Source organism: Vulpes vulpes, chromosome 12 (assembly GCF_048418805.1).
Source record: "Vulpes vulpes isolate BD-2025 chromosome 12, VulVul3, whole genome shotgun sequence".
NCBI lineage: Eukaryota > Metazoa > Chordata > Mammalia > Carnivora > Canidae > Vulpes > Vulpes vulpes.
Genome location: NC_132791.1, coordinates 42,997,354 through 43,069,442, shown reverse-complemented (window position 1 = coordinate 43,069,442; position 72,089 = coordinate 42,997,354).

The following is a 72,089-nucleotide window of genomic DNA, read 5'->3' as shown; positions in this document are numbered from 1 at the left end:
ATGTTGGAATCCAAAGACTCAAGAAATTTTGTTGTGTACATGAGGTCTTAGAGGGAAATTATGTAAAGAAAGCCTAATGTGGACACATCTTGGCCTTCACTATTTCATACAAATAAAATTTTCACTTTGGTTAACGCTTTTCAGTGAAATTATAAGGAAATATAATTGTACATTTGTTAATACTGATGTGAAAAGGTTTTATTATATACAGAGGAAGATTGAAGAACAGAGGGACAATTAGATGACAAAATAGTATAGCATAAAGTACTCTATGGAAATGAGGGGAAAACAGCATTGGGAGAGGCCTAAATTTCAGGGAAACAGAGTAACTTTTTTCTACTTCCCCTCATTTGAGGAATCAGGAAATGTTTTCAAGTTTGCAAGAAGCCTGTAAGTTGCCTGTGGCCATAACAGACTCATAGAGTCTCTGAAGGCAGGGAAGTCTAAAAGATTGCCTGGCAGCAGCTTCATGGGATAGACATGCTATAACTACTATCCCTGTTTACCTTGCACACACATCCCTGTGCCCAACCCAACTACTTTAATGGAATCCTCCTTCTCAGTTATGAATGAGCATGAGACAAAGTTTGAGTCAATCGTCCTCACAATGACTATTCTTGCGCTAAATAAGGCCAATCTGAGATCTTTCCCAGGACCTTCGCTGCAACATGTTGATAGGAAATTTTTTTTCCTCTGGATAGCTATTCTAGAATATCTAAATAGTGGCTTTTGGCTCTTTTTGATTTAGATAATAATATATTCAGTACTAAGGCCAATTGTGGAGAGACAGAAATAGAAGATTTAAAGAGAAAGAAAGGAACAATGATGATGCACAAGTCTTAAATTCTAGACTCTGAAGTTCACAATTCCTTCATGTCCATTTTTTTCCCCATCTGATGTGTCAATGAATAGAAACACAGGCTAGGAGCTGTTAATTGACCCAAGACTTAAATATTAATAGCCTTGAAGTGGGGACCATAATTACAAGGAAGTTTAGGACAGATTGACTATTTTGACGTTATAAAACCTAATGGGTAAAAATAAGCTGATAGTCAATAAGTGAAAGCGACACATACAAATGGTCAAGTATCATCCTCCTTCATTTATTCCTAATGTTTCATAGTATATTTATCATCTGAATATTAAATTTTAACGTTACCAAGTCAGGGTAAGTATATTGATGTTAACATTCTATTTATGTCCTCCATGGTTGCATTTACAGTACTCACCATATTTTACAAAAATATATTGTGCAGTGGTCATGGCTCTGTTTAGAATATTTCTTTTTAACCCCAATATAAAAGGAGCTTTGGTTTACCGCAATATGAAAACTCCAAAAACATTACCCTATATTTTGATAAGCAAAAATACGATACAAGGAGTACAAATTATAGCCAAGAACTACTGAGAAGGATTCAGCAAAGAGATTGTCAACAGCTACCACAGGAAAATAGATGAATGTGTAGGTGAATCAATGACTGCGTATGCATCTAATTCTTATAATGTCTGAGTCAACAATTCCTAGTAATTACATCCTGGTGAGAAAGACAATTGTATACAGTTCCATATCTAAGTTGTATATGATACAATGGGGACATTTAAAAACTTGACAGATGCTTTAAAATATTTTTAAATATTTAGAGTTAGAGTATTAGGATTTTAGAATATTTTGCAAGATCTGCCATTTTTTTTACTACACTGTCTAATTTACACCATGAAAGCAGATACAATATCCTTATTAGTGGAAGCAAACATGAAAGCAAAGCAATCATTTCCTGGTAAGTTAGAGAAACTATTAAAAATAGCTAAAAGGTAATAAATAAAATTGCCACAATAAAGAAGGTATCATTGCAGAAACAAATCCCCAGCATATTGTCTATTATTTTCCCTTTTAACACTGATCTACAGTTCTTCTGGCTACAATGCTTAGAGGCATTTACCCTCTACAGTTGTTCTAATTATATCTATCAAATGTGATGCATGTTTAATTGGATTTTAATAGGATTGTAGTTCCCTGTTTAGCAGCCAGTTTAACAGGAGACTAATTTATTCCTGATAAGGTGTGGGGTCTTCGTTCCTCCTACTAAATAAGAATGTGAAATGTGTTTGAAAACCAATGTCTTGGGTGAAGCTCCTGTCCTGAATGCAAATTCCTATAAATCAAAGTGGGTGATTATTTTGCCCATGTCCTGAATGGGTTGAAAATGGATATTAAAATGTTTAATAGCCCTGCCCTTGAAAAACAGTGCTTAAAAACTGCTCCCTAAAATTTTCTTCCAGTTAATCACATACGGGGTGCAAATTTTCATAAAAATATTGTAACAGCAGGTACATTTCCTGCTGGAGGGAAGGAAGTCTAAACCAATAACAAATTAATTCTGTGAAAACATGAACAAGCTAGCTGACCAAAAGTTGTAGTATTCATCAAAAGAAATAACATTGACATGTAAAGAAGGAGTAGAATTTTTAAAGACTAGTTTCATGACAGTTGAATCCATTACCATGTGAAGTATTTTTTTCTTTCTATTAGGTTCTAAGGTATTATTTTTGGTAAGAATATATTAAAAAGTATTTAACTATGTCAATGCAGCATGGTGCTTTATGTGGCTGAATCTTAATCATAATCCTGCTCACATACTTATCTATCTCAAGAGAACTGGTTTCCATTTTGATAGTGATGACAGAACAATGAGTAGGTGTTAATCATTACATTGTCAGAACAGTCACCTGAATGTTTGAATAATAATTTGAGGCATCTTTGGAAAAGCAGATACTACAGGAAACAAGGGGATATGTGGCTTCAATAATAATGTACCTTTATCATTAATACATAGAAATCTCTTAACACATATTAAGCAGGTGTCATTATTTGAAGGTGACTAAAATTAACGCACATTTAGGTGAGTTGATGAAATAAACTTTGAAAATTTCGAATGAATCACAAGACTGTTATATGTATCTATTTGTTCCCAACATCAGTTTCTCATATTATTTATTCTATAAAATATATAAAGCTACCTCGAAAATACCATATTAATGCTTATCAAACCTTCTGTGCTTAATTGTGTGAAGAAGGGAAGCAGCAAATTCAGTCATAAAAACAAAATTCATTATGTGAGTTGCAGGTGCAGGCAAACTAAGAAAAACCAGGACATCTTTTTAAAAAAATCAGTTGGGAATCAATCTCAAGGCTGCATTTTCTAGAACCTTTGATCATAAGGCATCAATATCAGTCCAGGTCTGTTCATTTAGATTTTGATTAAAAACATGAAAATTTATTTTATATACATGAAAGTTGCCTATACCATTACTCCTTGAATTCTACCATTATTCTGAGGCTAGTAAAGAATAAGTGACTGACATTCATTTTGTCCCATGGCTTCTCTATAGAGCATGGCATGAACTAATTTCTGTAACCTCCTGTAGCAAGAGTGTAAATCAAGGAGTTACATGGTAGGATGCAAAGGGGAACAAATGACCCCTGCCCTTAATTAGGCCAGATATTTCTTCCAGAGAAAGAATATATACATAAAACATAACTCTGCAAGAGAGCATATGAAAATGTCAGTGGAATTTAGATCTACTTTTAAGCTCTGCAGGAAACAGATTTCTAGCCAACCTCCATATTTTTAATCTTTATTCTGAAATTTTTTCACTGTGTTACCATTCACCTTCAGGTGTTTATGAATTCCTTATACTCTTGATATGTCCAGTAAATCTTATCATTTCCCATCTGGTTCACCAAACCATCCAGAACTAACAGCTATAGAAGTGTGCTTGCCAGGGTAAACATAAGCATTATATTTTAAGTCAGCATGTCTGGGTTTCTGGCTCTGGCTCTGCCAGTTATGAGTGGTGTGATTTTGAATACATTACTCACCGTCTGCAAGACTTGCTATTCACAGCTGTAAGATGCGGATTATAATGGTAGCTGCTTCAAAGCTGTTTTATTAAATGAAGTAAACCATTCAAGACACTGCCTGGCTCATGGTAAGTGTCCAGGTGTTGATTGGTTGCTGTTGTTGGTGGTGGTCACATAGTCATCTATCGACAAGTTTTGGTTTCAATTGAATCTGTCAACCGTGCACACTAACATCTGTATTTAACTATAGACTTTCTTGGGCCAACCTACTGTTGCTCAAATGCTGATTGTGCTTTGTAGCTGTAATGGCTTGATAAGAGAAAGTGATGACAATTTTATAATCTTGATATTCAATACTTCTTTTTCATGGTAATTATGGTAAACACAAACTTCAAGGATACCATTTTAATGCATTTATCTAAAATTATGGCTGACATTTCTTTGGTCTATGCAATGTGTTCTATGGCCCAATCTCATTTAAGTGTGAGTATTTTTGTTATTTATTAGTAAGAAAAGAAGTCATTAATCTTTTTTATTTTACTAGTCAGCATATCAAATCTGTATGAAAACCAGCAAGATTTAATACAATTCCAAATCATACCATTAATTTTATGTTTTGTTTGGCAATTATTTCCTGGTTATGATACCAAAAGCACAGGGAACAAAAGCAAAAATAGACAGGTGGGACTACATGAAACTGAAAAGCTTCTGTAGAGAAAAGCAACAGAATAAAAAGGCAACTTGCAGAAAGGGAGCAAATATTTGCGGACCATATGTCTGATATGGGGTTTATATTCAAATTATATAAGGAACTCCTACAACTCAATAGCAACATGCAAACAAAAACTCAACACAATTCAAAAATATGCTAAGGACTTGAAGAGACATTTCTCCAAAGAAGACATGCTAATGGTAAGCAGGTATATAAAATGGTGCTTGACATCACTAATTTAGGGAAATGCAAAGTAAAACCATACCTCACAGTTGTTAAGATGGCTAGCGTTAAAAAAAAAGAGCACTTATCATAAGTTTCTCCTTATAAATTAGAACACGTGTATACTTTTTGGGAATGTAAATTGGTACATCCATTATGGAAAACACCTGCTATTCCTCAAAATATTAAAAATAGAACTGCCACATTATGATCCAGTAACTCTACTTCTGGATATGTAATCCAATAAATTGGGGACACCTGGGTGGCTCAGCGGTTGAGCATCTGCCTTTGGCTCAGGGTGTGATCCCGGGGTCGGTGTCCGAGTCCGGCGTCAGGCTCCCTGCGAAGAGCCTGCTTCTCCCTCTCCCTATGTCTCTGCCTCTCTCTCTGTGTCGCTCATGAATAAAAAAAATATATTTAAAAAATCTTAAATTAGTAACTTGAAGAGATATCCACATTTCTGATTCATTACATACTTACGCACAATGGCTAAGGAATGGAAATGACCTAAATTTCCATCAAAAGATGAATAGATCAAAACAATGGGGTGTATGCATACAAGATAATGTTATTCAGACTTTAAAAAAGAAGGAAATACTGCAATAAGTGACAACATTAATGAACTTTGAAGATACGTGAAGTGAAATAAGCTAGTCACATAAGGGCAAATATTCAATGATTATGCTTACGTGAGGTATCTAAAATAGACTCATAAAAACAGAGAATCGAATGGGGTCTCTCAGGGGTGGGAGGAGAGATAAATAAGGAGTTACTCAAGGGTATAAATTTGTGGTCATGTAGAATGAATAAGTTCTACAGATCAGTTGTACAGCATAGTGACTACAGTTAACAACACTGTGTTGTGCACTTAATAAATCTATTAAGAGAGTATGTTTTATGTTAAGTGTTGTTACCATATACACTCAGCAAAAGGATATGAGAAAACTTTTAGAGGTAATATGTTTATTCTCCTGGTTTTGATGGTGGTTTCACTGGTGTATGTACATATCCAAACTATCAAATTATATACCTTATATATGTGCAGTTTTTGCATGTCAATCATATGTCAATAAAGGGTTAATCAACAAAATAAAATAAAATGAAGATATAAGTGTGTACTTAGGGACTATGAGGATGTGCTCTGAAGTCAAATGTCTTGAAATCAAATTTCATCCCTACCACTTACTAGCTTTATAATCTTCGATAAGGTATTTAATCTGTTTGTGCCTCAGTTTACTCATATTTCAAATGATAATATTGATAGTATCTCTTTTATTTTTTTAAAAAGATTTTATTTATTTATTCATGAGAGACACAGGGAGGGAGAGAGGCAGAGACACAGGTAGAGGAAGAAGCAGACTCTATGCAGGAAGTCCGATGTGGGACTTGATCCCCAAACTCCAGGATCATGCCCTGAGCCAAAGGCAGACACTCAATCACTGAGCCACCCAGGCATCCCTGATGGTATCTCCTTTAGAGCATTATCTCAGAGTTTACAAGATATTGTGAAGCACTTGGCATAGTTCTTGGTTCATTGTAAGTGCTCAATACGTTTTTACAAATATTATTATCCACAATACAAATATATTCTGTGTGGTGAGCAATGTACAGTATTCAGGAGAGAGAAGGGTACTAATGGAATGTAAAATATGAAGTATAACTTTGTCTAGTCAGATAGCTAGGCAAGGACACATTGTGGGGGAATTGGGTATCAATGACCCTGTTTGAAAGACTGGTCCGAGCAAGTCCTTCCCCAAGATGGGAAAAAGATGTGGTATATTTGAAGAAATGAAGAGTGATCATGTGGTGGGGATATAATGAATGGAAATGCGGGGAGGTTGTGGTAAGGCATGAGGCTATGCAATTAGGCAACAGCCAAATTATACCTATTGTTTTAAACCACATATAAGGCTTTAGTCGTTAACTGAAGTGCAATGGGTAGTACTAAATGATGTTAAGCATGTGCATTATATGATCACATATATGATAAAATAAAGAAATTATTTAATTAATTAATAAAAAGCACTTCTGCAATAAAAAAAGCAAACTAAAGTAGAAGCAAGGAGATTCCTTAAGATGTCATTTCAGTAATTAATATGAGATGATTTTAGCCTGTATTAGTGTGTACTAGGTTATCGAAATTTGGAATAGAGAGAAGTGAATGAATTTCATAGCAATTTCCAATAATAGTTTTTAGAACTTCCTGGGGTTTAGAATTATTATTTTTAACCCAGTATCTAGGACCTACATCAGAGCAATTGAATCAGAATTTCTGGAAATAGGACTCTGGCAAATACACATTTTTAAAATCCTCCCAGGTTATTCTACTACTCAGAACAAGATGAAAACTGCTAGATTAGAGAAGTACTTAGAAGGAAGAATAGACAAGATTGATTGATTGGATGTGGTAGGTTGCAAAGGCAGGGAAGAATGAATACCCAGGTCTCTGAAAATTTTTTGTAACAGGATGGATAATGGTAAAATTTATTCAGACAGAATGTGTAGAGAAACCAAGTTTTTTATGAAAAGGTGGATTCTCTTTGAATATGTTGAGTTTGAGGATCCTATCCAAATGCAGATGCAGGGGAAGCAGTTGGGTCTGAGATTTGGGACTCAGAAGAAACATTGGGTGTGATGGTATGAGATTGGGAAGCATTTTGTATAGGTTGTACCAGATATTATGGGAATGGATATAGCATACAAAAACACTTCACAGTGAGAATCCTAAGACTAAATCTTGAGAAATCCAACATTGAGTATTTAGTTTTTGTAGAAGGAACATAGAAAGAAAACTGAGAATAAATGCTATATAGTGTATTCAAAGCCAAGGGAATAAATTTCAGGAAGTAGATTGTGCTTAAATATGTTTACTTCTGCTAAGAAGTATAGTAGCACAAGTACTGAATGCAGTTTACATGATCACCTGAAAAAAACTAAGTCTGGTACAATTCAACTTTTCTCTTCTCATATCTATACCAGAATAGCACAAAAAGTGTCCAGAGGAAAATAAAAAAGCAATAAAAAATAGAACACAACCCTACCAAATTTTCTTTGAATATTTCACTTCTCATAGTCTCACTTTTGCACTTCAAATTCACATCTTCTTTTCAGCTCTCAGTCCTCTAATATTCATTCTCCCTTTGTTATACTTATATTGATTCATTTTACTAAGAAAATGAAGCAAACAGAAGATAACTATTTCATCCTCCCAATGCTTCCTCTTGCCTATCTGCATCAATGCTCACAATCTTTTCTTTTCCGTTAACATGGAGAAATGTCCTTACTCTTATTTTGTGCCAGTCCTCCAGTTTTAAACTGAATCTTTTTTTAAAAGATTTTATTTATTATTTATTCATGAAAGACACAGAGAAAGAGAGAGACAGACAGAGACATAGGCAAAGGGAGAAGCAGGCTTCATACAGGGAGCCTGATGTGGGGCTTGATTCCAGAACTCCGGGATCACGCCCTCAGCCAAAGGCAGAGGCTCAACCACTGAGCTACCCAGGCATCACTTAAACTGAATATTCACTTATTTTATCAAAGTCTACCATTGCTTTCAACCTTCCTCAATACTGCATCGCCATTTCCCTTCTCTCAGACTCTGATTTGTCCTTTTAGTATTTTTCTTATGTTAATATGCAAAAAAATCTCCCACTTGAAAATGGTCATCCTCTTTTGACCTCAAACTGCCTTTATGCACCTCATCATTTTTTCCTCTTTAGTGCATACCAATTTAAAAATACTTTATTTTTTAGAGTAGCTTTAAATTCACAGCAAAATTGAGGGGAAGGTGCAAAGATTTCCCATATATCCCTTCCCTCACCCGCATGCAAAGCCTCTCCCTTTGTCAACTCACCTACCAGAGCAGTACATTTGTTATAACTGACATATCATAATCATCCCTGATCCATAGTGTACATTATGGTTCACTCTTGGTGTAGTACATTCTATGGGTTTGGACAAATGCATAGTGACATGTATCCATCATTACAGTATCATATACAGTATATTCAGTACCCTAAAAATTCTCTATACCCATTTATCTCTCTCTACCTTCCTGAGCCACTGATATTTCTGTCTCCATTATTTGGCCTTTTGTAGAGTGTCATATAATTGGAGCCATACAGTATTTAGGTTTTCTTAGGCTAGCTTATTTCACATAGTAATATGTATATAATTTTCCTACATATATTCATGGTTTCACAGGTCATTTCTTTTTAGTGATGAATAATGTTCCATTTAAAGGATGTAACAATGTATTCATTCACTTACCAAAGGACATCTTGGTTACTTCCAAGTTTTGGAAATTATGAATAAAGATGCTATAAATCTCTGTTTGTAGGTTTTTGTGTGGACAGAAGATTTTAAGTCTTTTGGGTAAATATGAAGGAACATGATATTTTGAGTCATATAAAAAGAATATATTTAGTTTGTGAGAAACCACTAAACTGTCTTCCAAAATGGCTGTACCAATTTACATTCCCATCAGTGATGAAGGAGAGTTCCTTTGCTCTACATCTTCAGCAGCATTTGGTATTGCCAATGTTCTGGATTTTGGTAATTCTAAGAAGCACATAGTGGTAAGTCATTGTTGTTTTAATTTGCATTTCCATGATGACATATGATGTGTAGTAACCTTTAATATGCTTATTTGCCAACTGTATATATTCTTTGGTGAGGTGTCTCTTAAGGTCTTTGAACTGTTTTTAATTAGGTTAAGAGTTCCTTTTAAAAAAAAATGATTTTATTTATTTATTTATCCATGAGAGACACAGAGAGAGAGGCAGAAACATAGGCAGAAGGAGAAGCAGGGTCCCTCTTAGGAGCCTACATGGGACTCTATCCCAGGACCCTGGGATCATGACTTGAGCCAAAGACAGATGCTCAACTCCTGAGCCACCCAGGTATCCCAGGTTAAGAGTTCTTTGTATATTTTTATTATTAGTCCATATAAGATACATCTCTTGCAAATATTTCCTTTCACTCTAGATAATCTTGTCATTCTCATATCAATGCCTTTCACAGAGCGGAAGTTAATTTCACTGAAGTATAGCCTTTCAATTCTTTATTTCATGGATCATGCTTCTAGTGTTTTATCTAGATGACCCAAGGTTAATTAAGTTTTCTCCTACATTATCTTGTAGGAGTTTCATAATTTTGCACTTTGCATATAGGCCTGCATCCATTTGGAGTTAATTTTTGAGAAGTATATAAAATATACGTCTAGATTTCTTTTTAAATGCCATATGAATATCCAGTTGTTTCAGTACCATTTGTTGAAGGTACTATCTTTGCTCCCTTGTACCTCATTTGCTTTTTGCCAAAAATCAGTTGACTGTTTATTGTGGTCTATTTCTGGTCTCTATTCTGTTCTATTGATCAATTTGTCTACTTTTTCTTTTTTTTTAATTTTTATTTATTTATGATAGTCACAGAGAGAAAGAGAGAGAGGCAGAGACATAGGCAGAGGGAGAAGCAGGCTCCATGCACTGGGAGCCCGATGTGGGATTCGATCCCAGGTGTCTAGGATCGCGCCCTGGGCCAAAGGCAGGCGCCAAACCACTGCGCCACCCAGGGATCCCTTGTCTACTCTTTCTTAAACACCACACTACCTTGATTATTGTAGCATTGAAGTTGAGGTCTTGAAGCTGTGTAGTGTCAGCCCTTTCATTTGTTCTTCTTCACTATTTTGTGGGAAGTATGTGTCTATTCCCTGCCCCCATATAAATTTTAGAATCAGTCCATTGATATTCAGAAAATAATTTGATGGGATTTTGATTGGGATTACATTGAATCTATAGATCAAATTGGGGAAAACTGACATCTGGAAACATTGAATATGTCTATCCATGAACATGGACTATCTCCATTTATTTTGTTCTTTGATTTTATTCATCAGAGTTTTGTAGTTTTCCTCACATAGATACAGTATACTTTCATTGGATTTATATCTAGGTATGTAATCTTTAGGGGTACTAGTGTAAATGGCATTGTGTTTTTAAATGTCTATGGCCCTTCCTAATTGTTCGAATATAGGAGAGCAATTGGCTTCTGTATAATAAATAATCTTGTATCCTGCAATTTTGCTATAATCACTTATTTCCAGGAGCTTTTGCTCATTCTTTCAGATTTTCTACATTGATGACTATGTCATCTATAAACAGTTTGTTTTTTCCTTCATGTATAACTTTTATTTTTCTTGTCCTATGACATTAGCTAGAAATTTTAGTACATACTGAAAAGGAGTTGTAAGAGGAGACATCCTTAAACTTCAAATTTCTCACCATTATGTTAGTTGAATATTTTTCTAAATATATAACAAGTTGATTAATTTCTTCTCTATTCTTAGCTCACTGAGCATTTTTATCATGAATGGATGTTGAATACTATCAGATTTTTTTTGCATCTATTGATATGATCACGTGGTTTTTCTTCTTTAGCCCATTGATATAATGGATTATATTAATGGATTTTCAAATACAGAAGCAATCTAGCGTATCTGGAAGAAATCCTATTTGGCTATGGTATATAATTATTTTTTACATTGTTGGATTTGGTTTGCTGATATTTTATTAAGGATTTATGCATCTCTCTTTATGAGAGATATTGATTTGTAGGTTTCTTTTCTTGTAACACAGCTTTTTAAAGGTGTCACTATTTCTGCTATGTCCACTTAGCAAAATTCCCATTTTATCTCTTTTTGGAAATCCAACACAGGAAGTTATGTTAAATCTATCCCCCAATTTATGTGACACTATTGACATTGATCCCTATAAAGACCATTTCTTATATTTCTTATGTAACTCCTTCATCTTCATTTATTTCCTCTTCTCTTAGCAACCATTATGATTGAAACTTATCTTTGAGTGTGAATTCTCATAAAACATGTAGTCACTCATTTTGGGTGTTGTTTCTGTTCACATTTATGGTATGTTTTATAGAGTACATTGTGTTTTTCATATTTTCCTTGTATCTATATTATTAATAATTATCCTTGTTGCTATTAGACATGCAGGCTTTAGTTAAAATTGTTACTTGGAAATCAACAGTATTTTAGTGTTCCATGTTCTCCAGTGATACATGCACAGATCTCCCTAATCTTCCAGATTGTGTTTATGCATGGAAATACCACTGATAACTATGATTTCATATACTTTCCTTTTTGAACCTACTTGATAACTTCCCTGCTATATGCCCAGGAAGTTTACTTGGAGAAAAGTCTTTATAACTACCTAACTGACTAATTGGTTAACTAACTTACTAGCACAAACATATATACATACATATACATGTATACAAATTGTAAGTGTGGTCAGATTTCTCTTCAAAATGTCTAGTAGCCTACAATTTAATCATTACTGCATGAGAGACTCTAAATTCCTATAACCATATTATATTTTTACTTTATTTAATATAATTTAAACTAACTGTTCTAATACTATAGTTCATATATTTGCATTTTTAATGTAGCCTTTTTTCAGGTTGGCCAGTCTTTTATAGGTGTGAAATATATTTCAGTTATCTTAATTTTTTACATGTCATTGATTTTTCTCTTTTTTAAATATTATTTTCCTATGTTTTGTCGTATTCAATGAGGCTTGTGTGCTTATCACTGCAGTGAAACTATTTTTGTCAGCATCACTAACAACCACCTTCATGCCAAATCTAATTATAAATAAGTATTTATATTTATTTAACTTCTTAATTACATATGACATGAATACCCTTGCCCACTTTCTTGAGATGCTTCCTTTTCTTGATTTCTAGCATATTATTCTCACCTAATTGCATTCCTACTCTATACTTCTTCTGAGTCTCTCTTCACCTTTCTTCCTCTTTTGCATTACCTTTAAAGATTGGAGCATCCCTAAACATTTTCCTTAACCCAAGTATTTTTGTATTTATATTATGTCCCTTTGGCTTCACATTCTATCCATACACTGATAATTGCTAAGTTTATGTTTTAAGGTCTGATCCTTTCACTGAATATCAGAATCATATATCACAGCTCGTTTTTGATATTTCCACTTGGATAACTACTAAGTATTTCCAACCTAATAAGTATCTCCAATCTAATAAGGCCAAGCCAAAAGTATTTATGCAATTTTTACCAGTGCCAAACTGGTCCTTCCCTTAGTCTCCCACATTTATCAAAATTATTTCCATTGATGTAGCTTCTTATATGAAAAATTTCAAAGATTGATTTCTGTCATTGCAGGTCAAGCATGTTATTTGCTTCAAGGACTTTACATATACCATTTTTGTTTACAGAATATCATTCAAAACTACTTGAGACTCATTATTTCTCCTCATGTTAGTCTCTATTAGTTTTTTTGAGAGGTCTTCCATGAAATGCATATCTGAAATAGCCCACTTCTCATTTATTCTCTACCTTTAAACAGCTCTATTCTTTCCCTAGCATTTTTTATCATTTGCAGTTAAAATATTTACTGGATTATTTACTATCACCAATGTTAAAGTGTAAATATAATGGTGAAGGTTTTGTTGCTGCTACAAAAATCTTGACTCATTCATTACCTGGATATGTATGTATACATCAGGGCTTATGCATATATGTTGAAAGACAATATGATAAGTGGTAATGACATTGTTAAGAATAGATAGAAAGTGACAAGGACAGGAGAGATATGAGTATGTATCATTCTTAATGGCAATAAACCAGGGGAGAGAAAAATAAATTAAGTACTTGAGTGTGAATCATCCCTATTACATATAGAACTTCCCACTAATGCTGCAGGTACCTCCTGTGTAGGTGGTAGGCATTGAAGTAGGACATTAAAACATGCCTGTTAGACATTTACATTTTATTTTATTGATTTGGTATTTGAGAATGGAAGCCAGAAATTGCAGGTTCCTTGAGAAAAAGCAAGCAATATTTATACACATACACGTATATATACACACATACACACAACCATATATATGCATGTATGTGTATGTATATATACACATGCATATTATATATAGTATGTTTTATGTATAGTATATTTTGTATATATATTAAATCATGTACTGGTTCAGATATAAGATCTAATTTATTATTTTTCATCTCCTAAACAATTTTAAGTATTCCAGTTAATATCAAAGAATCTTAGGAGGCAATATGTTATGGAAAATAAGGTATGGATTCAGAGTCATAAGTCTTAAATATGGATCCTGGTTTCTGTGACAACTGGCTGTATCAGTACTCTGACTTATTCATTAACCTCAGCCATCCAATGCTCCAGATCTGAAAAAAGAAGGGATAATAATGTCAAAGTTGATTCTGAGGTTGATTGAGATGATATACACATATGTTAATTCTCCCTCTCCCCTTCATAATGCTTTACCCTGAATTATTCCATTATTATGGATATAGCTGCATGTTCTAAATAGTAATAACATTGTAAAAACATTCTCTGTGTATAAAATAATAGCACCAGAATACATTTGAAAATAATTTTAAAGGATTTTGGGTATTAGTTATGTACATCTCAGTGATTTTGAGGAGTCTTTTCAGTAACAAGGCCAGATGCTATTTGAACAGGTATCTTTATGTCATGTTACAGTGATTATTGTTTGTTCTTGTTCAAGTATTATCATGTCAAGTGTGTATCTTTAATAGATAATATTAGATATGCTGTCAAGTATGCTTGCTCTCTTATTCAAAACTGCTTTTTCATAGAATTCTGTATAAAGCAGGTACTTCAGTAAAGCGTATTTGTTATGCAGATAGCAACAAAATGTCAAATGTCAAATTCAAATGTCTTTGTGTTTTTAATAACAAAATAACTCATTCTAGATATGTATCACATTGTTAGATGCCAGTTTAAAAATTTGAAAATGATGATAAATGGCATCTCAGGGTATTTCTTACTGGCTTCTCTTTCTAAGAAAACACCAAATTAAAAGTGGGCTTTTGAACTTTGCATTTAAAAATGTCTCAGCAGAGCAGTTAAATATTTAAGTGACTTTATGGTCAAATGCATGGTTTGCTATAACAGGTTTACCAGTTACTAACTCCATGACTTTGACAAGTTATCCAAACTATGAATCTCAAATCTCCTATTTTTAAAATAAATGAGTATAATTATAAGACTAAGTCCACCCATTTAACGTGAAAAAAGTATATAGTACCTAAAAAGCATGTAAAACTGGCTTTTAATAATTATCCAATTGAAGTTAGTTTTATATCGTCATTATTGTTATTATTATTTTATTAACAACTCAGACTTACCTGAAACATTTACAGAAACCAACATTTTTTTTTTTTTAGAAACCAACATTTTTTAACCAGTCATGTATGTACAATTCCTTTGCAAAGTTTTTGGACATAGCAACTTGTTTTTATTTCTGTTTATATGACTGTCTCTCATGGGCTTTGAGTTTCTTAAGTGTTGTGGATTTGTTTCTGATTGATGTTACCAATGCCCACCATATTGCTTGGCACACATTTGTCTTGCCTTCAATATTGATTGAATAAATTGAATGATTCACTTTTATATGACAAAACATTATTTGCAAACACTGAAACACTCTTTGAAAAATTAAGCAGCAATTTAAAACATTTTCTTACTTGTAAGTATCCTTGTTTTCATAAAACATACTTCTGTGTTAAATTCTTGATGGGTTCTACCATTATACCATGAGTGAATGCTGGGGTAAGTGATAGTCACTTCCTGATCTAATATATAGGAAAATTAAAGTACATAAAAACTGCAAACATATCACATTTTCATTTCACATATCTGTTGATTCTTGTAATCTCCCTTCAATCTGCCCCAAGAAGACTGTAAGAATAAACCTTAGTAACCCTCTGAAAACTCATCAAAATGACTAGATGATGCAGAAACTAAACATCCTATTAACATTTTCTAAAACTGAGCTTACCTTCTGTAGTAAAGGCATAGTACACTATTTTTTAAGATTCTCCCCTACCACATACACATGATGCATGGTTAATTTCATTTTGAAAATTGATTAGACTACCTGATTGATTGCAGTGATTGCTTTTCTTGTCTTGCGAAAGGAGATAGCATTTATAATTCTTATTAAAAGTTGATTAGTATTTAATACTGTTAGTCTTGTTGAATGTTGCATAATAAATTTTAAAACTGAAACCTGCATGGTCAATTACTAAATATAAATACAAAGTAAATCACATCTTCAAGCGGTATAAAAAATTCAAAGGCATAATCTTTGATGTTAAAGCAAACCTGAAAAAAATCTCATTAAACGAAGTGGCTCTGTGGTCTTAAAAAACCTTCTGTTGTCTTCTTTGTGGATATGTTTGTGATTTTAGCCTGGAAATGAATACAGCCTGTTTTGTCCCTAATGCATTTAAGAATTTGCATAACATAAAACTATACAGCTATCTAATCATTTTTATTTTCTTAAGGATTGTTTCTGTGATTAATGTATGCCTTCTATGTACAGATCTAATTTACATACTCATACTCTTGATACTTTGATGGAAACATTTAACTGTATTTTGAAATATATTTGCTAGTAAATAGAAACCAAAGTATTCAAATAAATTTTACAAAATCCTATCACTGTGAAAATATACTTCTTTCCTACTCTGGTTAAACAGTTTTCAGTAGGTATAAGATCTTACATGGTTGCTGAATGAAGGGCTTCTAGGTAGTGTGGCACAAGAGAATTGTGACTTTAAGTTGATTGTTTTTTGACTCTTGTGGTCCTGTGTTATCAGATGTTTTCAGAGAGATCAGGGCATTATTCCTTCTTGCCAGACTTCTGGTGTATTGCTTACAGTCCTTGGGGACCATACCCACTGCGAATCTTTAAATCTGATATAAAAAAAGCAACAGCAAAACACACACACGCACATATGCTCACAATGATTGCAGGGTACAATTGAAAATGTGAGTATGCTCTGGCTAAACTTTATGCAGTGGCTGCCTGAGCCATCTCCCTGAATCTCATGGCCCATTGTGCAAAAGTGTATCACTCTGCTGACAGCAGACAATTGAGATTAGTGGAAGGGACACCAATGTGTGCAGGAATGACAAGTAGGCAGAAAAAAATGAGCAAAAGGGAAATGAAGTGACCTCCTAGCTGCAGATGAACATGACTCAATCAGCAATGGAAATCAATGAACTGAAAGGAGCTGGCTGGAAAAAATCAATGAGGGAATAATGCACTGACCAATGAACTTTGTCCCCTTTTGTACTCCTGTGTGGCTGTAGCAACTTACATATCCAAGCATATCTCTTCCAGATCCTTCTAGCCTTTCCATCCCTATTTACATTCTCAGTTGCCTCTAGCTCCCATGCTACTATATATCAGATCTGTACACAATTTTAAGTATCCAAAGATGTTGCAAGTGTCATTACCCTCATTCTCCATGGGAAATCAACCAGAGAGAAGACTTCAACTGAGAGTCTGGCTATCTAAAATATGGCAGAGTGGAGATTAGTAGAAAAAGTTTAAACTGGGTGTCCAGGGCCTACAAGCAAGTTTTAGCTTTGCCATTAAGTTGTATCTTTGTGTCATTTAAACTTTGAACTTTAATTATAAAGGGTATCATATGTAGATAGCTTAAACAGTTACACTGTATTAGACAAATGTGCTAGAAACCACTTCATGTCTCCCAGGGTTGTGAAATTTCCAAGTTAGATGTTATCAGCAGTGAATTAAGCAAATGTTATCACTGAAGGAAGGGGCATCATCTTGTTTCAAGAGCAAGTAAGACTTGTGAGGTCAACTGAGCATTTAAACAACTAGATTTTCGTACTTATGCTTATAAACCCTGATTAATAACGAGCAGCTTATGGGAAAGAACAATGCCACAGTTTCAGCTAATACCACAAAATTAAATTCTGGAGATTTGGAATTTAGTTTTCTGCCTTGTACTGTGTGGTCTTCCACAACCACAATCACCCTCTGTACTTCTGCTTCCTATTCTTCACCACAGTTGCTAGCTGTTTCCTCACATCCTATGAGATGACAATAAGAACATTTCACTGAAAGTATCTCAAAACTATAAAGTCTAAAATAAAATGTAACTATGTAAGTACCTAACAACAATATGTACATATGGTAACAAGGAGAACAAACAGAGACAGTGGTTTTCTTCAGCCTACAAAAAATAAAATTTGTGGGCAGGCCTAATAGTCTGTCACATTCTGTGATTCTAGATAAGCTGCTTTCCTCTCATTTATCAGCAGGAAATGATTTTTTTTCCTGATTAGTAATGCTGTGAAGATTGATTAAATATTTTAGCCTGTTAACACTTCTGTTTGGTTCCATATGTCTCCAGTCTGTTTTCTTGGTTCTTCCTCTGACTATACTGTATACACCTAGATGGCCTGGATATGACTCAGGCTTCTTGGTAACTTCCATCAAATTTAGCAAAGTGACTCATTTGAGAATAAACCCTTAAAACACATGTTTTGTTAATGTTACTAATGAATTGCCTAAGTTGTGTTAAGTACTTACTACTAATAATAATGATAAAGTATGACATTTAATAAATTTTTTAATCCTTACTAACTCCTGTGAGCTGATTTTTCAGTTTTATTTATTTATTTATTTATTTATTTATTTATTTATTTATTTTTAATATTTTATTTATTTATTCATGAGAGACACACACAGAGAGAGAAAGGCAAAGACACAGGCAGAGGGAGAAGCAGGCTCCATGCAGGGAGCCTGACATGGGACTCAATCCCGGGACTCCAGTATCAGGCCCTGGGCTGAAGGCAGCGCTAAACCGCTGAGCCACCCAGGCTGCCCATGATTTTTCAGTTTTACATGTAAGAATGCCAGTATGCAGAACATGAAAGTCAATCGCCCTAGATGGCAAGACTTCTAACGGTAAGGACCATCGCCTTTCAGCTTCTCTCTGCAGCTGCTCCTTAAGAAAAGAAAATCTTAAGTATAGAGTTCCTATGACAGTAGAGGTCCTTCTTAGTGAAGCTTTCCTGAAAGTAATTCCTTCTTAATCTTTAGGAGTCCTCTTGTTTGGTCCGAGTGTCTTCAGGGAAGAGGATCCCCCTCAGATCATATTGCCATTGAAGTTAACTTTCTGTCAGCTATGGATGACTATTCTCATAAGGCATTCTAGTGGAGCTAAAAGTCTATTCTCCATGGCCTAACTTACTCTTTTTTTAATTTTTTCAAGCTGTTACGGGGTTTGCTTATTTGGTTATATGCTTTTCGAAATATAATTTGGAATGTCAAATTATAAAACAGAGTAGTTCCTCAATATGAAATAGTAGAATGAAGGGACAGGAGTCCTTCTCCCTCCAAGCTTTATTTTTTTTTTAATTTTTTTTTTATTTATTTATGATAGTCACACAGAGAGAGAGAGAGAGAGGCAGAGACATAGGCAGAGGGAGAAGCAGGCTCCATGCACCCGGAGCCCGATGTGGGATTCGATCCTGGGTCTCCAGGATCGCACCCTGGGCCAAAGGCAGGTGCCGAACCGCTGCGCCACCCAGGGATCCCCCCTCCCAGCTTTAGACCTGGGGCTCTTTTATCACTGGGTTCCAGGATTCTGCAAACTGCTGTCTTATGGCAATTGAAAGGTGATTTTTTTCCTATGAAATATGATTATAAAATGTTTATATTTTAACTTTTTTATGCAAATTATAAAGCAAAATGGGGCTCATCAGATATCCAGACAAGTGTCACTTTTATCTTTAGCAAAAGGATACAATGATATGTACTTTTATTAAAGTATTTTGCTTCCTATTTTAGGTAGGGTGTAGTGCATGCACAGAGTATCAATTCTGATTCCAGATGTAATTAAATTCAAATCCACCACTTCATACATTTATGATATTTGATGAGCTGATAATCAGATTATTAGTTGTTGCTGTTGTTGTTTTCATATGAAAAATGGTAAAACAATTCATCTGACAAGGGGTTGTTTGTGGCTATAACTAATAACATGTATATAAAATATCTAGCACAGTTAGTCCCCATGCATAGTAGGTAGTAGGTATGCATGATGGTTACTCATGTTCTTGTCCTAATACATTTTGCAAGAGGATAGAACACTATTTTAAAATATATAGGTATTATTCTTACAAAACAACTATAATCTACATTAATTCAATATAATTTGCATTTATTTGCTTTTTATTTCAGTCATCATTTGTATACCCTGAATATAAGACAGGCAGAAGTAATGTCAACAGAAACAGAAGGCTACCACACTCATGAAGTTAACAGTCTAGAGAGGGGAAAGAGCTATACAACAAATAATCACACAGATAAAGATAAAATTATAACTGGGACAGTAATCTAGGATCAAAAGAAACTACTTGAAGAAATAACATATGTGAAGAATGAGTAGAAGTTAACTGGTGAGGAGAAAAACAACCATAGCTGGAATGAGACAAATAAGACATGTTAAAACAGGTGCAGAATATGAATATAAGGCTTCCAGGTAAATGAGCACTTGAGCAGACATTCTGTACAGGACTCAAGCAACAAAATACTTGGAGCTAGTAAATAGTAGTATCATGCAAGCAAAGTGATAGAAGACCATGGGTTATATGTAGGCTGTTGCCTTAGGAAAGCATACAGTCAATTAGTTATTAGTGTGAAATTATTTCAAAGATGTTACTCTATGGATTTGTCTTAAAAGGGGCAAGAGTATAAAGGATGGATGGAACACCTGTCAAATGGAACTAGAAGGGATATTTAAAAAGGAGCCTCTGAGGATAGAATAGTGATGACTACTGACTTGAGGCTGTTGACCAGAGTTAGACAAGGCAATTGAAGAAAAGAACATCCCTGGAAGCAAACACATCATTGCTGGAAGCTGACAGAACACAAGTTCTTGGTTAATTGGAACCAGACTTTGGGGAATGAAGTGCCGCTAGGGCATGACTGCATGCATTCAATTTGGAATACTTCTCAAACACACACACACACACACACACACACACACACACACACACACAGCTCACTATCTCCCATACAATTCAATCCAGTTTGTAACAGAATTTGGCTATTGGTTGGCCATGAGAATGAAAACAACAAACTCTATTATCTCTCTTTGCATAGAATGTGTCTATTACTGCTTTTAAGTAGAAATAACACTGGTTGGTAAAATGTTGAAAATATGAGAAATAGCAGATAATGCTCTACGGTAGAATGTTCCCCTAATACATTAAAAGAATTAAGTAATTTTATTTGCATTATAATGTTAGCTTTTATTAAGCATCATATAAAATTTTACGAGCAGATTAAAATTATCTATGCAATATGTATCAACAATGATAAGGAAATATTAGCAATAGTTTGTTGCCATTCAAACGTAGAAGTACATGCACACAAATACACACACACAGATGTATATAATTTATCTTTTTTAACTGTCTATGAGTTTGAACTTTTTCTACAATTGAAAGGTAATACTTTTATAACTAGAAAAAAGTAATGAAAATAACAGAAAATTATTAAGACGATATTAAAAACATTTCTTTGGGAGAAAGAAAAACACATTTAGAAATCTGAAGTATTTTATTAAATTGATCTTAGTAAAATTTAATTAGGTGACTATTTCAGTTAAAGTTAGACAATTTCATCACAATTCCAAGGTTTTCAAATAAGTTCAAAAAAGCAATGATATTTGTGGGGATAGTACTGAAATGCTGTATACTTAGCTTATTCAATATGAAAATGTTTTCAAATATCCTTAAAATTATTTCAATATTTGTTAACACATTTGATAACACATTTGATAATGTTTAACATATGGGGTATACCTGCAAAGATAATAGACTTTTCAATTTTGCATGTGTCATGTTGATGATCTCTCTGTGTGAACACAGGCCAACATTTCCTAATTCACCGTAGGATGTCAACCTTTGCACTTGAACATCTGCTGTACAAAACATATGGACCTCTCAGAAAATACTTGGGGTCCAGGTTTTTGCAGGTATGTTTAGTCTTAAGTTTTTGCTAACACATCTCTCCCAAAACCCTACCTAAGATAAGCGCTACCAAATAAGGTAGTCTTGAAAACTATTATTTGTTCTGTTCTCTATATCATGTCCTATCTTTGCATGGATTTGATTACAAGATTTGACTTATGTTCCTATAGGTCATTAACGTAGTTTACAGTTGCTTGTTTGGTGGGTAATCATATGATGTTTGCAATAGACAGAATTTTGGCTTCCAATACCCTTGCCCCTCAATAATATGCTTGTAGGTATGTTAGGTTACATGGCAAAGAGACTTTGTATATGGAATTAAGTTATGGACTTTACGATAGGGAGACTATTAGGATTACCTGGGTGGACCTAGTATAGCCACTTGAGTCCTAAAAGCAGAAAAATTCCAGCTCAGTCAGCAGGAAAAAGAGGTTAAAAAGATGGGGTAAAATAAGTCAAAGAGAGTCAAAACATAAGTAGGACCTGGAGATAAGTTGCTGGCTTTGAAGATGCAGAAAGGGCAGAAGCTGGGAATATAAGTGGCCTCTACACACTGAGAATGACTCCTGGTCAAGATCCAGTGAAGAAACATCTCATTTACAATTATGAGGAAGTGAAACTTGGAAATGGATTCTTCCCAAATCCTCTCGAAAGAAATCCAGTCCTTCCAGTATCTTAATTTCTGCCTTGAATAATCTATGGAGAGAAACCAGCTGAGCCACATGGTACTCAAACTTGTAACCTACAGAACTCTGAGATAATGAATTTCTGTTGTTTCAAACCACTAAGTTTGTGATTTTTTTTAAAATGAAGATAGTAGAAAACTGATACGGTGTTCTACCTCTGGTTTTTATGTGGGCAAGTATAACGATGGTCATATGAAGAATGCTTAACGTGTTTTCTAAATATATAAGATCTTTAATCACTCATGCACTAGAAAATATATGATATGGTCCTACTATTTTAAATAATAGTAAAACTTTATCACTTATCTCATTAACAAAGGAATGGGAGAAATATTTTCCAATCACAAATCCAAATAAGGGTTAATATTCAAAACATATAAGGAATTCCTATAACTCAATAGCAAAACAAAAAAACCCCAAAATAAAATAAAATACAAACAAAACCATAAAACAAAACAAAACAGACTCCTACAAATAATCTAATTAAAATGGGCAAAGTGATATATATACTCAATGGAATATTATTCAGCCCCCAAATACCTGAATAGTTTTTTTTTCCCCAAGACATAAAACTGGGTAATAGGTATATTAAAAGGTGATCAACTTTTTCATTTCAACAGGAAATGCAAATCAAAACCATAATGAGATATCACTTCACGCCTATTAGAATGGCTATTATCGAAAAGACACAAAATAAAACCTGGTAAGTATATAGAAAAAAGGAAACACTTGTACACTGTTGGTGGGAATATGAACTGGTGGTTACTATGGGAAGCATTATAGTGATTCTTCAAAAAAATTAAAAATAGAACTACCATATGATTTAGCAAATTTACTTCTGAATTTTTATCTGAAGAAAATGAAAATACTAACTGGAAAATATATATGCATCGCTATGTTCACTTCAGCATTATTTATAATAGTCAAAATATGGAAAAAATCTAAATGACTATCAGATGAATGAATAAAGAAAATGCATATATATATATATATATATATACATTGATTACATATACATATATATACATATAAAATGGGACATTATTCAGTCATAAAAGAAGGAAATCTTTTTATTTGCAATAAGGAAGAGCCCTGAAAGCATTGTGCTAAGTGAAATAAGTCAGACAAATAAAGGCAAACACTGCATAATCTCACTTATATGTGGAATCTAAAAACAAACAAGCAAACAAACACAGAAACAGACAAGCAACAAAAAATCCTGAACTCATAGATACAGAGAACAGATCAGTTGTAGCCAGAGTTAGGGGGGTAGAGTGTGGGTGAAATAAGTATATAGATTCAAAAGATAAACTTCCATTCATAAAACAAAGGACAATGTCATACACAAAATGAAATAGATTTCAATCTTAAAAAAAAAAAAATCCTGTCTTTATGATGACATGGATAAACCTGGAAGGCATTAGGCCAACCAAGTGAGATCAGCTAGACAAAGACAGGTACTGCGTGATATTACTTATATGTGGAAGCTAAAAACAAACAAAAAAGTAATTATCAGAGGAGGGGTTGATGGTGAAGGAAATAGGAAGATGTTGGTATAAGGTATAAACTTTTAGTTATAAGATGAATAAGATATGGAGACCTAATGGTCTAATTCATGATATCATGACTATAATTGATAACACTGTATTATGTAATTAAATTTGTTAAGAGTGTGGAACCTAAACATTCTTGCTGAGGCAAAAAAAGGTAAAGATGTGAGGTGATGGGATATGTTAATTAACTCAATGGGGAAAATCGCAATATGTATGTGTAACAAATTATCACTTTGTACATTTTAAATGATTTAGAATTTTGTAAATTGTACCTCAACAAAGCTGAAAACACATTATTACTTATCTCATATGAAATTAATCATCAAAAAATTAGAAAACAAAAATATTTTTTAAAATGAAAATAAAATAGAGGTGAATATTGATTAGTTTTTAGAATCTGGAGGATTTTCTAAACTTATGAATGATGGAATATGTCACCAGAAAAAAGATAAGGTAGAAATAACACCATTTAGTGTGATAAAAGATATAACAGAAAAACAAAAAGACATGCCATAAAGTCAACATAAAGTCAAAATAATTGAAGTAGATATGGTAGTAAATGTTTGATATCCTTAATGTATAATTCCTTTATCTAAAATTTATTAAATATTGACTATGCACTGGGCAATATTCTAGGAGTTTTACATATCTAAATTAACTTAAATTTAAATTTTAGAACATGATGGTCATCAATTTTCAGATGAGAGAAATGGAAATAACAGAGAGGCTAACTTACCCTACGATCATATTAATAGTGAGAACCATGGGGCAGAGGGACTAATGAACCCAGGTGGTTTGCTTCCATAACCCATGTGCCAGTCAGTACTCACAGGGAGTAGGACCTGCTATGTTATTTTGTGGATACCAGTGCAAAATGAAAATGTGAAGTCCCTTATTCGAAAAGGAGAGGGAAAAGCACACTTAAGACATTAACATAAAACTTTCCCTTTTCTCGCATTGTTTCTCTCTCCCCATGGCATTTTGTATGTGTGTTAAATGTCAAGGTAGAGAAGAAATAACTTTTTCAATTAGCACAAAATTTACCAACCATTGTTATACTGTGAAATTCCAGTTTTAAATGCAAATAACTTGTATATGGGATCACGAAAATTACACAATTAGTGCTTTGTGCTTTATTACAGAATACAGCTCAAGCTGGCTAGAAAAGTAAAACACAAAGAGGACACATCAACACTAGAAGAAGGGAGAGGGGTTCCTTTGATTTACATAGTAGACTCAGGGGTGGTCCTTAAGGCATGGGAATACTGGTGCACAAATGAAGACCATTATGGCTTACAGTTCCAATCTTCCTACTAAACCAGCTATTAAACCATGCATTGGTGGAGGCAGAGTTGAGCCAACCCTCCCATGGACTCAATATCCAAACATATTGCAGCAACTCACAATGGACATTCCCACTTCTGTGCTATTTCAACTTCTGTACTAGGATGCACTAGGTACCTGGATCAGGGTGGACAAGAGGCCTTCCCCCACTGAATTACTCATAAACATATCATGCCACAGTCATTCCAGGGCACAGAAAACCATTATTAGCCTTGACACAAGATGTTGTGGTGTGTACTCACCAGACCTTGACTCTCCCTAGGCCTGTGCCCAGCCATTATCAGAGGCAAGACAGCAACAATCTGGGAAGGGATGTGGAGGGACAGACTGGGCAGACTGGGTGCCAGGAAGCAGGGGGAGAAAGCAGGCAAGGAAGACACTCCAAGACAATTGGGATATGGGAGGAGGTGTATTGGGGGTGACTGAGGCTTTCAGCTCCCAGACCATGGCACATTGTCCCGTTGGATTTCACTTATAAAACACTTATAAAATTTATAAAATTCAAATACCAAGGTATTAAGGCTTTCTGGTTGATGACATCAGGGCATTAGACTTCTCTTAGAAGGGGACCTTTTGCAACTGCCCTGGTCACATGTCTGTGAATCTTGAGTTGATAGGAAGAGCTCCTAGACTTTAGCATACGCAACCATTTTCCCTTCTTTTCTTGATTATATTAAAATAACAGTAATAAAACAAGCAAAGAATAAATAGCAATAGCAAAAAGAATGAAAAGAGGGTGAGCAGATTATAATTTGCTAGTTTGCATTATCTATATATTATCTAATATAATACCTAACTTTATTTTAGCATTTTCCATCTGCCAAGTATTGTATACTTGAAATCTCATGAAACCAAACAACCATTTGATCAGATAGAAAGAACACTAAACTCATTTTATGAATGAGAAAAGAGGCACATAAAAGTTATTTAACTTTCTCAAGAACATAAAAGTTGTAGGTTAAACCTAATCAATCTAACTCCAGAGTCTGAGCTCTTAAATACAAATGATAATGGCTCTCAAGATGAAATAAAGTGGATAAAGAATAAGAAAATTAAGACATTTTTTCTACATTTAGTGGGACAGTGAACTGCACAAATTTCTTAAAGGACAATTTGGAAATAGCAAAGCCTAAACGTGTTATATACATTTTACCACCTTATCATGCCATTTTTAGGAATGAATTATTTTAAAAAATCAAGAATACTATTCCAGTTTTCTATTGCTGCATAACAAAGCATCCCAAAATTTAGTAGCTAAATAGAAGTATATTGTTTTATTTGCTTTTGACATAGTCATATTCATGTTTTTGGTGTTTGCATATTTTACCTTGTCATGTGATGGATTTTTTTAAAAGAAATCTGTATATATTCTTGAGCCTTTTTTTGTGCTATGGTTAAGATAATTGAAAACAGTTTGGCACTTCTGAATCTTACTTTTAAGAATTATTATGGGATATTTGAGGAGTCTTTATTTTACATGTAATTTTTCTCTACTACTGAAGCAAAATCTTTCTGAGTCTTCCTCTCAATAACCTGTGAACTATGGGTTTTTTCCCCTTTAAGGAAGTAGGGATTGGGAGTATATTCAGTCCTATGTGAACTCTAGATATTGTTTGTTCTACTCCTTCAGGTGATCTTTTCCCTACTTCATGCTCCATCTGCATGTGAGCAAAGACTAATGGAGAATTCTCTTTAGATACTTAATGGAGATAGATATCTTTACTTAGCAGAGGACTAATGGAGAATTCTCTTGCAGATATCTAGAGTACTTTCTCTGTGCAGCTCTCCACATCTGATATTTTGCTTAGAAAACTATAGCTCTTTGTCCTTTTTATTCTATTTTTTAAAATATTTTATTTATTTATTCATGAGAGACACAGAGAGAGAGAGAGAGAGAGAGAGAGAGAGAGAGAGGCAGAGACACAGGCAGAGGGAGAAGCAGGCTCCATGCAAGGAGCCAGATGTGGGACTCGGTCCCAGATCCCCAGGATCACACCCTGGGCTGCAGGCAGCTTTAAACCGCTGCGCCACCGGGGCTGCCCTTTTTGTCCTTTTTAGACTCTCACTTTCATATCTTTACACTTTGGTTCTCTTGCTCTATGTTATATATCTTGAAAACTCTCTCCAGAGTCTAAGCTAGGGTATTATAATATATAGGTATTTCCCTTGTTTATTTCCTCTTTTTTGGGGATCATTTCCTGATGTACAATGTCTTCAAAATTATTGTTTCATATATTTTTTCCATTAAGATTGGTAAAAGAGTATAAACTCTCAATTATAAGGTGAATATATTCTGAGAATCTAATGTGATTATAATTGATAATACTGCACTGTATAATTGAAAATTTCTAAGGGAATATAATTTAAGTGTTCTTACCAAAATAATAATAATAATAATAATAATAATAATAATAATAATATATGAGGTGATGGATGTGTTAATTGACTGGATGGGAGGAATAGTTTTATCATGCATAGCAATTCATCACAATGTACATTTCAATTTCACTCATAGTTTTGTGGATAACGAATTTTGGAACAGTTCATCTTTCACTGACAATAAGGAATGCTAGATCAGAGAATTTAATTCCAGTGTTCGCTTCTTCACTAACATGTCTGGAGCCTCAGTTCCCTTTTTCTCTCTCTTTCCTTCTCTCACTCTTACTTTCTCTCTTTCTCCCTCCATATGTTAAATCATCCTTTAGTGCACCTCCATATGGCTTGATCTTTTCACATCATTCATGGTCTGGGGATTGTTGAAATGCCTGGAAGGTGATGAAAAGCCTTATGGGTGAATGATCCAGAAGATCAAAATTGAACCCAAGAGACTTCAGACTAGGTCTTGGAACATGCATCATAGCACAGGTAGTTTTCATCACATTCTATTTGTTATAAGTGAGTCACAGGGTTTGCTTGCCAAAATTCAAGTGGATAGTATGACCCAAGAACAGGAATATGGGAAGTTGTGCTCCTAAGGAGCCATAGGAAGTCATTTTTAGAAAGTAGCTACGACAGATGCAATAAGGGATTTGTCTACAATGGCATTTACTACATGTTTGCTTATATTATGAGAAAACAGCAAAGAAGAAAATGTTTACCAAGAGGAATGGTTGTTTGAACTATGGGGTCATATACAAAGCTTTACATTACAACATTTTTATATGATATTATGTATAAATACATAGATATAATACTTAAATATGTAGAGGAATGTTTACATATTTCTCTCTACATAAATGTAGCCAGGATATCAGAACAATTTTTTCTTTTCCTTTATTTATTTTATCAATATTTTCAGTTACTTTGAAAATGTTTTATGGTGAATATGCAGAAAAATAGTTATTTTACTTGAAGATGTATTTTTCCAACTTATCCAAAAGGAGCTGTTTAAAAGTCTCTAATTTGATCCTTGTTCCCTTTTGAAAAATACATATGGACAACTTCAATATTATTGTAAATTTATTATAGTGCTTGGCACATAAAACGATGCTTAATGAATGAATGAATATCACACAAATAGGAGAATAAACTCAAATTTTCCTTCCGACTTGTTTTCTTGGATGTTTAGAAATGAATTTATCAAAAATGAATAAAATAAAAAAAAAGAAATGAATTTATCTATAATCACAATAGAATTAGCCTGGGTATCTGGAATATTTTCCCACCACAGTTTTTTAAATTTAATTTTTACTTTAGTTTAATCATCCAGTTCTATATTAAATTCATTTAAAACCTTTGTCAAATATTTTTTATTGAGGTGGTAAATATAGAGGAAAATATTCAAAATTTTTTAAAAATTCAAAAATTTCTAAAAAACTGTACTTTTTAAGAAAGATGTTCAGTTTTATTATTTTGAGGATGATTATTATTTACCTAAAGAATGAGGTTATGCATACAGTATTTTAAATAACTCAAAACCAAATAGTCACTTTTTGTAAAAAGCAATTGACTTTCTGATGTATGCCCCTTAGGTAAATTTTTTGCTTCACCTTAAACCCAAATTCATGCTGCTTTTCACTTCATATTCAGATGAAGTACACATAATAGCCTAAATTTGTAGATAGCCACTATGATGCTCACTTTCTCTCCTGCAACTCAGGGTTCAAGGATCATTTAGACTCATGTACTGATGATACTTTCACAGTTTGCAGTGCTTTGGTTGATACAGCTTCAACATCATAGAATCTATAGGCATCTATATTCTGTATACGAAATATATATATATATATATGTATGTATAAATACATACATACAGAGGCATTTCTATGCACACACATACATTAATTATTAATTCAACAAAAATGCTAAGAAAGAATGAATGACAATCTTGTACTATTGATCAAACTTCTCTTTTTTTTTAAATTTTTCTTTTTTAATTTATTTATGATAGTCACACACACAGAGAGAGAGAGGCAGAGACACAGGCAGAGGGAGAAGCAGGCTCCCTGCACCGGGAGCCTGACGTGGGATTCGATCCTGGGTGTTGAGCATCGCGCCCTGGGCCAAAGGCAGGCGCCAAACCGCTGCGCCACCAGGGATCCCTGATCAAACTTTTCAGTCATTGAAGAAATAGAATTAATTTGTTAGAAATGGCTATTATCAAAAGAAAACATAATAAATTATAAAGATGAAAAAGAGCTGTTTCAATCTTCTAGAAAATAAATCATTTTACAATGAGATACCATGTCATACCCATTAGAATGAATATAACACACACTCAAAAGAAAGCAGAAAATACGTGTTGGAGATGTTAGAACATTTGTACATTGTTGGTGGGAATATAAAATGGCATAGCAGCTAAGGAAAACAATATTAATATTCCTCTAAAAATTAAAAATAGAATTACCATATGAACCAGCAACTCCACTGTTGGGTATATACCTAAAGCAATTGAAAGCTTTTTACACCTATTTTCACAACAGGATTATTCACAATATGTGAAAATATGTTCACTGAGAGATAAATGAATATATAAAATTTGAGAGATATCTACAATGGAATATTATTCAGCCTTAGAGAGAAAGGAAATTTGACATGTTATATGGGTGATCTTTGAGGACATTATGATAAGTGAAATAACCCCGTCATATAAAGACAACTACGGTATAATTCCATTTATATGAGGTTCTGGGGGAAGGTGGGAATAGGGAACTATGGCTTAATAACTACAGTTTTAATTTTAAAATATGAAAAGAGTTCTGGAGCTAACAAAGACAGTAACACAAAATTAAGAATTTATTTGATACCACTAATAGTGTTTTAATATCACTTAAAATAGTTTTGATAATAAAATTTCTAGGAGTACCTGGGTAGCTCAGGTACTTTTAATTTAATTTTTGGTAGAGCACCTGCCTTTGGCTCAGGTCATGATGCTAGAGGCCTGAGATGGAGTCTTGCATCAGGCTCCCTGCAGGGAGTCTGCTTCTCTCTCTGCCTATGTCTCTACCTTTTTCTCTGTGTCTCTCATGAATAAATAAATAAAATCTTTAAATAAATAAATAAATAAATGAATAAATAAATAATAAATTTTGTGTATTTCACCACAATAGTAAAAATTCAGGGAAAAGTTACTGAATTACATTGAATATGCACTGTTTTTTCTGGAAGGAAATGTATTCGTTATTGTAAAATCTCTATTCCAAACCTCAAATTAATTTTGGCAAAAATAGAAATAAAAATAAAAATTTAAATGATCTAAAATCGATAGTTACAATTTTATTTTACTTTATTTTTTTAAAGATTTTATTTATTAGAGAGGTGGAGAACAGAGGCATAGGAAGAGGGAGAAGCAGGCTCCCCACTAGACATGGAGCCCAATGTGGGGCTCAAACCCAGGACCTGAGATCATGACCTGAGCTGAAAAAAAATGCTCAACTGACTGAGCCACCCAGGAGTCTGAATATTTACAATGTTATATAACAGTTCACTCACTTGAAAATGGAAACAAAATTACATCTTTACATATTGACATGAGGGTAGTACTTCTCAACCTTTCATAGAGTAAAATGTGTCCTGCAATTTGCATTCCATCTATAAATTCTTATAAATGTATGTATGATTTCTTTTTGTGACTGCTCCTTTCTTTAATATTTTTATTTAGCAATAAATTGCATGTTCATGTTTATCTGCAACTAGCTGACTGGTGTTCAAGTATCTGCTATATAGCTAGCAGAGCATAAAATTATTACAGTTTTTTTGTCCCTTAATTGGCCAAAAATGCAACATCTGTCATTTTGTGGGAATCAAATTTCAGCCTCAAAAGCAGCATGAACAGTCTGGTACAAGCACATCAGTAGCACTTCAGTTCACTCTTCTTGCCCATCCTCCTTTTTTTTAGTCACCTTTCCCTCTTCAAAACTCATTCTCTTCATAGAGTTCCCTTTCACCTTCCTGGACCCACAGTGAATCTTGTCTGGCTATTGATTCTACAGACTGTGCCAGCTCAGCATTTCAAGGTCATTTATGATTGCATGTAGAATTTTTGTAGCTCTTCCTCATCATTTTTTCCTTCCCCAAAGAAAATGTTCTGTCAAGTAGCCATACTAACACACTATGAACTAGAGAAATAAGAGCATCAGGATCATTAAAAAAAGGTGTGATAGCAGGAACTACACAGAATTTTTTTTTTCATTTCAACTTCTGTGGATTCCTTCTGGGATACTTCTTCTGGAGTAAAATCTGCCCAAATAGATAAGGTCTGAGGTGAAATAAAAAATAAAGTCAAGATATTATAAAAGTGTGAAGCTAAAATTTATTCTGTTTGATTAAATTCCTTTAGGGTATTGTAATGTTAGCATTATTCTTCCCCTATCATCAACTTTCACTTTCTGCTATTATAGTACCATACCCTCTAGTCAAAATGACACTAGAATAACAAAAATGGACACCATACCTTTTCTTGTTGTTGCATCCTTTGAAAAAGTTCACCAATAAGCATGCTTCATAACTAAAAGAAAATAACACTAATAATTCCCTATGCTTCATAACTAAAAGAAAATAACACTAATAATTCCTTATTCCTTCATCTGTGTTTCTTCTGAGATTGCACAACAACACAAGCAAAATGAACTACACCATTGAGCAAAAGATGACACACAAAGTTTGCTCATTAGTATCAGAAAATGTAGAAGGTTTTTAAGAAATATATAGGGAGAGAGCCAAGAAAAAGGAAAGAAAAGGTAACTTTAAATTAGTGTAAATAACTCCCCCCAAAAAGTGTTGTCATAAAAGTCTCACTATTATTTACTAAAATTTGATTTAATTCAATAGTCAAGGTAAGTAACTTTTGCAGCATAATCTTCTTATTCATACTTTAAGAAGTGTAATTATAAAAATAAAACATATTAAAACCTGCAATGTAGATGTTCTATAAAGTTTATTTTTAAAAATTAAGTTGTACACATAGAATTCCATACACAAATATTTTTTAAAAATAAGAAAGGAACTGCTGGTATAATGGCATATTAGCTTTTTGTGCATCAATTCTATTGTTAATAACTATGAAATACAAAAAGCATCTCTTTGAAGACATGAGAGGTAAACCAAGATATCCAGAGCCTCAGAGGTGTGAGTCACAAAGAAAAGAGTCATGAAGATCCCAATTATCTCATACTATCCCTCATAAGACATTTGTCATTTTTAAAAGCAGCAGCCAAAGGAAAAGCTAATAATCCAATGAGGAAGTAATGGCTGTATCTGGTAAACAGAGGTTAAATTTCCATAATCTCATAAAGGTGGAAGACAAAATTTTAGTTTCTGGGTCACCATGTCAGTCAGAACATGAAGGACTAAAATGTTAGTGTGAAAGAAAACACTTGAAGTGAGCACAACAGTTGAAGGCACTTTTTAAAGTCAAGGCATTTACTGATTTCTAAGTGGTGCTGTTATGATAGATATAAGACCAGAAAAAGGAATGGCTAACTTAACCTAGGCTGAGAAGCTTATGAGAATAGCTAGTAGATTTGGAAGTATGGAGGGGAAAAATGTGCCTCAAAGCCCAAGACATAATGGACTTTACACACACACACACACACACACACACACACACACACATACACACACACACGATCCTATGCTGCAAAATAAGAGTAATAACAAAATAGAAATAGACTGGCCATCAGAAAAGGCTAAATAACTAGCTTTGATCAAACTCAGTTTCAAACCGAAATAAACTAATCTATTCCTGTTCTAATAGCATAACAATATTTTCAAGATGAAGTTGACTGTATTTGGAATCTCAACTTGTTTTTCATTTATTTTCATATGAAGTGACTGGCAATATTCTTTTAAAAAATGGGACACTAAAAGACAAAAACAAATATGAAAGGAAAAAAGCAAACAATAGAATCTGACAGAAAAATGATCCAAAAATTGTAGTTTCCAGAGAAAAATATAAATGACAAGAAGAATATTTTCACTTAAAAACTAAAACTAAAAAAAAAAAGTGTGGAAACTATAAAATAACTACTAAGTGAAAATTAGAAAACTAACGACTACAACAGCTGATACTCAGAAAACACTAGAATATTTAACATCAAATTAGACATAAAAGAAGATCACTAAATCCAAAGAAAACATTAAGAAGGCAATAACCAAATGTAGAAAATAAAGATCAAAATTTACTTAAAGGAGTATAGTATATACCAGTATAAATAGTTAAAAGTTGTAACATAAATGTAACTTGAATCCCAGAGGAAAAAGGAAAATGTAAAAGAAAAATTATTAGAAAATATAATGGCTAAACATTTTCTAAACTGAGGAAACACAGAACCCCAAATTAGGAGTTCTACAAACACAAACTGAGAACCCAAAGAATGCCACAACTAGAACAATCAGAGTAAAACTGCTAAACCAAACACAAATAAAAAGCTATAAAAGCACCAAAAGAAGGTCAAAAGACATTACATTCAGAGTAGAAAAGTAATTCTGACAGTTGAATTCACCACCCAAATGATAGCAGTCTAAAGATAATAAAATGATCTGATCAAAGTGCTGACAAAAACTGTTGGGCTACAATTCTACAACAAATTAAATTATTTGAATTTTTAAGTATAATTCAAAACTCAAGTAGAAAAAAAATTAACATGATATTTTAAGCACGTATGAAAGGAAAGAGATCTTTGGTAGTTCTGGGAAAAATTTATAAGTAAGTACATACACAAAGGAATCAAAAACAAATAGTAAATATAAATAAGAACATGTATGAACTAGTAATATGATCTTGTTGAGTTTAAAAAATAAATTAAAGACCTAAATTTGAGACTGGAACTATAAAAATCCTGGGAGAGCACACAGACAGAACATCATCTTTGACATCATCCATAACAACTTCTGTCTAGCTAAGTCTCCAGACTTAAGGGAAACTATAACAAAAATAAGCTATTGAGACTTCATCAAAATAAAAAGCTTCTGCTCAGTTAAGGAAAAAAATAAACAAAACTCAAATCCAACCTACAGAAAGGGAGAAGATATTTTTAAAATGACATATTTGATAAAGGATTAGTATCCAAAATATATAAGGAACCTATCAAACCCAAACACCCCAAAAATGAATAATTCAATTAAAAATGGGCAGAAGACATGAATAGGCTTTATTCCAAAGAAGACACGCAGATGGCCAATAGACATGAAAAAATATTCAATATCACTAATCATCAGGGAAATACAAATCAAAACTACAATGTGATATCACCTCACACCTGTCAGAATCACTAAATCAGCAGTACACGAAACAGCAGATGTTGGTTAGGATGCACAGAAAGAGAACCATCTTAGACTGTTGGTGGGAATGCAAACTGATGTAGCCACTCTGGAAAACAGTATAGCGGTTCCTCAAAAAGTTAAACATAGAACTGCCCTATGATTCAGCAATTACATTACTAGTATTTACACAAAGGATACAAAAATACTGATTTAAAGGGGCATATGCACCCCATGTTTATAGCAGCATTATCCAGAATAACCAAATTATGAAAACATCTCAAGTGTCCATCAACTGATAAATGAATAAAGAATAGGTAGTATGATGAGCAACAAGTGTTGTATGGAAGTATTGAATCACTATATTGTACACTCGAAAATAATATTATGCTGTATGTTAACTAACTGAAATTTAAATAAAAACTTAAAATAACGAGTAAGATAAAAAGATAGTTATACAACAGAAGAGAAGAATTAAACAAATATTCTAAACTCCTTTGCCATCCAAAGATTAATAAAACTACTATCTTATTTGGAAATCAAGAAAGATGAGAAATGACAGCATCAAGGTTGACCACTAAAACAGAATAAAATAAAAAAGAATGTGTGCATAATAAAGAAGGAAAGCAAGAATAATAAATAAATACACACATACATACTTAGTTAAGTCAAACACAATCAAATAAGTAGAGAGAAAAAGGACATAGAAATAGATGAGACATAGATTATAGCTTTAAATCTAAACAAATCAGTAATCATATTAAATGGATATTTTAAAAATATTCATTTAAAGAAAACTTTAATCAGCCTGTATTTAAAAAAAAGAAACTTTGAGATACTTAAAAGGAAGCATATTAAATGCAAGAACAGAAAATTTTTGAAAGTATAAGTTGTACCACACATAAGCTAGAGAAAATACCTTGTAAAGCATGTCAATATCAGACAAATTAAATTTTAAAGCAAAGCCACTATAAGAAATGAGGTACATTTCATGAAAATAACATCACTCTACCAGGTTTATATAGCAATTTGACATTTGTGTACTCCTACAAACATAGGAAATATACAAGCAAAACTTTACAGGATTAGTGAGAAACAGAAAAACCAAGATGAGAGATGAGATTTAAACACATTTTTCTTGGTAACTTATGAAAAATATATTGAGCAAATTGGAAGGACATAAGAAATTTGAAATTTTTAATTACAAACTTTTATTGAGTTGCCATTTATAAAGCACAGCACAAAGCAACTCTAGAATGTACTTTCTTTTTGGTTTAGATAGAACATATGTCCCAGTGGACCACAGTTTAGGACATAAAACCAATCTCATCAAATTTCAAAGGTTTAAAGAAACATAGAGAATTATCTGACTGTAGTCTTTTTTTTTTTTTTTGACTGTAGTCTTGAAATAACATAGACATCAATGAGAAAATGTTAATACGAAAATCTCTACATATTAGTAAATTAAGCAATACATATGTAAGTAATCCACGGGTTGAACAATTAGTAACAACTAGAATTACACAATATTTTTAATTGAATGATAGTGAGAATATTAAGAGGGTGCCTGAGTGGTTCAGTCAGTTAGGCGGGTGACTCTTGATTTTGGTTGAGGTCATGATCTCAGGGTCCTGGGCTCCAGTCCTGTGTCAGGCCCCAGGTTCAGCTCGGAGTCTGCTTAAGGATTCTCTCTCTTCTTCTCCTTCTGCCCTCCCCCTCCTCTCTCCCCCCTCTCTCTCAAATAAATAGACAAATCTTTTTTTTTTTTTAAAGAATATAATCTATCAAAATTTATCTAAGTCTCCAAATGAAGTATTTAGAGGGAAATGTATGTCCTTAAATAAGATTTCAAAAATAAAAATTAAAAAGGAAGGCTAAAACCCAATGACCTTGATGTATTGATCTCAAAAATCAAAAGAATTAGAACATATGAAATAACAAAGAGCAGAACATAATAAACTATAAAACAGATATAATACAATTATAAACAAAGTCAAAATTTGGTTCTTTAAAGAGACTAATAAAATTGATAAGCCAGTGGCAGATACAACAAATAAATAAAATTAAAAAAATTATTAATTTCAGCGAAGAATAAAGATCACCATTATTCATTTTCTAGCGTTAAGCAAAAAATCATAGAATATTATGAATAAACATTTTCAAATACAATGAAAAATAAATGAAATAAGCACAGTTCAAAGATAAATACATTTAAAATATAATAGTTTTATATCTATTAAATGTTATATATTTAATAAAAAACATTTACCCAAAATTCCAGATACAAAATCCTGTGTCACTGAGTTCTACCAAACATCTGAGGAAGAAATTAACTAAAACCAATTTACAAAAACTCTTTTAGAGTTTTTCCTATTTAGAGAATAGGAAAAGAGATTTTCTAAATCATTTTATTTTATTTAAATGTTTTAAGTAGAGTTGACAAACAATATTACATTAGTTTCAAGTGTACAACATAGTGATTTAGCTTTTTTACATATTATTCTATGCTCAAACATGTAGCTGCATCTGTCACCATACAACTATTACAATATCAGTGACTATATCACCAGTGCTGTGTCTTTTATTCCCATGACTTCTTTACTCCATAACTCAAAGCCTCTATCTCCTTCTCTTCATTCATTTTACCCAACCCCCCACTTCTCTCCTCTGGCAGCCATTAGTTTGTTCTCTGTATTTATAGGTCTAATTCTGCCATTTGTGTGTTATTTGTTTGTTTTAGAGTCCACATATGAATGAACTCAAATGGCATTTGCCTTTCTCAGTCTGACTTCTTGCAATTAGCATAGTACCTTTGGTCCATCTTTGTTGTCATAAATGGCAGGACTTCGTCCTTTATTATGGCTGCATGATACATACTATATCTTCTGTATTCAATCATCTATTGATGGACACTTACTTAGGTTGCTCCCATATCATGGCTATTATAAATAATGCTGCAATAAACTAAAGGTGCATGGAATCACCCTTACCTTTTTGAATTAGTGTTTTTGTTTTCTTTGTGTAAAAGCCCTTCAGTGGAATTAAAGGATCATATGCTGTTTCTATGTTTAATTTTTTGAGGAACCCCCATGCTGTTTTCCACAGTGGCTATTCCAATTTATATACTTCCCAACAGCATATGCGTGTTCCTTCTCTTCACATCCTCTCCAATAATTATTAATTTTTTTTATCTTAGTCATTTTAACAGTTATGAGGTAATGTCTCATTAAGGGTTTCATTTGGATTTCCATGATGATTAGTAAGATATTGAACATCTTTTAATTTTTTTTTGATGCCCATCTGTATGTTTTCTTTGGGAAAACGTCTATTCTGGCCCTCTGTCAATTTTTTAATTGGATTGTTTGTGGGTTTTTTGGTGTTGAGTTATATAAGTTCTTTATATATTTTGTATATAACCACTTATCTAAAAGCAATCTGGAGAAAAAAAAGCCAAGCTGGAAGTGTCACAATTTCCAAGATATGTTACAAAGTTGTAGTGATCAAAACAGCATGGTACGGGCACAAAAATAGACACATAGATAAATAGAACAGAATAGATCTCAGAAATAAACCCACAATTATATGATCAATCAATCTATGACAAAAGAGGCAAAGTTATTTGAGAGAGAGAGAAAGAGAGAGAGCACATAGTGGGGGGAGGCAGAGGGAGATAAAGAATCTCAAACAGACTCCTCATTAAGCAAAGAACCCAACATAGGGCTTGATCCCATGACCCTGAGATCATGACTCAAGCCAAAATAAAGAGTAGGATGCTCAGCTGACTGAGCGACCCAGGTGCCTCAAAATTGGACCACTTTCTAACACCACAGGCAAAAATAAACTAGAAATGAATTAAAGATCTAAATGTGAGAACTGAAACCAGAAAAACACAGGTAGTAATTTTTCTGACATTGGCTGTAGCAACATTTGTCTGGCTATGTCTGTTAAGGCAAAGGAAACAAAAGCAAAAAATAAACTATTGGGACTACATCAAAATAAAAACCTTTTGCACGGAAAAGGAAGCCATCAACAAAACAAAAAAGGCAAGATACTAAATGGGAAAAGGTATTTACAAATTCTACATCCAACTCATTTCATTAGGCCTGCATAAGCTATATCCCAAAACCTTTTTTTAAAATATTTTACTTATTTATTTATGAGAAACACAGAGAGAGAGGTAGAGACCTAGGCAGAGGGAGAAGCACATTCCATGCTGGGAGCCCAATGTGGAATTCAGTCCTGGGACTCAAGGATCACGCCCTGAGCCAAAAGGCAGAGGTTTAACAGCTGAGTCACTCAGGTGTCCCTATTCCCAAACCTTAAGAGAATATAGCAGAAAAAAAATTCCAAAAAAACCTCTCATTAATTTTAATGAGATAAATTATTGAAAAAAATACACTGTAGCTCCAAAAAAATGTATAACACATTACAACTATGATTTTTTTAGTTCTAAGAATATAAGATTAATATTTGAAAATCATTGTAAGTCACCACATTAATGATCAGAATTTATTTTTAAAAATCACATGATAGATACAGGCAAAGAATTTAATTAAATATTTATTAAGAATAATGTCAATAAGCTACGATTACATGGAATTTCCAGAATTTAATGAAGGGATGCTATGAAGAACTAATGAAAAATACTTAATAATAAGCAACTTAAAGCTTACTCCCTCAAATGAAGAAATAGATAAAGATGTTCACTATCACATCTAATTAACAGTGTGCTAAATTACAGAGAAACAAGACAACACAAATAATATGTATGTTTAAAGATATAAAATTACTCAGAGATACAGAGTTGGAAAAGGCATCAATTGTATTTTACTACCGGAAGCAAAGTAGAACAAACCACAAATTAATGATCTTTTTTGTGGTGGAACTGAGTTCATGGGGCAAAAAGCTAATCTCACATTCCAAGTAGAACAGGTACTTCCAGTTAGAAATAGAATATGTATTTATTAGGGCAGACATTAGTAAATGTCATATAAACTGATAAACATATTAATCTAGTATTTTCTTTTAATGAAATGTATTTCAAATAGTAACATATACAAGTTAAAAATAAAAGTACATAAAATAAACATACCATGTAAACACCAAGGAAAATGAACATGACTAGTATTAATTTCAGAAAAAGTAAATTTCAGGGGGAATAAAAGGAATACTATCAAGGATAAAGGGAGATATTACATGTTAATAAAATGGTCAGTTCTTCAGAAATGCATAGCAATCCTAACAATGTATACATCTAAACAATAGAGGTTCAAGACACGAGACAAAAATTGATAGGTTTAAAAAGAAAATATATATATATATATATATATATATATATATATATCCACAAATATAGTTGGAAATTGCAACATTTCTTTCCCAGTCATCAATTCAAGTGGATAGAAAGCCAGGAAGGATGCAGATGGCTTCAATAACAGTATCAACTAACTTGAACTATTCACACTTTAGAACACTCCACTCAGCAGTAGCTGAATACAAATTATTCTCAATTGCTCAAGGACACAGGTATAAAATTCCATTAAAACTTTGATCTGCTTCCCAAAATGAGCCTAATAAAGCACAGTTTCCCAATGACACAATGTATTATACAAATAGTTTTCAACAGACTATTGCCCTCACAACAGCTTGACCAGATAGTAGAAACGGGCAGAAAAGATGACAAGAAGTGGTGTAATGGGTGACAAAGGCTATTGATAGATATTGTCAGTTTCACTCACATAGGATTTTTAAAACTGAAGCCTCTACTGTGAGCAGATTAAAAAAAAAAAAAAAAAAGATCGAATAGACCCTAAACTAGGTAAGATAAGAAAGAGGCCAAGTATTGGGAATCTAGAAAAGAGTTTACATTTATCAAAAAAGAGTTCTGGTTTTGATTTTTGCAATAGATTGGAAAATGAGTAAAACTTCATACTTTGGTGAAGGCTGACACAAAGGTCAATAATAAGAAAGCAGGTGTGAGAAATCAAGAGTGAATAGAATCAAAGATATGGTGGTTACAAGTTAGATGACCAGAAAATAATGGAGATTTTAGTGGAGGCAGAAATAAGTGAAAAGGTTCAGGTACTTCTACAGCTATTGAGAGCACTTGAGTTGGTAGCATTGTCTGTATATCTTATAAAAACAGATTCTTTCCCTTTCACTTCAAGTTGAAGAAGAAATCTCAAATATGTGCTGCTTAAAAATAATTCACCAAGACAAAAAATTATCTAGGCTTAAAAGTTTTATTTGAGACTATCCAGTGTTCTTTTTCCCAATCTAAATCCATCCAAATGAATTAGATGTGTTTTGGTGGTAGAATGATGGTTTTCCTGATAGAAAATTTATGGAGGAATAAGTATTTTGCCAAAAGGAGTACAAACACACACACATACTGATTGATATACATAAAATATAAGTAAAAATGATTACATGAGTGATATTTAGCATAAAAAATACATGAAAATGACTCATTCTTTTATTCAGTAAAATATTCTTACCTTACAATTATTTATTTTGGTAAGTTATATCATTTATGCAAGGAAAGCATTAATAAACAGGTGAGTAAATGATAACTTATTTTCTCAAATATTTTAATATTAATAATTACTTTCAATGGGCCTCATTATTAAATATTATAGAATTCTAGAGTGTCATGAAGTACATAATTTTAGGTTTTAAAAGACTACCAAAATGGGTGGCTCAGCGGTTGAGCATCTGTCTTTGACTCAGGGCATGATCTCAGGATCCAGGAACAAGTCCCATATTGTGCTCCTTGCAGGAAGCCTGCTTCTCTCTCTGTGTCTCTCACGAATAAATTAAATATTTAAATAAATAAACAAATAAACAAATAAATAATAGCTACCAAAATGCTTCTCTCTCTCTCTTTGTTAATTTATATCTCTCTCTAAAAATGTTCAGCAATTATCCATGATACTAGAGAGTTATTACTGGCTTTCTCTCTTGCTCCAATGAGAATTCTGGCTCCAACATTATACATTTCCTCACTCGCTCAATTCTATAAAGCTTCTTAAATAGTTTTACAATCATTCTGTTCATGCAATAGAAACAACTCTATTGAACTTCCATGGTTACTTAGGATAATAAAACTTTAAATAATGTAGCTTTCATTGCATTAAGGAAGAAAACCCTAGATACACTAAAATATCATAATTTTCATTGAACCCATCAGAACCTGAGGGCACAAAGCAACCAAGTACCTGAATTCCAAAGAGGAAAAAGGCCCAGAAGAGTCAAGATATACACTTTTTAAGGCTAATTGGAAAGAGTAGGAGGACATAACATTTTTATTGTTAGTTAGCTTTAATTTATACCTGATGGAAGATAATATACTAGGCGAAGAACCTGCTTTACTTATTACCTATCTAAAAATTTAATTTATTTTCCAACATTTAGCTACAAATCATTTATGCCACTATTTCTTGATAAATTTATTATTTTAGAAAAAAAGTTATAATTTTTAAAACACAAGTTTTAATATTTTATATTATCCAATGGTAGTCACATTTAATCTTATCTTTTGTCTCCATTATGCTAAAACAAAAGTTAAAATAAAACCAACTCAAGCAACAAGTTATTTCAATTATTTTGTGGCAAAGCCCAATCTAACTGATTTTGTTCCCCTAGATTGAATGAATTACCAGAAGAAGTTGTTATGGTACAGTGGTCTTGTTGGAGTGAAGTGTTAAAGAGAAATATTTAAGTTCTATATAGTTGAAGCTGTTATATTAGAAGCTTCCAGAATAAGCTTATCTATAGTACTCATTGCATTTGTATTTAAACTCTCTTCTTTCTATTGTCAATAAAACAGAAATGTTAAGAAGACAGAGTGTGAGCCCATAAGCCAAATGTCAACAAGAATGTCATTTTTTTCTGGTTCTATTTTTATTACTTAATGGTTTCTCCCACAAATCATGAAACAGCATTGTGATTCATATTTATCACTGATTCCGAGTCTATAGAAACTACTTTGCCATTTTATACAGATTTAGAAGTGAAAAACATTTTTTATTTCTTTTTTAAGATTTTATTTATTAATTCATGAGAGACAGAGAGAGAAAGAGAGAGAGAGAGAGAAAGAGAGGGAGGGAGAAGCAGAGACACAGACAGAGAGAAAAGCAGGCTCCATGTAGGGAGCCAGATGTGGGACTAGATACAGGGTCCAGGATCATGCCCTGGCCCGAAGGCAGGCGCCAAACTGTTGAGCCACCCAGGTGTCCCATAGAAGTGAAAAAATTTTTGAGTAATTTTTTCAAGTATAATGTATAGCACATTTTGTTTTTAAGAAATGTTTTCTAATTTGTCAAAGAATTGTAAAAATACTACAGTTAGTTTGATCACTTTGAATGTTGTTAATTAGAAATGCCATCTAAAGCCTCAACTAATCATATGTTTTATCAAATTTAAGATATTTGTCTTTCACTTGAGTCTTGTTGATATCAGAGACACAAAGAACCTTATATATTATGTGAATAATAATTTAAGAATTAGTTGAGACCCGTAAGTATAATTTTATGCCTTTATTGGTTTTGGTTGCTTAGGAAAGCAATTATTTGTCTTAATTCATATTACAAGCTTAATCAATTGTGATGTGAATAAAATTTGGTTCATATAGGTCTGACATACTGAAGTCTGGTTCACAATTCACAGTAAGCCATGCTCAAAAATCCCAAGCTGACATTTAGTAATATTTCAATAATTTTTCCAGTGATTGCATTTGGGTTTGGCTTATAATTCATGTTCTAGTTTTACTATTTAAAATGTGTCTAAACACTTTAATCCCCAAACTATCTTTAAAGTTGCTTCTAGGTCATTGCCCTGAAACATACTCTGAACTTTGTTTACAGTTGTATTTTTGGGGATCATTATTTGTACTTTTCAACCTTAAGTTACTTCATTTCAGAGTTTTACATATTGGTTTCTAGAGCTTGCTCTGAAGAGTTATTTTGTCAGGAAAATCCTATCATCTTCAGAAAATTACAAACCTGGTTACAAGTTTAAGGATAAATTTAATGTTAACAAACGCATAGGTAAATCCTGTGATTTCAGTTTAAATTATAGCATGTGCAGTCTTTGTTAAAGAGCTTTTATATTTAAATCAAAGCATTTATTTCACATTCAAAATTAGAAATGTTAATTACTAACATATTTAAGAGAAATAAAATGTAATTATTTCTTGCCCTACTGCACAAAGATTTGTTAAACGAAAGGCTCTTTTAATTTAAAAGCTATTACAAGTTATTAATCTTAATACTTACAATACTTACTGAGAATAAATTGCTTAAACCTTTAATTAAAAGTTGAATAATCACTAAAACTATGTAATTTGGAAAAGAAGGGGTCTTGAGTTCAAATACTTTATAAATTTAATGCTAAATCTAGTTAAAATTTAGTTACACTACAATAACTTTTAAAATACTGTTTCTAAATTAAGTCTGAAAGATGCTTAAATGATATGTTTTCTCTACTTTGATACTAAAATGCAGCATGCCAATTTTTTTTAATATTTTATTTATTTATTCATGAGAGACAGGGGGAGAGAGAGGAGAGAGAAAGAGAAAGAGAAAGAGAGAGAGAGAGGCAGGGACACAGGCAGAGGGAAAAGCAGGCTCCATGTAGGGAGCCCAACATGGGACTGGATTGTAGGTCTCCAGGATCACGCCCTGGGCTGAAGGCGGCGCTAAACCACTGAGCCACGAGGTCTGCCCCCACCCCCCAATTTTTTTTAATCTAATGGGTAACATTATTGACATTCATGAGCTTTGCCCTTTTAAACCAAGGATTGCCAAAGCAAAATCCCACTCAAACTAGACACATTTCTCAACTCTTGATGGATTCTTAGTATACTATGCCATATTTAGGCAGTTTGCAAGTCTAGAAGAAACACTCATACATAAAAAAATTAACCCAGGAAAAAGATCAGCAATTATGATATAGTGGCATATTACAAATAAATGAAGTATTAATCAGAACTTCAAAACAAACACACTTAACTAAGGCTTTGTGTATCTGTGTATGTATTTTTATACAGGAAACTCAGAAAACATACAATATTTTGCAGAAAATAAGCTTTCCTTTAGCTTTGAACATTGCACTAACACTATCCAGGAAAGAGAAGAGGTTAACAGTAATGGAAATATCATTAACAGACACCTGTTCACATTGAAGAGAAACTGAGATGTTTCCTTCAAAAGAAAATAGTGCCTTAGTATATATATTGCACACACAGGCTTGCACACAGTTCCACACATGCAGATTTTTTTCATTTTTCATTCCATAAGTATTAATTATAACATCTAACTCCCAGATATAAAAACGAGGTGGAAGTGTACATTCCAGCATGAGGCTTTCCATTCTCCCTGAAGCTAGCTTCCTGGGACACAATCATGTATTACTTGAGAAACTGTAGGATAGTAGTTGCAATTTGTACATTAGATACTTCAATATTCAAAGTAAACAACAGCTCAATTGCCCCAATTGTCTTTTCCATTTAACTGTATTTTAACAATCAGGAATGTTTAAAAGATCCAGTTCACTGCCACGTCTTACAACCAGAACTAAACGTGGAATTTAATATAATTATTGAAAACTTCAGCACATTCAAGCAACAAGCTGAAAACCAAACCCAGGACATCCACAGATTTTTCCACATCTTGGTTTCAGAACACTGTTTTCTTTTCATGTGTCTCTGGGTTAATAATCTGATATTCTATTCACAGATTTTTCTTGACAGTTGTAAATTCTCAGAATTTACATAAATCCACTTCAGAAATCTATATAAAAAACTTTCAATCTAGTAAATGTTTTAGAGAGAAAGATACAACTGAGTAATAATGTAAAATTCTAGCAAATTCCAAACTTAAAAAACATTAGTGCTTTCAAATGTTACTTTTTAAAAAATGTATTAGAATTTGAAATGAGATCTATATTGATACAATTTACAGATTATTACAAATTTAAACATAAGGTTCATTTTAACTCTTAATGTGATGGAATAATTACATTAAACCCAAACTGCTTTTACTTCTCAGTCTCAGGCAATTTTGGCTTTGAATGTTATGAAGAAGACAGGTAGTGAAACCAACCAATCAACCAAAGTGGAATGGTTCACAGAGATGTTTCCAAAGGCCACCTTGACAGGTATATAGGAGAATAGATGTATAAGCAGAGAGATGGAGGCTGAAGAAAATAAGGGTTCTGAAAAGTTCTTAGCTGCAGAGGAGTAATTTGTGAACATACGGCTTTCAGATAGTCAATAACCTTTGAATTTGAGTATAGTATCTCCTAAAAGTTCCTTTAATATCTGTTAAGGTAAAATAATAAATTGATTTTATTATATGAGTCCCTCCAATAGGAACTTCATAAAAGATAAGTAATATAAGATAGAACCTTGAATTTTCAGGAATGAAGAATGAACAAGACAGTGGTAAATAAAAAGATAAATTTTGTGTTCTAGGTTTTTTGTAACTATGTACAATTGTTTAAAATAAAAATTAGAGCATTACCTATTTTTTCACTATAATGTATGTAACACATACATAAAGAATAAATTGGTAACAGGGAATAAATGCTCTTAAAAGATGGTATTTTCTGGATTTTACACAAAGTGGCACAATACTATTAGGTAATCTGTGAAAGAAGACATTTATGTATGACAAGTGAGTTAACAATAAAGGAATATATGCAAATAACCAGTGAGTAAATGGTAAGTAAATGGAATATAAATTGGAAAAGAAAAAGAAAAAAATAAAGAAAGAAAATTAAGTCATCAAAAGAAGTCAGAAAAGTGGAACAAATCTGCAACATAAATAAAACAAAAAAGATGATTATAATAATAACATAATATATAATAATAACAAAATAATAGAGTTAGGTGAGACATATTAATAATTACATGAAATATAAGTGGTGTAAATACTTCCAAAAAAACAGAGATTGATGAATTTGAACTAAACAATCATGAAAATCCAATATTTGAAAGTTCACATGGCGTAATTAAAACAGAATTTAAGGGAAAATGTTTAGGTTTACATGCGTATATTAAAAGAGAAAAATATCTAAAATTAATGACATAAGACTCAACTTAGAGAAGATAGAAAATATATAGCAAGATAAATCCACATATGGAGAAATAAGGAAATAAAGTTAAAAAGTGATATTAATAGAACAGAAAACAGATGATAGAGAATGTTAATAAAATCAAATACTGACTCTGAAATCATCAACAAAATTGATTGGTTAGCAAAGAGAAAGAATACAGATCAACACCATTAGCAATAAAATGGATGTCACCACAGATCCTAAATAGTATTAAGATAATAAGAAAACAAAAAATAGTTTTCTGCCAACAAATTTAATAAATAGCATGAAATGGATAAGTTTCTTGAGAAATGCAACTTAAATTTGACACAAAAAGAAAGAGAAATTCTGAAGATCCTCATTTCTATTACAGAAATTGAATATGTTACTAGCATACCCCCAAATACATACTGAAGTCTATATTTTTATTACTGGTAAATGTTATCAAAGAATAAACAACACGATTGTTACAAAAAATGTTTTAGAAAATATAGGGAGAATAGTCACTCTACACTTCATTAGGAAAGAATAACCCTAACACCAAAACTTGACAGGGACATTACTGAAAAGGAAAAGCATGGATCAACATTTTTCATGAATATAGATTTAAAATTCTTTAACAAAATATTAACAAATTGGCTCCTAGGTTGCATAAAAAGGATAATACATCATGAATGAGTTAGAGTTATTATAGTAATAAAAACTTTAATATGTTGAAATGGATCAATGTCCATTGACATATTAACTATATATATATGTGAGAAAACACATGAGCATTCTAAAGGATGCAGAAAAATGGAATAATGTCATATAATTAAAAGAAGTGAATTTCCATGCTGGATGCACACAATGGGTGCCTAGAGCAGTGGATAAAATTAGGTTTTCTGTAAGATACATCATAGTAAAATACCAGATCATTGTCCTTCAGCAGAAATTCTGGGGAAACCGCAATGTTTCAAAAACTCAAAATGACTTTGGCTATTTGAATAGGATAGTGAAAACAAAAAGACATTGGTGCAATGGCTCTACGTTTCTGAAGGAAAATAATTTTTAACCTAGAATTTTAAGTCAAACTGAATTATCAATCAAGTTTAGAGTGGAATAAAAAGATTTTCAGATATTCAAGGACTTAATACATTTGCATCTTGCTATCTATGCAAAAGAAGTCTCAGAATGATATCCACTATCAAATACGGAAATAAAGTAGAGCGGAGAAAGATATTGAATGTAAGAAATAAATAGACAGAATATAGTAGAGAATTGGAGGGACTCATTAACATAATACTGAAGAGAGATCCCAGGATGAAGCATATGTACTAGATTTAGAAGCCAACCATTCCAGATTGGAGCTATGTGACTCAAGATACAAAATGGATAAAGAAGAGGAACGGTATTAGCTTCCAGTTATGGAATGAATAAATCCTATGTGTTTAGAGACCACATAGGAAATGTAGTCAATGATATTATGGTATGGTTGTTGGGGCAGATGGTAGCTACCCTTGTGGTGAGCTTAAATTACATATTCAGAAGTTGAATTGGTATCTTGTATACCTGAAATTAATGTAACATTGTTTGTCAATTATACTCAAATAAATAAAAAATACATGTATTTTGAGAATTAAAAACATAATACTTTCTATGTTTTTATTAACCAATTTTTGAACCAATAAAACTTCTGGAAATTATATTCCACAATAAATAAGGAATTAGCTCTATATACTTATAAATTCCAATCTTCTGTTATGAAGAAAAAATAAATCCTTAGAATAGACCAATAACGGAGAAGCCATGGGACTTAATAATCAGGAAACTAATGAAAGAAGCAAATGGGCATTGGCACATATTAATACTGCATGTCTTCAATCAGTAATTTTGGACATTATGCAGATATTACTCAAAAACTATTAAAAAGCTTGCTCCGAATCTTTCTCCCTATTCTCCTCATCTGAAGTAATCATTTTCTACTATGGAAGCTACCAAAATTACTTTAATATTATTTGATTTTTAAAAATTGTGTGGATGATTTGCTTTGATTAAAATGAATATTCATTGAAGGTAATTTTAGATCATTCTTTAGAAGGGATTTGTTTGAATGACTTAAAAGCTGAATTTTAAGGCTAAGGTAACTTATTATTGTATTTCCTTCATAACATCCAATCCTCTTCTAATTAGGAGTTGGTAAGTTTTGATAAGTCAGAAGTGATTCAGGAATTTAGTATTTTCAATCTTGCCCTCCTGTTTAAACTATTCTATTCTCTTGAATACTGTTAAATGATATTTTATAATCTGTGTTGCTCCATGTAGTAGTACTGGAATATCTATAATCTTACTACAAACTAGGGTATTTGCAATAATTTTTCATGCTGTCTCTAGTACTTATTTTTTTAACCCTGGTAACATTTTCTTTGTATTTACTTTATTTTTCTGCTCTCTCTTTCTTTCTCCAACCCCTGCCCCCACCATCTGCTACATATTTCTTTTCTGCCCATTTTGTTTGCACTTCCCAGAATACTTTCTACTACGTCTTTTCTATTCATCTCCTTTTCTTCCTCCACATTGAGGATTTTAGCATAAGATCCAAGAGCCCCTAAGCTTGGATGGGCTTCTGGAGACCCAGAAGCACTCTGAAAGTAAGCGCACTTTACCCTTGTTGAATGTGCTTTCCCCTCCTCCCCTCTCAGTAGCAAGTTTCTAAAGTCTTAAAGAAATAAATGAATAATCAGAAAATTATCAGGAATATTTCTATAATCTCCCTCATGTTTTCCCTTATGTTTCCTTCTAGTTTCTATGCATTCTTCTGTGCACAGCAAACTATTAGTGAAGTATTACAGCCTTTCCTCTTATTTCCATTTTTGGACTTTCTCTTTCTAGTTTCACTTATTTAAAGATGAAAAGTTTTCCCTTAAGAAATTTCATTGTACAGGGACGCCTGGGTAGCTCAGTGGTTGAGCATCTGCCTTTGGCTCAGGTAGGTTGGGATCCCAAGGTTCTGGGATCAAGTCCCCTATCCAGCTCCCTGTAGGGAGCCTTCTTCTCCTCCTGCCAATGTCTTTATCTTTTTCCTCTGTGTGTCTCATGAATAAATAAATAAGTAAAGTTAAGAAAATAAATTTCATTGTACTGATAAAAGAAAAAGCTTCCTGGTGGTACCATTTGGGAGGAAAACAAAACAAAACAAAAACAGTCCACAAATAAAAAGGTTGAAGATCTTGTTCTTGCTGATTCTCAGAAACAGATACTATTAACCATCCTTTGCTATATCCATGTAGTAAGGTTAAAAAAAGAACCTTACTGTTTTCCAGTTGGTTATGTTAAAAGATAACATGTGTTACCACCTTTGACCCCCTACTGTAGGCTAACTTGAGATGTCAAAATATCCAACAGCCATTCTTCCACATTTTTTCTGAAATAGACAATTGTTATGGACATTTTCTCCCCTCTTTTCTCATGGCATTTTCTTTCCCTGAATATTTTTCCTCAACACATTTTAAACCTAATAAATTACCATTAATTTACTAAAAGACAACTTAAATGCAGTCTTTAATATGAAAATTTTTTTCATCTAAGTGTACTCAATGTTTACTTTTCCAGGCAAATATACAGTATTTTATCATAGTTATGTGTGCCTGTTGGCAGAGACTGCATCTAATTCATCTGTATGTGTCCCTATATCGTAAATGCAGATTGTGTGTAGGTACTCAAAGTATGTAGAATAATTGAATAGACATAAATTAATAAGCACAATTTAAGTTAAAAGATTTACTTGAATTTCACAGTCACTCAAATATTAAAGTCAGGGAATCCGTGGGTGGATCAGTGGTTTAGCGCCTGTCTTTGGCCCAGGACGTGATCTTGGAGTCCGAGGATCGAGTCCCACATCGGGCTCCCTGAATGCAGCCTGCTTTTCCCTCTGCCTGTGTCTCTGCCTCTCTCTCTGTGTGTGTATGTCTTTCATGAATAAATAAATAAAAATCTTAAAAATATATTAAAGTCAATTAATTTTTTAAATAAATTACATTATCTGAATTGCCTAATATATCAATCTGAAAATAGTGTTTCTCAAATTACATGTCAAATCAATCTAAGAGATGTTCTAAAAGAAACGTACACAACATATTAAAAACTTCTGATAATCCTTCAGCAAATAAATTCATTTAACTTGATTTAGCATTTCCACAGACATTAACTTTCAGAATATTATTATATTTTAATTCCCCCAGAAGAGAAGTATTCCATAGAAACCATTTACCATGTGGGAATTCACGAACTAGGTAATAAATATTCCATTTCATATGAACTATAGAGATAACATAATTAAAAATAAAATCCTGAATATCATCTCATTCTAATAGCCTCATTTTCTTAACAATGTAAAATGTAAACATGCTATCTATACAAAAATACTACAAAAGTAAAAATTTAAAAATCTTCAAAACTCCACATCTCACCTATAATTACAGAAAAACAGATAAAGGTATTAGAAATAGTATGTGTAATCATTTACCTTTAAAATAGCTAGTAAAGAGAAGCTGAGTCTTCTTTTTCATTCAAAAATTTTATCTTGGGATCCCTGGGTGGCGCAGTGGTTTAGCGCCTGCCTTTGGCCCAGGGCTGGATCCTGGAGACCCGGGATCGAATCCCACATCGGGCTCCTGGTGCATGGGGCCTGCTTCTCCCTCTGCTCATGTCTCTGCCTCTCTCTCTCTCTCTCTCTGTGACTATCATAAATAAATAAAAAGTTAAAAAAAAAAAAACAAAAATTTTATCTTGACTTCAAGGTGTTAAATTGGAATGATCAACACACAATAAGTAAGAGTTTAGAAGAAGAGTGATACACACTCCATGATATCTGAGGAAAATCAAATGTTTTTGAAAATAGCATTGGATTGAATTTAATATCATGACAACTAAATAGAAAAGGGAAAGCAAAGGAGATCTATATTAGTATTGTCAAATAGTCACAAAGTAATTCCACTTGGGATCCCTGGGTGGCGCAGCGGTTTGGCGCCTGCCTTTGGCCCAGGGCGCGATCCTGGAGACCCGGGATCGAATCCCACATCGGGCTCCCGGTGCATGGAGCCTGCTTCTCCCTCCGCCTGTGTCTCTGCCTCTCTCTCTCTCTCTCTCTCTGTGACTATCATAAATAAAAAAAAAAAAAAAGTAATTCCACTGAAATTCATACTTCACTGGGAAGAAATTCGAGAACTTCATCATTGATACTTGGTTGTGTTCATTCAAAAACGCAAAATGTAAAAATGATTTTTATTGTGAGAATGCTATATAATGGATCCAACCTGGAAAATAAATGTATCACAATGTAATATACACAACGCAAAAATAAGCTGCTCTAATGTTGGCCATCAGATTTTTTCCATTTATGCTTTCACACAGTTTTTGGGAATTGACCTTAGGAGACTCCATCTGCCTTCTGCTGCTAGCTATGGGCAAACTGCTGGCAAGGCACTATCAGTGTTCCTTCTGAAAAATCAACAATGACAGTCTTTCCCTAGTCTTGCCTGTGCTCATTATCCATGTCTCCAAAACTAAACCACTTAATACAAATAAAATGTCTTCTCATGTTCAGACCTTTAGGAAGTACACATTAGCTATAAACTAGAAATCATCCCCAGGGAAAATATTTTCTCTTGTAAAAATACAATAGACAATTGGGTGGTTCTGATTTCTGTGGGATTTGAAAATGGGTATTATGCTATCTCTTTAGATTGCAGTTTATTGAAAAGAGCAGACTCTCTGGAGTAAGGCTTTGTTCACCCCTGAGGACCACTACTAACAGGCTGCACTTTAGAGAATCAAAGAAACATCTCTAAAATGCATCTGCCTTGTTTGAAAAAATCAAGCTCAAAAAAATAAAAAATAAAAAATAAATCAAGCTCATATTGCTATCATACAGTAATCATTTAAGGAGTATGCATGTAAGAGTATATATATAGTACATATCATGAAACTGAGACTGAGAAAATGGTTAAAATGTTTCTATTGTCTCCTTTTTAAAAATCATCAGCACAATCTCTCTTTTTTGTAGAAATCATTTGCTTTCCGATCCTCATAAATCAACCAGGCTATATCCACAATAATTCTGAAGCTACTCCATAGAAAATTATTCAAATGCACACATACACATATATACACATGTATGTACACACACATACATACACATATTCACATATTGAAGCAAGCAATATGAAGTTGTTAATCTTATCCGTGGCAGTGTTAGAAATGGTTAGCAATTTGGACAGTACAGACAGGGGAAAAGTGCATGTTTTCTTACAGGCTTGTGTCTTTGGAAATGTTCTGCTACCATTACAATCACACTACTGATCAGTCAAGGAAAAGGATGATGTTCAGCCTAGAAAATCGCTAGCATAGATCAGTATGACCAGGAGGTAAGCAGTCTCTGAAACTTGACACATTGAACCATTTAATTAAATGAAAACAAAGTAGGGTTGCTTAATAAGAACTTGGTTCACTCAACTGTCGGATGTGTATGGAAGAATAGATATTTTTTACTGAAATCTAAAGATATGAGTATATTTTCAGCCAATTTTCTTTGCCCTAAGTAAAGAGAACTGCATAGAATAACAAACAGAAAGCATTATTAAAATCACAATGAAAAAAAAATCACAATGGTGCTGTCAGAGGTCCTAATTTGGGGAAACACAGGAAATTTCCTTTTAGGAATATAACTTTAATGATCTTTCTTTCATAAACATGACTAGTGAAAGGCATATTAGGTTTTAACTGTGTATTTTTAGGGTATATATGTATTTAAATGTTAATGCATTTGTCCTACATAATGCCTGAATAAAATGAAAAGTCTGTTGGCAATGATTTTTCAATGAGTTCTGTCACAGAATTCTTATTCTGTGAGTCTTATTCTGTCTACATAGGGAAATTAAGATTCCTAATTCCTTTTATTTCCTATTAAATTTAAGGCAATGTATCCAAGAAGCCATATTTACTTATGTGTTGCTTATGAACTACTTGAGAATACGAAAGTGGAAGAAAGACCACAACACAATTTTCTCATTTAATCTGATGAAATATCAAGTATACATGGTATGAAAACATTGTCTCATAGGTATAAAGAAACTAAAACTGCTTTTACTTTTAGCCATAGGTGCTAATGGAGAGATTTGATAAAGCTTTTATAAAACATACAATAAGCTTATTAATGCTTGTATACCTTATGCATGTGAAATATTAGAAAATTTAACCCTGAACGATGTAATTTTAAGCTAGCCATAAACACATATTTTATAAAATGTGACTGATATATCATTCTCTTAAATGTAGTCATTAGAATCTGAGTGCCAAAAAAAAAAAAAAAAAGAATCTGAGTGCCATGAAGATTTGAAGTCCATAATCTTCAGTCATAAACAGGCTATATTCTGAAAGCAGAGATATTTCCAAATATGTTACCAACAAAATTATAATTTAATTAAATATACATTTTGTGTCTGAAAGTCTTTTATTAATATTGAAAGATAATTTTGTGTAAATTGAAACATATTTGAATTTTCTTACAATCATAGATTCATAGTCCAGCCAGAAGTCCAAATATTTGTAAGAGTCTTTGATTCTTTTCATTCTTAGAAAATATCCACACATTCTATTGTCTCTACCATCAAGATATATCTAAAATCATACAACGCTCATTGCTACCATCCTGGCCCAAAGCACCATCATCCTTTGTCTGAGTTCTTCCAATATCTCAATCTGTATTATTAAGATTTGATGTGACAATGAGAAACCTTCCAAATCTCAGTGATTTTACATAACAAAATTCATTTTTATTTATATTCCAAGGGTGGTTAGGAATACCTGTGGCTCTACTGGGCTCTGCTGAACTTTCTGGGCCTACCTTCACTTATTGGGACATAGTTGGGTATGGGCTTCATATTCTTTATTCTAAAATTAGGAAAGAAAGAGCAACTACTCTCTGTGGCATGTTGGCCTCATGAAGGATGACAATTGCCTGAGGGCAGTGTAAGGGCATGGGTATTTGGACAAAGTCTTACTACACACAGGGACATTTAAAGCTTCTATTTAAATATGGCAAAAATCATATCTGCTCATGTTTTATTGATCAAAGCAGGTCTATTTCCAAACCCACAGTCAATGCAATGGGGAAGTATGTCTTTTACTTATAGGAAGAAATTATAAAAGCAGCTAGTGATCAAATAAACGTGAACAAATGATATGATCAATCGTTTCTCCATAACAATAACTCTTCACTTACCCTTGTTATACTTGTTTTTTTTTTTCTTATCTCAAAATAGTACCCAAATGATCCTATTAAAGTAGAAGTCAGATTATATCACTCTTCTGCATAAAATTTCCCAGTGGTCTCTTACTTAATTATAAGTGAAATAGGAAGTCATTACAATGTCTTATCTCCTATTTCTCTTTTTCTCTTACCTTTGCTCCCTTTGGGAAAAAAAAAAAAAAAAAAAAAAAACAGTCTCCTTGCTAGTTTTAGAATGCAGCAGGGACATTCTGCCTCAGTGTCACTGCAATTGCCCAAATGTTCTCAGGGCTTCTTCCCTCATCTCCTTCAGGTCTTTATTTAAATATCTACTTTTCAGTGAGGGCTGTATTCACTTTTTTATTTGAAATTTTAATCCTCTCCCGGTGTTATCTTAGCTCAACTTGTAACTTTTTCTTCTTAGTGATAATAAAAATAAATGATACTTTCTGAGTTATATGCCCCAAATCACTCCTCGGGAGGAAGATGGAAACTTGGTAACAGTCTCACCAAAAAAAGTTCAAGGGGATGGTTGTGGCTACCCAAAGCAAAACTGGCATGTGCTTATCAGAGAAGCCTAAATGAATGTTGCACAAAAGTAGATGCTGAAAATAGCATTAAAAGTATTTTATATCCAATCAAATGGTTTTAGTTCCTCTCTTACAGCAAGACAATTTTGGACAAATACACGTCTTTTGAAAATCAGAAGTATAATAAAAACAAAAAAATCAGGAAGTGGCTTTTTAACTTGTTTTGGAAATATATTTGAGAATACATATCATTTAGCCTACAGGCTAAGTGGCTTAAATTATGTGATGCCACCACGAGCACTGAGTTAACAGCACACAAGTTCAGTTCAGCTCTGACATCATCCAGACAGCTCTTCTAGTTTATTTGCCCACTAGGCTAGATGTGCCATTCCCAATGAGGGCACCCCCTCCTTGAATCTAGCCTCACTCCTTAGAGTGGAAGGGGATGGGGAAGTCAGTGGGGCTAGTGTTATAGTGGTGAGGAAAGAGATATGAAAGATACAGGAAAGCTTCTTTATTTCATTTACAAAGCACCAAGTGAGTACTCCAAGTTGTATGCAAAAATTTTGCTGTGAGAACAAATGTGTTGGGATACATATGAAACTCTTTGAAACAGATAACTGGTTTATGTAATTCAATCAATCAAATTACTTGTCTTAAATAGCAACAAGTCACAACTGAGGAGCTTCAAAGATGACTAGTTATCAATGCTATGAGGAGCTTCAAAGATGACTAGTTATCAATGCTGATGACACAATTGAGGAGTTTCAAAGATGACAGTTATAAATGCTGATGACTTTGTCCTTGGTTGCATGCCTTTTGCACTTTCCTCTACAAAGTAGAGCTTCTAGTTTTCCACTAGTTCATATCTTGCATCTCAGAAGGTCTCTGGAAACATTTAGGGTCAAGATTTTTTACATTCTCCATTTTAATCTCTATGAACACAAGGATAAAGTCCATATTTATTTGTTATTACATTCCCAGCAACTAACAGAAGGTATTCAATAACTATATAATAAAATAATAAATAAAAAAAAGAAAACACAAATAACCGGGAAAAGCATATGGTACCAGCCTATACAATAGCTAAACTCAGTGGTCAAAAAATTGTTTTGAAAGCAAGCAAGGACTCTAATTCAGAGTTCACCTATCAAAATAGATAGCACAGCATAGTGTTTCCTCAAAGTGTGAACTAAAGAGCCCTAATTCCTTAAAATGGTGATAGATGTCACACACACACACACTCACACACAAAGTGCTCCATGGTCAAAATGGTTAAAAGAAACTAAATAATAAAATTCAATAAAACATGGGGAAAAAAACTATTGAATAAATGATGAAAAGAAAAGGATAAGTGAGCTAGAGTTTTTCTTTATTCCTAGGAAATTTTCAACTAAAATTGTTAAAATAATCCAGATGAATTGCTACTACTTGATACATTTGCATGTGGTATCTATCACCCAGATGACATATATACCTTCAAAGCACCCCTTCTGGGATGCCTGGGTGGCTCAGCGGTTTAGTGCCTGCCTTCGGCCCAGGGCATGATCCTGGAGTCCCAGGATCGAGTCCCGCATTGGGCTCCTGGCATGGAGCTTGCTTCTCCCTCTGCCTGTGTCTTGCCTCTCTCTCTCTCTCTCTCTCTCTCTCTCTCTGTGTGTGTGTGTGTGTCTCATGAATAAATAAATAAAGGCTTTTAAAAAAAGCACCCCGTTTATTGCATTTAACTAAAAGAATGAGTAAAGTGGGAATCACATTCATTATACCATTATAAGCTCAGAGGAGACACTTTTTCTTTTTTTAAATGCTGTGCATAACACACCATACTCACTGATGCTTCAAACGTTTCAGCTAAGAAAAGCATCATAGACAAACACACGCACATGAAATGCAAAACAATTAGCTACTGTACCTAATTATTGTCATTGTGTCTTACTAATGTAACTACAAAAAGAAATGCAAAGCTCCAAATGTCACCTCAAAGTAAATCCTTAGGAAAAACTACAGTGGCAACTGGGGTGGCAATCAGAGAAATGATGGTGGTGAGTGTCTGTATCTGTATGTATGTGTGTGTGTGTGTGTGTGTGCACATGCCTGTGAGTATTTTGTGCTAGTCTACCCCACCAGAATACAGCATCCGGCATCTTTTCAACTTTAAAATCATTCATTATAAAAGCAGATTTTTACAATCACAGTATAATAAAAAAGAAACCCTTCTTTGTACTCTGGTCAAGGTCTCTCAAGCAGAAGGCCAGGATTCTAGCAAGAATGAATATAGAAAGATATCTGTGAATTCTCAAAGATGAACTTGAAATTTATTTTTCAACCTCTAGCCTTGCTCAATAACTGTGTTTTGTTAACACACTGTCTGCTGAGTCCTGATGACTCCCGGTAACTGGAATATGTTGTTAACTGAACTGCTGGAAATACTAGTGCTTGCAGCTAATGCATTCTCAGAGCTGCACAGTATGAACACAGCAGGTGTAAAGTAAAAGCAATAATAAAAAATTGAACAGACCTTAAGTGCTATGATTATTACTGTTGGCCAGTTTTTATCACCCCTTTTGAAAGTCTACTTCTTGAATTTTCTGTACCTAAAAGTATTGATAGCAATATTATCCTGATATTTTCTCTCTTCGTGATGAGAACCACATACTATACTTTTAAAAAGCAAGTAATATTTGAAAGGACTTTCCATACTGGGTGGACTAACCCTGTGAATGAAATTATGTAAAGATACTGAAAAGATTCCCCCAAGTAACCTTATAATTGACTAGTAAAGCTCAATAGAGTGATTGTGGAGACTTTTAACATCAACTTTCCTCCAGAGAATGTGTACCCATTGATCAGTTTTGTATCCTTACATAGTAAAAAGAAGACAAGAACTTGTTTTAGAGATAAGAAGTCCAAGTGGCAGAAAGGTTTTGCATTGACTGTTGGAAAGTAGAATGATGATCATTAAATTCTAATTTCAGTAGTCAAGCGGTACAAGATTGTGTTATGAAATTAAATTTATCTCTATCTGTACCTAGACAGATACAGGTAGATTTTGATGTGGTTGTTGAGATAATTATAGAAATAGAGATAGAGATAGAGATACACCATGTGGATATAAAGGTGAATTTATCTGAGTCAAATTATTCCAAGTGAATAATACTTTTTACTTATTTATAGAAAAACTGTGCCCGTGGATTAATGGTAAAACCTTTGTCTCCTTTTAGCAATATATAAAAGATGAAAGCTTTAAAACTAATAAGAAGTGCAAATTATATATATATGTATATATACATACACAAAAGACTTCATATATATACATATATACATATGAAGTCTTTTGCAAAAAGATATCTGTCCTGATATATCATACATTCATATAACTATCATCATGGTGTACATTTTTCTTTCTCCTATACCCTGCATCTCATCCATCAACACACTCTATCTGTAGTAACATTATAATATATTAAGACCATTTTGTATACAGATGTTGAATTATAGTGCTGCACACCTGACACATATGGTTTTTTTTTTTTTAAAGAATACTTTTTTTGTTTTAAGATTTTATTTTATTTATTCTTGAGAGAGAGAAGGAGAGACAGAGCCAGAGACACAGGCAGAGACAGAGACAGAGACACAGGCAGAGGGAGAAGCAGGCTCCATGCACCGGGAGCCCGATGTGGGATTCGATCCCGGGTCTCCAGGATCGGGCCAAAGGCAGGCGCCAAACTGTTGCACCACCCAGGGATCCCCTGACACATATAATGTTATACACCAGTTTGACTTCAATAAAAAAATTTCTCCACTATTATTTAAGCCATATATATAAATTTATAACTAACTCACTTCTCATCCCTCTATTACTACCACTCTAGCCCAAGTTACCATGCAAGAGCTTCTCTCCATGATATTTTATTTGAATTACCACCAAAGGTTCCAAACTGATCAATGCTCTTACACCATACTGGTCTATTTTAACAGAGCATCCATTGTGATACCATTCGATGGCTTCCGACCTCAAAACATCTCAGTGGTACCTATCCCCCTTAAAGTGAAGGGTAGATCTGGGATGCCTGGGTGACTTGGCGGTTGGGTGCCTGCCTTCGGCTCAGATCGTGATCCCGGGATATGGGATCAAGCCCCACGTCAGGCTCCCTGCAAGGAACCTGCTTCTTCCTCTGCCGATGTCTCTGTCTGTGTCTCTCATGAATCAATAAATAAATCCTTTTTTAAAAAAAAAAAGTGAAAGCTAGATCTTTATTGTCCTTACCAGGCACTACATGATCTCTTCTCGACCCTATTACATGTCTGATCTTATTTCTAAATACTCTTCCTTTTGGTCACTGTGCTCCAGGCACACCCACCTCCTTGCTACTCCTCATATATGCCAGTCACACTCCTACCTCAAGACTTTTATGCTTGTTATTCACTTTGTCTATAGTATTCTTCCTCGTGATAATAGTTTTGCTTTTTTTTTTAGGGTTGTTTTTCCCATATCATTATCTAAGTGTAACTTCCTCTACTGCCTCTATTTAAAAATCCATCCTTTTGGGATGCCTGGGTGACTTAGCAGTTGAGTGTCTGCCTTTGGCTTTGGGCGTGATTCTCAGATCCTGGGATGGAGTACCACATGGGTCTTCCTAGAGGGGGCCTGCTTCTCCCTCTCCCTATGTCTCTACCTTTCTCTCTGTGTCTCTTGTGAATAAATAAATAAAATCTTTAGAAAGAAGAAGAAAGAAAGAAAGAAAAGAAGAAAGAAAGAAGAAAGAAAGAAAGAAAGAAAGAAAGAAAGAAAGAAAGAAAGAAGAAAGAGAAAGAAAGAAGAAAAAAAGGAAGAAAGAAGAAAGAAAGAAAGAAAAGAGAAAGAAAGAGAAAGAAAGAAAAAATAAAAATCCACCCCTTAACTATTTCTTAATTTTTGTCTTTAATTTCTTCTTAGCACTAATAAGTGCTATTATATTGTTTATTACCTATCTCCTCAAATAAAATGTAAGGAATATATTTTAGTATGTTATGTTAATTGGTTTATTCCAGGATCTAGTATAGTGCATGGCACATGGAAAGCAGATGCTCAGTAAATACCCATTTAATATTTATCTTATATATGGAAATAATTTTTGTTAATTACAAGATTTTGTAAATACAGAAATCTTAGATGTACCTTCTTCTGGCAATCTTATTTATGGAGAGAACATTGAAAAAACTTTTTTTTTTTTTCCCAAAATCTATGGTTGATTAAAGTCAGAACCTGGAGTGGAAGTTAGGATTTTTTGGTTATTTTTTAAGTGATTATATTCCTTTATGTATCACTAATGCCAAAATATGAATTATAAATTTTAAAGGGTAAAATATGTATTATAAATTAAAAAAAAATAACCTCAAGAAAAAAATAAGTATAAAGAAGTAATAATCCTAAGAGACTGTGAAATCTGTTATTGATACATTAAAGTTATTTATAATTAAGATAGAAAAAGATCTAGGGGTCATAGGATATCCCAAGTCAATTATGAATTAGCAACACTACAGTGTGAGTGGGAAAAATGTACAGCACAAGCACACATTATACTGGGAAATACTATAATTGAAAAATGATCACCTCATTATACTCAACACTAGTCAAAGCCTTATTAGAATATCTCCAATTCTGAGCTCAGGAGCAAAATTGAGATGTGGTCAAATTGAAGTATGCTCAGTTGAGAGCCACAAAGATAATTAAAGTGCTGGGAAATTTGGCCTCTGAGGATAGGTTAGAATAACTTGGATATTGAAACTGAATTAAGGGTAGTTGAGGGGATACTGGATAATAGTTACCAAATGTAAAAATAGTTATATTTTTAAAGAAAGGGAGAAACTGTCAGTTTCCCCATTGGGGATTAAGAAAAGGGTCAATGATATTTCTCTGCAACACGTTGAAATTAGCTTAACTGTAATGAAACTTTTCTTTATATGGAAGAATTATTAAATAGGAAGATGTTACTGAGGAAAGTATTTTCATCTGGTAGTCTAAAATTGCCATGGCTTCTCAAAGTTCAAGATTGATTAAATACACCCTTGATGTGGATATGGATAAAGTAGCATTGCAAATTCTCTTCTGGTTATTTCATGTCTGGATCTCATTAATTGTTCCAATATAATGTTTAAATTATAATTTAAATAATGTTTGATTATAATTTAATTCTAATCTCATTCTGCACAGATATCTTGGTCACTTTCTGCAAAAATCAAATTTTCATATTACTGAATAATATTTGGACACAAATGTTATGAAATTATCATAATCACTAATACATGAAAGCTATTTATTAATAACTAGACTCTTGCAATATCTTCCTAAATTTCTTTACCCTCGCCCCCTCCCCCCCCCACACACAGAGGTCCTCTCTTATCAATTGCATCCTATATTCTTGCAGAGAAATTAATTCCTTCTTCTAGAATAGCTCTGGTCATGATAATAATTTTTTGCTTAAAAAATCAAGAGCACATAGACTATTTGCATCTCTCTGTGATTAGGAGAATGAAAGCTCTACTTATTTCTTGAAATTTAATTCTGGTATAACACATCGCTTAATGTTGAATACCACTTTCCTTTGATAAACTGGCTTACAGGTTATACTGACCTGTTTCTTCTCTATGAAATTTTATAGATTGCAGTTTGAAAGGGCAGGATTTAATCTACCTTATGACTGATCATCTTGTATTCCTTGTCTTCTCAGCCACTTGGTCTACACTTCAAAATGTCATACAGATGTGTATGTCCTCACAGAGCTATCTCTGCAATTCTGGTTTGAAAGTATCCCATAGTCCTCTGGAAAGGAGTATGATTGACAGTAAACTCTAATAGTCTGCTCTCTGTATATCCCTAAATGTAGCAGTTGCCTATGCATTCTGTCATTTGGAGTTAGAAAGAAACAGCTCATCAACAACCTTTGAAAAAATTGTTTCCCCAGCAACAGCAGATTGCTTTTCTTTGAAGTCTTTTCCAATTCCCTCTTTCCAAAATCTATTCCATTTTGTTTCATGGCTTCCTAGTAAGGGACAATATGTAAAAAGATTTTTTTCAGAAAAAAATTGCCTTTTCCTTAGTAAAAAATTTAAAATTTCCTTTTACTATTTAAAGTAGACATTGCGGGGATCCCTGGGTGGCTCAGAGGTTTAGCGCCACCTTTGGCCCAGGGCGTGATCCTGGAATCCCAGGATTTAGACCCATATCGGGCTCCTTGCATGGAGCCTGCTTCTCCCTCTGCCTGTGTCTCTACCTCTCTCTCTCTCTCTCTCTCTCTCTGTCTGTGTCTCTTGTGAATAAATAAATAAAATCTTTAAAAAAAATAGACGTTGCTACCATAAAAATATTCAAAATGTATTTTTGTTATATTAAATGGGAAAATCGTGGTTTAGAAATTATTCACAATTTTGTCATGGATAATGTTACAAGAATTCTTTTTGAGAAAATAATTATATAATGTTAATACCATTTAAAATAAATGAATAGTTTTCAAAATTTCATTTTTACTGAAATGAGATAATTTTTCAGATACTTTTTATAATCTTTTATCTCTAGTATTTGATAGATAGGGACTATCTTTCCACATCATTAATGTTCAAATTATATTGTTTAAAAATCTGCATAATATTTCACTGTTTGGTGTAAGGACTGCTATGTGTATTTGTACGGGCTTTTATCCAATCAATGGTCCCTGCTTGGAGAATGCATAGGGCTGAAATTTTTTTTTTAATTAATTTTTATTGGTGTTCAATTTACCAACATACAGAAAAACACCCAGTGCTCATCCCGTCAAGTGTCCGCCTCAGTGCCCGTCACCCATTCCCCTCCAACAACCACCCTCCTCCCCTTCCACCACCCCTAGTTCGTTTCCCCGAGTTAGGAGTCTTTATGTTCTGTCTCCCTGATATTTCCCAACATTTCTTTTCCCTTCCTTTATATTCCCTTTCACTATTATTTATATTCCCCAAATGAATGAGAACATACACTGTTTGTCCTTCTCCGATTGACTTATTTCACTCAGCATAATACCCTCCAATTCCATCCACGTTGAAGCAAATGGTGGGTATTTGTCGTTTCTAATGGCTGAGTAATATTCCATTGTATACATAGACCACATCTTCTTTATCCATTCATCTTTCGATGGACACCGAGGCTCCTTCCACAGTTTGGCTATTGTGGCCATCGCTGCTAGAAACATTGGGGTGCAGGTGTTCCGACGTTTCATTGCATCTGAATCTTTGGGGTAAATCCCCAACAGTGCAATTGCTGGGTCGTAGGGCAGGTCTATTTTTAACTCTTTGAGGCACCTCCACACAGTTTTCCAGAGTGGCTGCACCAGTTCACATTCCCACCAACAGTGTAAGAGGGTTCCCCTTTCTCCACATCCTCTCCAACATTTGTTGTTTCCTGCCTTGTTAATTTTCCCCATTCTCACTGGTGTGAGGTGGTATCTCATTGTGGCTTTGATTTGTATTTCCCTGATGGCAAGTGATGCAGAGCATTTTCTCATGTGCATGTTGGACATGTCCATGTCTTCCTCTGTGAGATTTCTCTTCATGTCTTTTGCCCATTTCATGATTGGATTGTTTGCTTCTTTGGTGTTGAGTTTAATAAGTTCTTTATAGATTTTGGAAACTAGCCCTTTATCTGATATGTCATTTGCAAATATCTTCTCCCATTCTGTAGGTTGTCTTTTAGTTTTGTTGACTGTATCCTTTGCTGTGCAAAAGCTTCTTATCTTGATGAAGTCCCAATAGTTCATTTTTGCTTTTGTTTCTTTTGCCTTTCTGGATGTATCTTGCAAGAAGTTACTGTGGCCGAGCTCAAAAAGGGTGTTGCCTGTGTTCTCTTCTATGATTTTGATGGACTCTTGTCTCACATTTAGATCTCTCATCCATTTTGAGTTTATCTTTGTGTATGGTGAAAGAGAGTGGTCCAGTTTCATTCTTCTGCATGTGGATGTCCAATTTTCCCAGCACCATTTATTGAAGAGACTGTCTTTCTTCCAATGGATAGTCTTTCCTCCTTTATCGAATATTAGTTGACCATAAAGTTCAGGGTCCACTTCTGGGTTCTCTATTCTGTTCCATTGATCTATGTGTCTGTTTTTGTGCCAGTACCACACTGTCTTGATGACCACAGCTTTGTAGTACAACCTGAAATCTGGCATTGTGATGCCCCCAGCTATGGTTTTCTTTTTTAAAATTCCCCTGGCTATTCGGGGTCTTTTCTGATTCAACACAAATCTTAAAATAATTTGTTCTAGCTCTCTGAAGAAAGTCCATGGTGTTTTGATAGGGATTGCATTAAACGTGTAAATTGCCCTGGGTAACATTGACATTTTTACAATATTAATTCTGCCAATCCATGAGCATGGAATATTTTTCCATCTCTTTGTGTCTTCCTCAATTTCTTTCAGAAGTGTTCTATAGTTTTTAGGGTATAGATCTTTTACCTCTTTGGTTAGGTTTATTCCTAGGTATCTTATGCTTTTGGGTGCAATTGTAAATGGGATTGACTCCTTAATTTCTCTTTCTTCAGTCTCATTGTTAGTGTATAGAAATGCCATTGATTTCTGGGCATTGATTTTGTATCCTGCCACGCTACCAAATTGCTGTATGAGTTCTAGCAATCTTGGGGTGGAGGCTTTTGGGTTTTCTATGTAGAGGGCTGAAATTTAGTGCCAATGCATTCACCCAGCTCTATTAACTATTTGTGATTTTTCAGAGGAATTGTCCTTTTCTAATTAATACAAATTGTCCATATGGGTAGAAATGCACTATAGTTTTAAAGATTTATTTATTTACTTATTTTAGAGAGAGAGAGAGTGAGAGAGAGCAAGGGAAGGGGCATAGGAAGAGGGAGAGAGAATCTCAAGTAGATTCCCCACTGAGCACAGACATGACCTGGGGCTGAACTCACTATCCTGAGATCATAACCTGAGCTGAAATCAAAAGTTGGTTGTTCAAGCAACGGAGCCACCCAGGTTCCCCAACCCAATAGTTTTAAAGTAAAAGTTTTATGAGTGCATAGTTTAAAATATCAAGTAACTCAACAAGGCTAATAACCAAATATAGCAGTATCTCTGCACCCAAAACTTTCCATCTGTAATTTCTAATATCGAATACCATGTCTTCACATTTCTTTGTCTATTTTTTCTGGAATTTGCATCCACATTTATCAATAGGTATTTGTTTGTTTATTTTAAAGATTTATTTATTTGAGAGACAGAGAGAAAGCAAGTGAGATGGGGAAGAACAGAGGCAGAGAGAATCCTGAAGCACATTCCTTGCTGAACACATTATCCCTTGAGAGACTTGACCCCTGGACTCTGAGATCATGATCTGAGCTGAAATCAAGAGTCAGCCTCTGAACAACTGAGTTACCCAGGTGCCCTTCAATTGGATATTTATGTTCCACATATTAATTATTCAGATTTACACATCATCCACTAAATTCCTACTATGAAAAAAATGGGAATTTCTTTTTTATTGCTGACTTTTACCATGTCAAAAGCATACACTCATGGTGCTCCCCCAAAAGTTACTCAAATATTTTTACTAGGATTAATATTTAATATACACATGATTATGATTATATACATCTTATTCATTATTAAAGTGATATTTTACATTTACAATTAATGTCCTTTTCTTTTTTTTTATTTTTTTTTATTTTTTTAATGTCCTTTTCTATATGACTTTTTAATTGCACTTAATAATTATTTTAGCTATTTCTTTAATGGTTAAATGTTACTTATTAATTCATCCACAACTGCCCTCCAGATGTGTAACTATAATTTCATTATATTCCACATCACATAATTCATTGGTTTAATTTTTTTTTTTTTTTTAGATAAATACCTCTTGAGGCTCTCTCCTTTTCTTTTTGAGTCTGGAGTCTTCTTCAATCTTGTAGGATAGCTGTTATTTTGTCACTTGGGATCTCCATTCAGCCTCATCATAGGGTTTTCTATCAATTCTTTCCTGTATTAGATCCATGTTTCTTTTCATTTTCCCTTATCCTTGACTTATGGCTTTAAGTTTAATGGCCCATATCTTAGAATAGGTCTAAGTAAATGAATTGAAAAGTAAATTTCTTGAGGTCTTGAATGTCTGTAAATAAAATAATTGTAGCTAACACTTATTAAGAACTTCCCAGATAGGGAATATACTCAGTGGTATTGTAGTAACATTATATGCCGACAGACAGCATAATGTAAGAGATGTCAAATCACTATGTTATACACCTGAAACTAATGTAACATAGTGTGTCAACTATACTTCAATTTTTTTTAAAAAAGAACTTATTAGATGTTTGACACTGCTTTGTGTTTTTAAATTTTTTTTTGTTTTTTAAGATTTTATGTTATTTATTTATCTGAGAAAGAAAGAGGCAAAGAGGGTAAAAATGAGTGGAGAGAGGGGCAGAGGGACAAGGAGGCTCCCCACTGAGCACAGAGCCTGACATGGGGCTCAATTCCAGGACCTCAAGATCATAACCTGAGCCAAAGTCAGACACTTAACTGACTGAGCCACCCAGGTACACCTGCACTTTGTGTTGTTTGTTTTGTTTTGCTTTTTGTGTTTTGTACTTATTCAGTCCTCAAAACAACCCCCCTAGGGAGTTGATTTATTATTTCCTTGGGGAAAAAAAAGATTTAAGAAATTTAAATTTAAACTTTAAGACATGGAGAGAGTTGTCTGAGAGTTATATGCCTAAAATCAGCATAGAGTCTATCTTCACTCCTGTATTATACAATGACACAATCATATTATTCTAACTAATAACTAAACTTGTAGATAATAATTGGTTTCTAGTGAAACTGGCAAGTTTTTCTCCTTTTTTTTACTGTTATCCTTTCTATTGTTTGAATATTGGATATCATCTTTGGGGCACCTAGTTTTTTTTTTTTTTCTTGGGTATTTTCAATTTATATTATGGAAGATTTTATTAGCTTAACTTTCTAACACTTTTAATGCAATTTTAACTTTTTAAACCTTTTTTTCAAGATTTTATGTATTTATTCATGAGAGACACACAGAGAGAGAGAGAGAGAGGCAGAGACACAGGCGGGGGAGAAGCAGGCTCCAAGCGGGGAGCCCGACATGGGACTCAATCCTGGGCCTCCAGGATCAGGCCCTGGGCTGAAGGCAGCGCTAAACCACTTAGCTACCCTGGCTGCCCCTTAAACTTATTTTAATTTTCTAAAACTTTTTTCTATTTTATTCAGCTCCTTGATTCATGAACAATCATTCCTCATTTTTATGTATGCTGACTTTTGGACTTCTGTGTATGGTGATCAAATTGAACTGTTACTTCGGGGGAGGGGAATTTCCTTTGTCAAAGTTTGTACATCTTTGAGTTCTTTGAAAGAGGAATTACTTAATAATAATTAGTAATAACAAATAGCAGTTATTTAATAGTAATAATGGTTTGTCCACAGTTTATGAGCCTGGCAACCAGTGTTCTCAGAGCTGAGTGGGAGAAGTGGCTTTACTATTTACTATATAGGATTTCACAGAGCCTCGCCTTGCCACATAGGATTTCCATCCTCTATATGCCTGATGTCCCCACGTCCAGAGTCATGTATGTATGGTTCAACCTCTTCAGACCACTAACCTTCAATTCAGTGGAGGTAATCCTGTTTTATAGATTTTCCAAACAATCTATCTATTCAGCAGCCCCACAAACAACATACTTTCAAAGGGGCTTCCAATATTTTGTTTCTGTGAGTCCAATGAGCTTCTTGCTGAGTTCTCCCCACTGCAACATTACAATGTCCTCTGTTCTAGTGTTAATCACTTTCATATGTTCATCTGTTTTCCATTTTACAAAATTTATTGCTGTTTCTCTTTTCCTATATTTTGATCTATAGAGTAGTAAGTATACATTTTTATGCCTTTTCTAACATTTTAGTGGGATTTGGGGAGCAAGTAGATCACTGTATGTTTGATCCACCAAGTTTACCAGAAGTTAATTTTCATTCATAAAATAAAAGCCAAGACCTCTAAGGTACCACTGGAAAGATAATATCCTCACCTAAAGAGGCACATGAGCATGTGGACCTAATGGTTCCTCTGAAATTCATGTTTCTCCTGTTCTTGGTATGCCACTGTAAGCATCATTCTGACATGATCCACCCCACTGTCTTATTAGTATTTACCAACATACCAACAGCTTTCTTCTCTTCTTTCCTCTCTTACTAACATATGAAATAGTTTGATTATTCCATAAATACTTTAATTAGGCTTAAGATAAGAAAAGTAATTTAAAAAACTGAAAGTAGTGTGTATATATGTAGAGATCCTTGCTTGAGAGTTCCTATCTCTACCATGTGGACAAAAAATAAAAGAAAAAAAAAGACATGCAGAAATTACTGACTCCTTACCTTATGCCTGCCCTTCTTTCATTTCCACATATATACTTCAATTTTAAGAATGCTGTCATCCACAAACAGAGGTGACTTTTAGAATACAGCTGTATGTCTATGCATTATTTGTTTGCATGAATAGTTTCCTTTAAATGCTTTGAAAATCTTTGTCTTCCCTCGCCCTCACAATGTTTATTTATTCTTTTCTTCTTATAATTGCAGTAAGTCTGCTTTTCTCTGATGAATTTCCTTCCTTTCAGAATTTTTCTATGAGCTTCTGATATCTGTGTAAATCTAATGTCTTAAAGTTCTAAAAGTGAAGACAATTCCTTTTTCCTTCAATATCAGACTTTATATAGCATGCGTAATGTACATTGCATATAACAGAGGCTGAAGATAAACTTCATTGGTAAAATCATTTTTCACACTTTGCCAACAATATGTTGAGATGAAAAGCTGGTGATGCAGAAAATGTTAAGACTATCAACATTTTTCCTCATCTCTGACTTCAATGGCAGTGCTTATTTTGACATTGTCTATGTCATTTTCCTTGAAGCCAGTAGAATAGACTATCATTTTAAATATTAATGAACATTGTTGTTTATTGAAAATGATCAGAGGACAGGGACAAATTCTGAAAATATGCATATAATTTCAGAGAAAGGATAGTATAACTCAGGGGTAGCAGGAAAAATTTTAAATGTGAGAGCTGAACAAACAGAGAAAAATAATTATCAAACTGACAGAAGCAACTTGTAGAACGCAGAAATAAAGCCAAGATATTCTGGAAAGGGAAGAAGGAAGATGGCTTGGTGATGGAAAACTTACATGAATTTATGATTCACCAGGGACATATTCAGATTAGGCAAAAAAAAAAAAGGTGATTATAGTAGTAGTTCAAATGAGTATTTTAGCCTATTTAAGTGGGCTGCTGAATGCATAAAACATAATTGCTACTCGCTTTTGTTTCAGGCAATGTTATCAAATGTCTACCAATTTCTTAATATTTTTGAGAAATAAATTTGAGATTCCAAAATATTGTTATCATAAGATAAAAATATAGTGGTGGCTTTATTGCTAAATCTAAACCTAGAATAAAAAATATACTTCTGTGTTTTGGCAAAATATTTGTTTTACCTATATCCAGGTCTGACTTCTTGAAAAATTAGACACTGATGAGGACTTACCATCCTAAGAGATAATAAATAAACTTTCCAATCATGTTGAATAGAAGTGTGTATTTTGAAATCACTACAAAGAGTATCAGCCAAATAACTCATGATAAATGCAAAATAAAATAAATGCTACAATACTAATCTTCACTTGAGAAAATTATGTTGGTACATACAAAACAGAAAACTCACATCTTCCAATGTACTATGACATTTCTCCTGAACAAGAAGAAAATATAGTCTTCTTATTCACTATAGTTCTTGGGAAATGACAAAGGTGTGGTGAAAGTTGTGAGTTTGTTTGTTTTGTTTTATATAGGGAAGCATAAATATTAATCACTAATTATAAAGCTTTTTTCCATGTGATACTTATGGTGATACTTATCTTTTAAATTTATTTCAAGTTTATCTTTTAGTAGGAATGTCCTAGATCTCATAGAGATTTGATGCTAGCATCAAATCCATGTCTTCCTTTTTTCACTTCTGTACCTCTGTCCATCAATTTAGTAACTGCTTATATTATTAAGCACATACTTTTTGAACGACTAAGAGTTAATAAATCAATATATGCTAAAAAAAATACTCTGTCAAAGCACAAAATAGTATCAAAAGCACAAATAGGACAATATTATTTATTGTGTATGGTTCTACTCAGTATATACAAATTGTGCCTTCCCATTCATTTCTAGTTTGATAATCCAAAATATTCGAAATTTAAAGATATCCATGTTTTTTTTAAAGATTTTATTTATTTATTCATGAGAGACACACAGAGAAAGAGAGAGAGAGAGAGGCAGAGACACAGGCAGAGGGAGAAGCAGGCTCCATGCAAGGAGCCCAATGTGGGACTCCATCCTGGAGCTCCAGGATCAGGCCCTAGAACAAAGGTGATGCTAAATTGCTGAGCCACCCGGCTGCCCCAGAATTCTAACTCTTAATAGGAAGATGCAACAGGCTTTAGTGGAAAGCTTCACATTACAATAGTGTTGGCTCCTAAGAATATTCTTCTATTTTCCTATTTAAATTTTAATCTGTTTTATCTGGGTTTTTTCTTATCTTTATTTTTTGTATCAGCATTGTTTTAAGTCATCACAAAAGCAAATAGGGAAGTAGACATAAAATTTTTAGTCTAGAAAACAGCTCAAATATATCTATATTTAGTTGGCAGATATTTGTTCCAAATACAATTTTCAACACTAAAATGTGAACATTTTATTATGCACATGCACACAGGAAAACACACACACACACACACACACACACCTCTTTATCTATGAGTGAGATGCATGCCATAAAATCCCTTGAAACTGTTGATCCAGATAGAAAGTAGGAAAACCTTTCAGATTCTCTATCTTATCAGTATGTCTCGTATTTCTCATTCATATCTAAATGAATCAAGGTCACAAATTTTGGAAGCTGAAAACATTCAATATTCTAAATAGCTGCCTCACATCCTGCTTGAAATTGGAGGGAGGGGAAAGGAATGTATAAGCAAGTAATCAAGTAGTCCTAAATCAGAAGTCTCCTGCAACAATAAAGGAAATATGCAGTTTCACGCCTTGACTAATTTGTTGACTAAATGCAAAGATTACAATTCAAAAGCATAAAAATGCCAACAAGGTTAACAGAGAGGTGAGAATTAGTCTAGTTGCTCATTGGTT